The sequence below is a fragment of the Podarcis erhardii genome, assembly GCF_964252035.2.
Source record: "Podarcis erhardii genome assembly, chromosome: 7".
Classification (NCBI taxonomy): Eukaryota; Metazoa; Chordata; class Lepidosauria; order Squamata; family Lacertidae; genus Podarcis; species Podarcis erhardii.
The window spans coordinates 40,534,253-40,597,639 of NC_138511.1; the positions used below are offsets into that span (position 1 = coordinate 40,534,253).

Consider the following 63,387-nt stretch of genomic DNA (forward strand, 5'->3'; position numbering starts at 1 on the left):
AGCAAGCATTTGAAGGTGGAAACAGAAGGCGCCCGCCAATCTATCTTGGAAGAGCATGCCACAGGACTGCTTTATTATTATTATTATTATTATTATTATTATTATTATTATTATTATTATTATTATTTGTTGTTGTTGTTGTTGTTGTTGTTGTTGTTGTTGTTGTTGTTGTTGTTGTTGTTGTTAAAAAAAACAGTGCAAAAGCTCTTCCTTGGCTGCAAACAGACGCTCTCTTGCCTCTACCCAGGCAAAGGAAAGAGGCGCCTTCCGCTTGCTGCTGCAGCCTGAGCGGAATTTCAATGCCCGAGGGAGACCTGACCTCTTTGCTGCACCAGCGAGATCAGCTTTGCTTTCGCTCCGCGCTTTGCTCGCGCCCGATTTGGCGGAGAGGCGCAAGCCCGAGCTAGCCCCACCCTATCTGCCAACCTCCTCGTCCCTCTCTCTCTCTCTCTCATTGGCGCGCTCCCCTTTCAATCTGGGCCACAGTTCCTGGATGATTTAAAAGACAGAGAGAGGGAGACATGGCTGCGAGAGGAAGAGGCGAGCAATGTAGCCTTTTCTGCGGCTACGAGAGCAGCAGCGCTCCTGAGCCCTGCGGTAAGAGCAACAGCAGGGCCCTCGGCGCCTCCTTGGGGAGATGCTCGGGGCGAAGCATGATGGGAAACTCCCGCTGCCTCGAGCCCCTGAGCCCAGCAGCAAACCCGCCTCACCATCGGCTGCCTCCCCCTACCCCGTGATGTTAATTGACTCTCAGCGTGGTTGGGCAGATTTGGGGTGACGACAGAGCTTTGGAAGCGTGGTGGAAAATGTGTGTGTGTATATATGTGTGTGTGTGAAGGCCGATTCCCATTGGCTGTTTTCTGGGCAGGATATGCGTGTTGCAATCCCTTCCTGGGCACTTTTAAGATTGATGTTTTGTTTTTCCCCACCCACATGCTTACTGGGTTATCCCCCCCCCCCCCGCACTTCTTTATGCATTGGAGTTGCTGAATTTGAATTCCCCTTTCTGCCTCTTTCCCCAACTTCCTTTCCCTATTTTTCTTTGGCTTTGCAGAACAGGCTCAGGTTTAGGACAAGCTAGGAGAACCCACTATTCCCTCCCCCTTTTCTGAAAGGGTCAGATTAATCAACTTTGTTAACTGGGCCCATTTACATTATGAGAGTAACCCCTATTGATATCAGAGGGACTTAGTCCCAAGTAAACAGGTCTGGGACTGCACTGTTAATTTCATAACCTAAAAGCAAACTAACACATTAGTTAAGTGAAAATGTCATCCTTAACTGCCTAGAATGCTGAAATATTTGTTAAGGACATTTTCTTTTACATGTTTTGGTTTCAAATCTTCTTTTTACGCCTCTAAGGGCAATCCAAAATAGGCTTCAGTCCTATATGCAGTTACCTAGAAGGAAACCACATAGAACTGGGCTTGCTTGTTAATAGTGCAGTCCTGTATATGTGTAGAGGGACGCGGGTGGCACTGTAGTCTAAACCACTGAGCCTAGCACTTGCCGATGGAAGGTCAGCGGTTCGAATCCCCGTGATGGGGTGAGCTCCCGTTGCTCGGTCCCTGTTCCTGCCAACCTAGCAGTTTGAAAGCACGCCAAAAAGTGCAAGGAGATAAATAGGTACCACTCTGGTGGGACGGTAAATGGCATTTTCGTGCACTGCTCTGGTTTCACTAGAAGCTGCTTAGTCATGCCTGTACACTGGCTCCCTCGGCCAATAAAGCGAGATGAGCACCGCAACCCCAGAGTTGTCCATGACTGGACCTAACGGTCAGGGGTCCGTTTACCTTTACTCAGAAGTAAGTATTAAGTTTGATTTACTCTATGTTAAGTGGCTACAGAACTGGATACAGGATTGCAACTATTTTAGATAGATAGATGATATAGATACACACACACACACACACACACATATACATACATAAATACATACATACATATATCTAAAGTCAGGAAACATGACCCATTATTCCCCTTTTCTTCTTTAACCTCACAACAACCCTGTGATAAAGGTTAGAATGAGAGAGAGAGACTGATTGAAGTCACTCAGTGAAATTTAGCTGAGGGGCTGTTAGATGCTGGGCTTTGAATAAACATGCCTCAGATTGGGCTGCACAGTTCTCTTGAGGAAATTAGTCTTCAGTGCAATTCTTTTTTTAAAAAGAGTATAAATTGGTTTAATTTTTAAGTGGAAAAAACTATTTTATATATATATAGTGCTTCGTATGTTCCAGTTTACTCATTGCCCTCTTCTCCCAAACTGATATTTTGGTTAAACTCTTATTACATGACTTATACAAAAACAAGACTCATTGTGTTCAATGCTGTTTATTCCTATAAACAGTATTGGATTGCAGTCTTATCTATAGCTAATTCTGTGTGTGTATGTGTGTCTAGATCTCTGGCCCCTGCTAAATTTATTCTCCTTAAAATTGTATTACTCTCATAAAAAATTCTTCCTGTGCTAGTGGAAAGGCTGTGCCAAGATTCCAAGGAATGATGTCTTACCTTAGGCTGAATGCACCCTCCTCTCTGGCAGTTGAAATATTCTGCAAGCGGGGAAATGAATTGCTTGCCAAATAATGGCTGCATTGGAAGGTGGTGGACTGTCCTTGGTTAAAGGATTTTAAGGAGAGGCTGGATTGCTACCTATTGCAGATGCTATAGCAGCAGATTTCTTGCATCAGCAAATGGATGGCCTAGTTGACCTTCATGGTTCTTTCTAACTTTATGATGGGGAAACCTTTTGGGAGCCTCCTGATTATGCCTAACCTGTCAATGAAACCTATGAGACTTTTGGTACAATCCTATGTGTAGGAGACTACCTGCTGCATAGCAAAGGACCACAGCATTGCACTATAAACTGATTAAGCTGTTGTCCTAAGCTTGCAAAACTTTTCATATCCTTCAAAACAATTTCATTTTCACTTCTTTATTGCACTGAAGAGGATGCCTTTTTAAGATGGCATTTGCAGCCTGCAGTTTTAAACAATGTTATCTGTTTAAAAAACAACATTGGAGGTAAATTTTTATCTGATTAAAAAGTCTTTCTTTATTCAATGGAGGTTTCAATCCTATACCCACATCCCATTGAACTCAGTGGGGCTTGCTCCCCACCCACTTTTCAGTTGGGTCCCACCCACTATTGGAATTCCGTGTGGCCCTCAGCCCCAAAAAGGGTTTCCCAATTCCTGATCTAAGCAATTGACTAAAGTTAAAACTTGAACTCATTGACTGTATTCTAGGCCCCTGTAATTAGAGTTCATATTGCTTTCTCTTTCAAAGGTGACTGGGTTGTTAATTTGTTGTATATTTTCCACACTCATAGGATTGCAAGAAGCTGCACAATGATGGAAGAAACAAGACAAGCAAGGATTTCTCGCCCACACAAGATAAGCGAATCCTCAAAGGTCTGTGACTTTTTGCATGTATTGCTTGTCACGTTGGCAGACTGGAACTTCTCCCACAGATATGGGAGACTTGCATTTCTCTGTTTACTACCCCAGAATTAACGCCCATTTTACATGTGGAATGTAGTGGTTTTCAAATAATATATGAAAAGAACCTCTCCTGTTTTCCACATGTGCTGATGGTTGCTTTTAGAAGTTGCTTTGTTCCAAAAATGTCTAACCCTGGTTCATAGTTCTGTTGTCCAATGAGGAGACCACTGACTCTTAGGAAGCTGCTATATATTGACTCAGACCATTCATCCATCTGGCTTACTGCAGTTATTACTGGCTGTCAGCAGCTCTCCAGGGTTTTAGACAGGGTCCTCTCCCAGCCCTACTTGGAGATGCCAGGGACATTCTGCCTGGAAAGCAGGTGCTCCCCTTATGAACTAAGACCCTTCCCAAGAGACATAGGAAGCTGCCATATTGGTCAAACCATTGGTCCGTGTACAGAGTTTTCTCCCAGTTCTACCTGGAGAAGCTGGGTATTGATCCAGGGACTTTCTGCATGCATAGCAACCACTCTGAGATGTGGCTCTCCAGAACTGCCCAGGAAAGGGGCAAACGGCCAACCTGTGACTGCAGGGCTTTGTGTGACCCCCTGCCTAATTCCAGGCATATACCAGGAAGGTGGTGGCCAGTTAAGATCATCACTACCCAGCATTTTCTCTCTCCTAAGATAACTCCATACTGTATTTGCTTTCTCTCCTCCCTCCCTCTTGATTCTCCCGTAAGAAAGAGATGGAAGGGTGGTGGTCTTCTTAAGAGATAAACAGAGAGAGTGTGAGGTGGCTCTGGAACCACTCCCTGTGCTGCCATGTTGCTCCCAAAAGATTACCTCCGAGGGAGCGTGGCCCTCTGCCAGATAAATGAATAGATTTATTACCCCTCAATTGAATAGCAATTTGACACCCATTCTCTTCCTTTCAGGTATACAAATGGGCTGACCACTCCAGCCTAGTTCTTCAGAGCTTGAACGAACAGAGGCAACGTGGTCTCTTCTGTGACGTCGTTCTGGTTGCGGACGAGCAGAGGGTCCCCGCCCATCGGAACATTTTAGCGGTCTGCAGTGACTATTTCAACTCAATGTTCACCATTGGGATGCGGGAAGCCTACCAGAAAGAGGTGGAGCTCTTTGGAGCATCCTATGTTGGCCTCAAAGCCATCGTGGACTTCCTGTATGGGAGCGAGCTCTCCCTCGATGGTGGCAACATTGATTACATTTTGGAAACTGCCCACCTGCTGCAGATCTGGAAGGTGGTTGACTTCTGTTGCGAGTACCTGGAGAACGAGGTCAACGAGGAGAACTACTTGTACCTGCAGGAGCTGGCCTCTCTCTACAACCTCAGGCGCCTGGACTTGTACATTGATTCCTTCATCTTGAGGAACTTTGGCACGCTGTCTTTCACGCCACACTTCCTGCAGAACATTTCCATCCAGAAGTTGTGCCAATACCTGGGCAGTGACGACGTCCAGCAGGAATGTGAGCACGACTTGCTGCAGGCCGCGTTGCAGTGGCTGACGCAGACCCCAGAGAGGGAGAGGGAGGCCTACTCCATCTTGGAAAACATCCATTTCCCCTTGATACCAAAGAGCGACCTGCTGCACCGCGTCAAGCCGGCCGTCTGCTCCCTCCTCTCGAAAGAAACCAACTGTGAGACCTTCGTCGAAGAGGCGGTCCACTACCACAACAATGTTGCGGCTCAGCCGGTCCTTCAGAACAAGCGGACCACTCTCCGCACGAGTGAAGAAAAGCTCCTCTTCGTTGGCGGGGAGGTGTCGGAAAATTGCTTGGAGCTGAGCGATGACACATGCTTCCTGGACACCAAAACGGGGCAGTGGGTGAGGGAAACACCGCTCCCTGCCCCACGGAGCCACCATTGCGTTGCAGTGCTCGGAGGGTTCATCTTCATTGCTGGAGGAAGCTTTTCACGTGACAATGGCGGGGATGCCGCCTCCAATCTTCTATATAGGTATGACCCTCGGTGTAACCACTGGATAAAGGTGAGGCTTCAGCTGCAATGGGCACATATATGTTCTTGTAAAATTTTATGCTTTTAGCAGAAGGTAAAAGACTTCTGTCCTTAAAACATGAAAACCAAGGAGTGCAGCCAACTGTGCAGCAATGCTTATGCTGTGAACTGCAGAATCTGGTTTCCATATTGCAATATATCATGCCCCTCCAGATTCAATGGAGGCGGGGGGAGCAGTTTCTTAGCATTCATGGTGGTGCGTAGAAGGCTGAGAAAATGAGGCACTGTTCTCTAAGAAAGGTCAGAAATTGGGGCGAGGGGTGGTGTTGGAGCTTTGATAGGTAGAGAGTACCTTGTATGGCTTGTGAGTCTGGGTAGAGGTAGACTTTACCTGTTGCAAGCACATGCACAGAGATGTTTGTGGAGTAAGAAAATAACAAAGCAGTTTATTATAGGAAGTAAGTAACTCGAAGAGCTTGGGAGGCCCTGAGTACTGAAAAGATTGTGTTCCCCCTCCTAGTTAATTCAAAATACTAAACCACGAAATAAAAAAATATATATTTCAAAATGAAGCAAAACTTACATTGTATATTAAATTAAAATAGATTCTTTCTAGAGTTTTTCAGTACAAAATTCTGAATAAATTCATCAAAGCTTTTTTAATTTTTTTAAATACAAGTGTCAAATTCTTCCTCCTCGATGGTTCCAACAGTCTCTCCCCTGTAGCAAGTCACTTCTATTTTACTAACTCCTTGATTTTCTGTTCTCATCAAGAGAGATGTTCGAGTGAGGATAGGGTTTGGGTGCCTCTCTGTAAATTGATTAATCAGGCTTCCTGAAGATATCTGAAGATATCTTTCTTCTGATATGGTTAGAATAGCCTAATCTAGACATGACCAACTCCTTTATCTTCCATTGTTGTGAGCCAGTCTGTTTTCTAGACTATTGACTGGCCATAAAAAATATATTTGGCTGTAAGTTAATTTAGAATATGCAGGAAATGATAAAAATAAATTTAAGGAACCTCAGAAAGAGGAGGAAGGCAGTCAAGTATTGAAATGTTAAAATGACTGTAAAACTATTGAAATGAATATAACTGAAAATCATAAATAAAAAAATGATACATACATACATACATACATGTGTGTGTGTGTGTGTGTGTGTGTCTATATATGACTATTCAGGTATGTTGTGGGCTTCCTTTTCTTTCACAGCTTTCTTCCATGAGGCAGCGTCGTGTAGACTTCTATCTGGCTGCCATCAAGGGCATGCTAGTGGCTGTCGGTGGAAGGAATGAAAATGGAGCACTTTCATCTGTTGAGATCTACAGCCCGGAGAAAGATACATGGACCTATGCAGCAGGCTTGCCAAGGTAACCTGGATCAGGATCTGGAGACAATCATTCATATGGGGGTGTATATGTGAACCTCAGGTCTGGGGGCCCTCCAAGCCTCTTTTATCAATCCTCCCCAAGCCATGACCCTGCTTTGCAGTTGTCAAGTATGTGTATAGTGTCTGTGTGTTTCACCTCTTGCCATGGCCGCTAGTGGCAGGTGAGCCCTGGAAGGCTTTGCAGAAGGGAATGGGGTCTCAGGCTGAAGATTATCCCCCACCCTTGTTTTATTTTGGCTTTCACTCAATCCAGCACCCTCTGTATGTTTTTGGAGTATAACTGCCATCCTCACTGGCCGCTGGTCATGTTGGCTGGGGCTGGTGGAAGTTGGGAGTCCAACAAGGTACCAGGTTCGGGAAGGCTGTTTTATGTTGCAAAAAGAACAATGTGAGTTTCCTGGGGAAAGTTTCAAAATTAAGTAGTTTGCTTGTTGCCTTTTACTCTTTGTGGTGGCAATTCAAAGGAAAAGCTGTAAGAATCCTCAGACTGCCCAGGGGCAAAGTGGAATTTGATCTCTTGGCTTGCAGAACTCAGCAGTAACCAGGAGTCATGACAGTGGAATCCAGCAGAGACCGGGACACTGAATCAGGTCCATGGCACGTGGCACACAGGGGAAGCAGAGTTTTTCGTCTGTATTTCCTCAAACAAAGGGGGCATTGCATAGGGGTTGTGGACAGTAGGCAGAGGCTCAGAAAGCCTCAGGTCACCTCCAGCCCCTCTAAAGGGCAAGTCGCTCACTAGGAGCTCTACTTGGTGCTGAGAGCCAGGAGCCTAGGAGAAGTGCATGGGAGGCTGAGGTTGAAAAGACTTCACTTCACCTCCAGCCTTCATAGGAGCAAGTGGGTCACTAGGAGCTCTCATTGGTGCTGAAAGCAAATGTCCTGCCTTTCTGCATTGTGTGGGCCCCTATTCAGGACCAGAACACCATTAGTGTTGTATCCTGTAGGCTATTATTATTACCTCTCCCACCACTATTACTATTATGATAACAGTACTTTATAGTTTAGTAGGATTTCTAAAGTATTCATCTTGTTTGAAAGGGCTTCCTTCTGGACCCTGAAGGGAACCCCACAACTGATTATATCTTTCCCCCTTCCCCTTTCTTTCTGTCCTAGGTTTACTTATGGCCATGCTGGCGCAGCCCACAATGATTTGGTTTATATATCAGGAGGCCATGATTACCAAATTGGTCCCTATCGCAAAAATCTGCTCTGCTACGATTATCGCACCGATGTGTGGGAAGAGAAGAGGCCGATGATCACCGCCCGTGGCTGGCACAGCATGTGCACCTTGGAGGATGACATTTACTCCATTGGCGGCAGTGACGATTACCTCGAAACGATGACCCGCTTTGACATTTTGGCTGTGGAGTCTTACAGCCCACAGTGCAATCAGTGGACCAGAGTGGCACCCTTGCTGCAAGCCAACAGTGAATCTGGAGTGGCCATGTGGGAAGGCAAGATCTACATCCTTGGTGGCTATAGCTGGGAGGACACTGTCTTCTCCAGAACCGTCCAGGTGTACAACAAAGAGAAGAACAAGTGGCAAAAAGGAACTGATCTTCCAAAAGCGATTGCTGGGGTTTCTGCTTGTGTGTGCGCGTTAAAACCAAGATCAGAAGATAAAAAGAAAAGGCCAAAAATGAAACGGCATCAGAATCAAGGGAGATAACAAACTTTTGGGCAGTTCAGCCATGGAGAAAGAATGTGTACCAAACCTCTAATCATATTTTATATAGCATTGTAAACGGCTTTGGAAACTTCCATAAAACTACAACAAAGGGTTCCTCCCACCCCCTTGTCAGTTGAACTGGGTGATTTCTGATGATGAAATATCTTTATGGCTCTAGGAAAGGCAGTTGAATGTTAATGCCATATTGTTCTTGGGACTGTCATGTCATTATTGAACAAAATCCATTAGAAGAAATGGAAAAATGTATGTAGAAAATGGTGGTTGGGAACATCTGTTTAGAAATCAAAGGAAGGAGACAGGAGTTGAGAGAAAAGCAGGTTGTCCTAAAAGAAACTGGAACGGTAATTCAAAGAGTTGTCCTTCAATTCTCACTCATCCAGTGTAGCTACAAGTTGGGAGGTATGCCTTTAATTGTGGGCAATATGTGTGTTCATTATTCAGACAGAAGTGTGAGGAAAGCATTGAAGTGAGAGCGAAGTGAGGGTTACTTGTGTTTAAAAATTCAGGTGTGCCGAGTATTAAAAGCTGCATTTGTTAAAGTCTCCCAAGCTTAAATTGGACATTGTTCTAGAGTAAGTAACTGGTATATTCCAGCAACTGGGTCGATTACCTGAAACAAGGAAACATTGCTTTTGTCTCCTGCTGCATTGAGGCCCTTGTCACTTGTCTTTGGCTTGAATGGTCCATCTGTGTCCTTCAGCCAGTATGTTTATTTTATACAAATGTACTACTGTATCATTTTATAAGAACTTAAATGCTGCCATTTGGATGGAGTCTCAATGACATGGTGGGGAAGATTCCCCCTCCCACTCCAGACAATGAAAGTTTGTTTTCTAAGAGTTTTTGAAACCTTTTGTATCATTTTTTAAATGAGACACGTTTTTGCTAATACCTAGCCTGTAACTTGTCACCTGGTGTGTTAATTACTCTTAAAGCTTCCGATGCATAATTATAGTCCTGTCATTTCTGTTTGGGAGTGTGTCACACTGGAGCTTTCCCAGGCGGTGTGGATAACTTTGCTGTGAAATCTTGCCTTGGAAAAAGCAAGGACACACTTTTGCATTGTTAGGTGGCTACCATTCTTCTAAAACAAGACCAGCGTAACCGAAAAGTGAATGCGCTATCAAATACCTTTCTAAGTAACAGTACTTTCACAAGTCCTAATTACATAAGAGCATATGCAGAGCCTGCTGGATCAGGCCAACATCCCTTCTAGTCCAGCATCCTGTTCTCATAGTGGCCAACCAGATGCCTGTAGAAAACGTGCAAGCAGGACCTGAGTGCAAGAGCATTGTCCCCTCCTGCAGCTTCCAGCAACTGGTATTTCAGAAACATTATTGCCTACAACCGTTGAGGCAGAGCAGAGCCATCACGGCTAGCAGCCTTCAGTAGCCTTGCCTTCCATAAATTTGTTCATTCCACTTCTAAAGTTATATAGGTTGGTGGCCATCACTGCCTCTTGTGGCAGTGAGTTCCATAGTTTAACTATGTACTTCCTTTTATCTGTCCTGAATCTCTCAACATTGGATCCCTATGAGTTCTAGTGTTAGGACAGAGGGAGGAAACCTTTTCTCCATCCACTTTTTTGAGCCCATCCAGAGTCAATATGTCTAGACCCTAAAGCAGGCATGTCCAACAGGTAGATCATGATCTACTGGTAGATTGTGGGGTGTTCCTGGTAGATCCTGGTTGATCTGGCCCCTCAGCGATCTCCTTACAAAAAAGCAAAAAAACAACAACTTTGGCTTACTAAAAAAAGCTCCACAACTTTGGGTAGATCACTGCCAGTCTTTTTACAACAATGGGTAGATCACTGCCAGTTTTTTTAATACTGTGAGTAGATTGCAGTCTATTGGGAGTTGGATGTCCCTGCCCTAAAGTATTGCCAGATTTTGCCTCGTTTTGCAATAGACTCTGCCATATGTAAATGTGTCACACAATTTGCTAATAGGGCTAGTCACATCTCAGCCCTGGAGATCTCCCCATCCCTGATGGTTTATGCACATAACTCAGTTACAACTGCCTAATTATTATTTTTTTAAAAAATCCAATTTGGGAACCAAGATTGGCATTCCAGCTGCTGATGGAAATGAGAGGCATGGAAACAACTGTGATTGGAGTGATGGAGCCTTGGGGAACCAATCAGAGGGAGCTTCTGTGGGAGTTGTAGCAAGAAACAAATCTGAAGCCAAGCTTGCTTTTCCTTCATTGTCAGATGTCATTTTCCCGCTCCTTTAAGGAGAACTTTGCAACCACAGAACTGCTTAACTCTACAGCCAAACTCAACCAGCCCCCAGAGTTGTGGGATATCTTTTTGTCATCACCAGTAATGTATGATGGTCATGGGGCATGATTTAGAGACCTGTCCATGACATGCACAGGATATGGTTTTAATCACTGCCAAATTTGGGTGATGTGCTAACAGAGCTGATTCCCGTACCTATATAGATCAACATGAGTACTTCACCCCGGGTTGGGAATCAAGATGGGTAGGGTTTTTCCATGGCTGCTGAACAATAAATTGAATGGCTGAAGTATTTACTTGTTAAGGAAAGGATGAAGAACCAAGACCGTTTAGATCAGGGGTAAGTTATCTCTGACCTGCAGACATAATTAGAGCTGAGAGGCATCTGCAATGGGCTCGGAAGGCCATTTCAGTCAAACCACACCAACCTGGCTCAGCTGAAAGAGGTTTGCAGGCACCTGATTGAGGATGTCTGCAAAGCCCTGTGCAAAGTCCTCCATGAGCCCCAATGATCCATCAGGTCTGATGGAGTGCTTTAAAAGGCACTTGCAGGCTATGCATTTGCCTGCACAGTTTGCTTTCAACCATGGGGGCAAAAAAGTAACACCAGGTGATTTATAGGTGTGCAGCCCTACCCACCTGTGAAATTTGGCCTGCAGGGTGGGTGTAGCGGCTAACTACCAGGCCTGTTGGGCAGATCCAGTTGCCCCTCCCCCCTTGCTCCATATGCTGTGGGATCCATCAGTGTGGCCAGTGGTCAGGAAGGGAGTTGTAGTCTGAACATCTGGAGGTTGCTAGGTTTCCATTCCCGAGTTAAGAGAGTTATCTGCCATGGCTTTATGACTCCCACATTCCTGTTTCTCAGACCTGGAAGGGCTACTTGGAAGGAGCGACTGAAAATAAATACAAAGCATAACTTAGTGCTTCTGATTCTCTAAAGATGTGTTCACCCCATGAAAAAGCTTCATTTAAAAAATAAAAAATAAGGAATTCTGTCATTAAAAGACATACCAAGTTATCTGTAGGAGAGAGAGAAATATCTGATAACTAATTCATGTACTAGAATGCATTTAATATAGCTAGAGTTGAATACATTTATAAACCATTGTCTAGTATAAACACTAAACATGGGCTGACTCCGATTTCTTCTCCGCTTTCCATTTGGACATGTTTTAATTCTACAAACCATTTCCAAAGAAGAAGTGGTTATGCCATGTAGTCATAAATTTTGAATTCATTGCCCTTTGAAGACGACATGCATGTCAGCACTGCATCAGAAGAGGCCTGCCAGATCAGACCAAAGGTTTATGTTCTGTGGGCTTAACAGAAAAACGGGAATGTTTACAAGGTGCACCTACTGGTGAAAAAGAAGCTGGAGCTGGCCTAACTTTTACCAAAAATTACAAGTATATTTAGTGTTTTCCCTAGGAACTGAAATTAGGTGGGCAGGTGTTTGAATTTTCAGGAGGTAGCGGTGAGAGGAAGATCTCTTTGATCCACACTCTCTGCGGCTCAAACCCAACATTCTCTTAGCAAATGATTTTAAACAAAGCCAAGTTTCAGTTGCATAAGTCTTGGTTTGCTGCTCAGGATTTTACAAAGTGTTTTTTGAAGTCACCAACTGGCACAATATATTGGATTCCTAGCAATATTTTGGGAAGGTTTGCAAGAGAGCATGCCTTGTTTCATTTAGACCATTGTCCTTCTGCTGCTGGCAACACCATGCAGCAAATTGGCGAAACCGGGCTGTCCACATACACCTGTCAATATTCTTATTTGATACACACAAACCATTTTCTGAAGTTCAACCTGGAGTATGCCCTGCAAGTCGGGCTGTGACGTTGGACACCCGTTTACAGATCGCTGTTAACAGGTGTCGCTTGTCAATATACACAAGAAGAAGCATCCAGTTCATTTGTCATCTTTGCCCTGGGTTTTCCTGTAGACCATCTCTCGGAAGCTTGCCAGAATCTTGTTCTCCCTCTTCCGCCTCTCCTCCTGGTTGAAAGACGCCAGGGCCCTCTTTTCATCTGCACTGTAGATCTGGTTCTCCTTCCGCAGGCGCACAGCTTCCATTCTCCGGTGCCTGCTGCCGCTCATCACGTAGCCAGACTTCTCAAATGACGCAATCTCTTCGCTGGTTAGGCCAATCTCACCTCTCCTAGGGATGCGTTTCCCAGCTTTTACATACTCAGCCATGGCAGCGCCTTCGCCGGGGAGTAAAGCGTGCCCATAGTCCAAGGGTCGATCTTCTTGAGAGGCATGGGTAATGGGAGCTTCTGGTCCTATGAAACCCTCCCCATCTGCATTTCTTACTCTCTCAGTCCAGAGATCCTCCTCTTGCTGTTGGTCACCATCCGAGTCTTCGCTGCTGCTCACCTCCCTGCTTTTCTTACTCTTTCTTTTCTTGGACTTCTTTTTCCTATGCTTCTTTTTCCTCTTCTTGGCTTTCTTTGCCCCCTCCTCACGAGAAGCAGCCTTTCTCTTCTTCCTCTTCTTTTTCTTCCTCTGCTCCTCTTCTGAGCTGAAACCAGAGGAGCTGCTCTTTTTAGATGCGCCCCCCTCGTCTTCTGCAGGGGTGTGCTCATCAGAGTCCCGGTCGGGAACTTTGGGCGAGACCCCCCAAACTTCAGGTGCACCAAGCTCACCTATTCTCTCTCTCTCGTTTAGTCGCCTCTGCCTCAGCGACTCTTCCTGCTCCTTGCCGTAGTGCCCGGGGCCCGGCCGGGGCCCGAAGGGGTGAGGGGGCCCGGGGCGCTGACGAAACCCGCCGCTGCTGCCGCGATCGTGGGACCGGGACCGGGACCGGGCGCGGGAACTCTTGCAGCGGCTGGACCTGGACGGGGACGGGCTGGTCGAGCTGCCGCTCCGCTCCCGCCGCGAGGGCGGCGTCTCCGCTGGGCTCCGCGAGCGGGACACGGGCGCCATGGCCTCGGCGGAAGTGCCTCCGCTGCGTCGAGGGGCGGAAGCGGCGCCTCCGGATTGCCGTTTGCACACCTTTATTAATGAAGAAGGAGCCTTTCCTAGGGAGGGCCCCCCATTTTCGCCTTCTCTTCCCCCTAGCCCTCAATAAAAAGGGAGGAATCCACAGATGTGAGCCACCGAGGGGACGAACAATCCATTGCAACGCAGCTTGGCCCCTCCCACAAATTATAGTGGTTTTAATACATTTCTCACTAAAGTTGTTTTTGGGGAGTTCCCTTTAATAAAGCCAGCCAGGCTGTCTCTGTTGCTAATCGCACCATTCTGGGTAGGCCTAGCCCCTGTTTTCTTTCCAATTCCTTTGTAGCTGGAGCACATGACATGACATGGTTAAGAAAATCACCTGTCAATTTAGGCACCCTGTACCACACCCGCTTTCTAACAGGCATTTAATGTTTTTCACCTGGAACAAGATATATAACTTAAAATAAATGGGTTTCCCTCCCCTAACTTATCTTCCCACCCATGCACATAGCTGTCAATTTTTCCCTTTTCTTGCAAGGAATCCTATTCGGAATAAAGGAATTTCCCTTAAAAGGGGGGGGGGGGAGAGAGTTGACAGCTATGCCCATGCAAGGATTTGACTGGTAATAACTCTGCCCCCCCAGGACCCCTCGGAATGGGACGTCGTGTTAGTTTGGTGCAGTAAAGACAAAAAACTGTAATAATAATGTAAACATGCAGACATCTGGACTGCCTTGATATTTGCCTGTGATCAATGAAGTTTCAGTTTTCCTAACTGAACAGGTAGCCTGGGAGTTTTCATTTGGCAGGCTGCCGCAGTTGTTCAAGAGTGCTTTCAACCAGTAATGTTTCTTGTGTAGTTTGCACCATTATTGAGAACTTGAAATACTGCTTTATAAACTGCAGGTTAGACTACTGTTAAATACTCCCTGTGGTGCTTCCCTTGAAGACTTTTGGGAGGTTTTACCTAGTAGTGCAGGGGTTCCCCAATTGTGGTGTGTGAGCATCAATTCATGTGGTCTGCGGTGCCGCTGGGTACCTGGGTTTGAGGCCAAAGATGGGAGATGGCACATCCATTGCAGTAAAAGATTCGTGTTGCTTTTTAATTGTATATCCATTGCTTTTATTACTTACGTTGTATTCTATTGTATTACAGTTTGAATTTTATGGAATTCAAATTGCCATACAATAAAGGGCAATATATAAGAAATAAAAGAAGCAGTTAAAATACAATTAAAAATCATACAGTACATTACAATTACTCAAACAGGAGAAAAATAATTATGTGGTCTGCCGAGACCTTCAGCAATTTTCAAATGGTCTGTGGGGGAAATGGCTTGGGAGGCACTGATCTTATACCAAATGCAGCCATATCTTCCCTACTATAAGGAAGACAAAGGAACTTGGGGGCCTCTTTCTTAAGCTACATAGTTGCTCTGAGAATGGGGAGCTTGAACTGAAAGAGTTCAGGGAGTTATGGAGCCTAATACCAAGCTGCTGTCCTCTCATCTGAGCCAACAGAATGGGTCTCCACTACATCCAGTGGATGAATCAATGTATAATTTGCTTTTAATTGTTTGCAAGCCTCCCTGGACCTTGGGAAAGGCAGATAAAAAAGTATATGCCTTTAAAATATTTGTCATTCCCCTTTATAAAAACATTACACAGAAATGAATGACACAACATATACAAACGATGTAAAGTACAACTAATAAGCATAAAGTAAATACTAATAAGCATAAAGTAAATGTGTTTGTTGCATTTATACTTCACTTTTTGTCAGGCACCCAAGGCGGTTTACAGTTTTAAAATACTGATTTATTTGATAAGATTTGATCCGAGTCTTCCTCTGAGAAGCCTAGTGTGTGATTCTCCCTCTCATTTTAACAACCCTCTGAAAGGGTAGGTGGCTCAAGATCAACCAGTATGTTTCATGGCAAGTGGGAGTTTGAACCCAGGTTTCCTTCACCCACACTGGTTGTAGCAGTAGCCTGCCTGCAGCACAGAATTAGTAGAACAATGGTTCCTTTTACAGCATTTTTTTTTGAGGAATTGCAATATTTGTGACCACTGCGCCCCATGACAAACCAGTTTCCTCCAAACACATTGGCCATTTATAGAACTAGGATCCATAAATCTGCCGCTTGCTGCACCTGTTGGATTAGTTTTGTTCGGTTGTGTGTATATATATTATTATAACTAAAGATATAATTGCAAGATAAGAACAAGAAAAAGCACCATCCACAACTGTCAGTGTTGCTTTCCTGCTCATTCATTCACATTCCGCCCACTATGTTGAAACAATCCTAACACAGCGCCTGCGCAGCACAAGCGTTTCAGCATTTCTTTGCTCATGCGTACCAAACGGAACCGCCCAATCCCGCCCATTGACAGTGCTGCGCACGCGCGGAATATTCATTCATCTCTTGATACAGCAAGCCCAATGCGCGCTCTCGAGCTTGGCGGTCGAACTACGCATGCGCAAAATGCACTTTTATTCTTTCCCTTCCCCGCCTTGAGGGCCGCATGCGCAGAACCCTCCTCACCCCCGCCCCGCCTTTTCCCTCACATTCAGCAGCATTGATTTGCCTTTATCCCAGCGCAATAGTAGGGAAGAGCTGCGCATGCGTAATGTATCACCAGCCTCCCGTTTGCCTCCGCCTTGCTTTTTTTTCTTTCTTCCAACCCCCGCTTCGTTCTTTCGCGGTCGCTTGGCGAAGCAGCTGCGCGCGCGCAAAAACGTGTCCTCCCTCCCTCCCTTCTGTCAATCTCGGGCAAGCCCCGAGTACGCACGCGCGCGAGGGGAAGGAACGCGAGATCCTCAACAAGAGACCTTTTTTGTCAGGGCGCGCGTGTACGCGCGCGACTGGGACAGGCACCGGAGCGCGCGGTGTGAGCCAGGATGACTAGGTGCGCTCGCGCCTTTGCGCAGGCGCAGCTGCCCGCCCCGCCTCGCGCTGCCCGCCCTCTCCTGTGTGGTGTGTGTGCGCGAAGAGAGAAGATGGCGGCGGCGGGGCCAGCAGCGTGAGGCGTTGAGGGAGACGCTGAGCTCGCTGCTGCCGCCGCCTCCCCCGCCGAGCGGGGACGGGGGCGCCATGGCCGTCCACGGCGCGCAGGTAAACGCCTCAAGCCGAGCCCGGAGGCCGCCACCTTTTATTCCCTTTCCCTGACTGAAGGGTTTCCCCTCCGCGCTGTGGCCCGGCCAGGCCTCGCCTCCTCCTCCTCCTCGGGGCAGGAGCACGCTGCGTGTGTGCCTGGCTTGGCAAGGGCTGGGCCTACCCGGCCGATTTCTGCAGGCTCATCGCGTCGTGTGTGTGTGTGTCATGGCGAGCGAGCGGGTTGTGGCGGGAGGGCTTTCTCCCCGCTAAGCCACGGGGCGCCTCTCTCTCTCTCTCTCTCTCTGTGCATGATGAAAAGGAGGGGCTGGTGGTGGTGGTGGGGCGCGCGCGTGCTCGCGGAGGAGCACAGCCAGGCGAGGGGTTTAAAGGCAGCCATCCCATTGCACGCTTTACTTGGAATTGAGCAGGAAAGAAGAAATTGCGGGGGTGTGTGTGTGTGGGGGGGGGAGAGATCTCTCTATTGACCTTAATGGAAGAGCACGCCTAAAATATTGTGCATGCGGGATTTTATACCCCCTCCCGAGTTTCAAGCACACATGGGTAGGGGGGTTTCAGCGATACATTAGTAAGGATGAAATTGCTTGAGCTGCTTTATTCGGAGAATAAAACCCATTGGTAGGACTTTCCATTTTGTTTTGTTTTAACTCGCAGTTTAAAGCGGGAGGAGGGGTGGTGCTGTTGCAGCTTTGCAGCTTGATTCTCTGAGCAGGTTAGGGAAACTGGCCAATATTCAGTCATGAGACTTTGCTCCTGGGTAAGAGTGCGCTGGTAGGAAACCCAACAGCGTGCTTTGAGGGAGCAAGTCTCCCTAGGTTCAGCCATATTGATTTACCTATAGGTAAAGTGATAGAGGTTTATTCAAGAGTAAGCCTCTTAGAGTGCATAGGATTGTTGCAGCTTTTCAGCCAGGCACCCTTTACTTTTGTTGTTGTTCAGGAGTAAGTTTCCCTGGTTTCAGGTATAGAAGAGTTTTACTGCTAATGTTGTTGGACTATAACTCCTACCTCCCTGATAACTGGCCATGCTAGCTGGGGCTGATTCCAGCTTGATCCCTGAGCAGGCTTATTATTATTAGGAAGTGAATTATACTACATTCATAATAGGACTTTGGTCCTAGATTAGTGTGCATGGGTTGTAACCTCAGTCTTTATACCTTTTTAAAGTGGGTGGGTAGATTAACTTTGGAGGTAAGAAATGAAATTTTGCCAGTGATGGAGGCAACAAGTGCAGAAGGTAGGGAAACACCGAAAGTAGGCATTGCTTTTTGTAGAGGAGGGGAGGGAATTGGAAAAAAAGTGCCAACGGACTTGCATCCATTCATTCACTCTTTAGTTCTCACATGCTTAACTTGGAAGTTTTAACAAAATAAAAAAATTCCTTCCAGTAGCACCTTAAAGACCAACTAAGTTAGTTCTTGGTATGAGCTTTCGTGTGCATGCACACTTCTTCAGATAAGTTTTAGTCCTTGCTCACAGACTGCCAGACATGCAAGAGAGTTAAAAGTATTGGACAGGTGCTAATTGCCAGTAGTTTTATATTTGTTTGTTGCACTCTAGTAGTAGGTGAATACATGGGGTATACGTGGACACACAAGTAACTGGGAAGATTTCTTTTGCTCATAGAACTTGCATCTAAAGGTCATGTAATTGAAAAAAAAACTTGTGTTGAGGCAGGATTTTCCACCTTCAGGCCTTCCTGAAAACATTACAAGACTGCAAAACAATCTGCAATCAGCTTCACTAAAGTAAAGTGGAGGATCTGGACACACTATGCTGGACACTGAAGGACAAGGACATTTAGTAAAATGAATTTGTATGACTTGCACAAAGCAGCTATGTCACGGACTATGGATGAAGGTGACTCACACCCTAGAGTACCCAGTAGTCTGACCTATATATAAAAAAATACCATCTTAATATGATGGATCATGTTGACCCCTGGGATTTCAAAGAAACAAGGTTATCTCTTCAAGAGAGAGGAAATGTTACTTAAATGCTAGTATAACTTGTTTTGTATCAAATTTCTAGATTTGGGATTCATCTGATGTCTTGGTTTGTAGATGGAGTAATACAAACCCCTTCCCATTCCCAACATCTGGAACTGTTACTACTTTGCTGTTTGGATCTAATGCTTGACTTTGGCTCTTTAATAAATTTGTAGAGGATCTTTGGTCAGTGCCTTGAGAAATAGAGTAAATGACAAGCAAAACATGAGTGTAGGCATTTTGTGGTTGTATGTTACTGTTCTACTTGGTTTTCCCCTAGCTTTTTGTTCTCATCAAAGACTTCTGAAATAAAGTGCTGTTCCCCATTGTACTGTTCGGCTACTGACACCCAGAATGATTCAGTTCAGCCAGATCTCCAACTTGCTGCCTTCCATATATTTTGAATTACAGCTTCCATCATCCCCAACCAGCATGGCCATATTGGCTGAGGCAGATGGGAGTTGGACTCCAAAACATTTGGAGGGCTTCAGTTCGGGAAGGCTGTTTTTGGTAGTGTGTCCCTGTCTGACGTGGGATATATATACAGGTTTAGTATAAGTTTTATATCCACTAGCTATTACTGTGTTTCTTTAGTGTTACCTGTATGGTTGATCTTATTAACTGGCATCTCTAAACACAGATGACACCTATAGTCTGTATACATTCTTTCTGGCTAGTCTTTTGGGCATGGCTTAACTTCTACAGTGAAGGGCCATAGTTCAGTGGTAGAGCATCTGCTTTGTGTGCAGAAGGGCCTAAGATCAAACCCTGGCCTTTCCAGGGAAAATATTCTGTCTGAAATGTTGGAAAGCTGCTGTCAGCAACTGTTGACAATATGTGCTAGATGGACCATGGGTGAACCAAAGCTTAGTTATACTCAGAGCAAACCCATTGAATTTAATGGGTCTAAGTTAATCATGTCTATTAATTTCAAATATTTTACTCTTGGTTGGGTAGAACTAATATTGGAAACAACCTCAGTGGTTTCCGTTGGTATAAAGTAGCTTACTATGTTCCTGTAGGAAGTTGCTTTATAGAGCAATCCAAACTGCATATCTGCCATGCTATACAGTGGTACCTCGGGTTAAGAACTTAATTCGTTCTGGAGGTCTGTTCTTAAACTGAAACTGTTCTTAATCTGAGGTACCACTTTAGCTAATGGGGGCTTCCCGCTGCCACCAAGCCACCGCCACGCGATTTCTGTTCTCATCCTGAAGCAAAGTTTTTAACCCGAGGTACTATTTCTGGGTTATCGGAGTCTGTAACCTGAAGCGTATGTAACCCGAGGTACCACTGTAGAGGGATTTGGATGAGCTTCAGCTAGTGAGTAACACTAAAGTGCTCCCGCCCAAGAGATGGACAGACAGAAGTTAGAGCAAACACCAAAATAGCCTGATCTGGCCTCCTTGCTGCACCAGTCTGAGAGCTGGTGTAACAGAGTCATTTTTCTTCCAGGCTGGCTGGCATGAAAGGCAGGGCTGTGGCTGCAGTGTTCCATTAAGTACCACTGCTTTGGGGCAGAAATTCAGATTGATTCATCTAGCTCAATATTGCCTGCACAGACTGGCAGTGGCCCTATTGATTGGGGATCCTTCTCAGGCTATCCAATGATGCCAGATTCAACCTGGGACCTTCTGCATTCAAAACAGCTGCTCTACCACTGAAGTGTGTAGATACACACTGTCCATATAGAGTCCATGTAACATTTAAGTGAAAGTAAAGAGTTTGGGCCATGGTTGGTGTGGCTATACCAGTATTTACCCTGTCAACGGTTTGTTTGTTTGTTTGTTTGTTTGTTTGTTTGTTTGTTTGTGTTTTTAAAAGGCAGTACCCTTCAACCCTCCCCTTAGTATTGGTGTAGATCTGGCTGTGTGTGTCCCATAGACTGTTGCTTGATCTTTTAATCATGGTTAAGAGCCCCAGAGCTCTTGCAGGCATGTGTGGCCTCTCTTGCATATAAATTTGCCCTTTTCTTTTCGTTTTGGTGCTAGCTATGGTTGGTGTTATGACAGCATAATTTGGAGATTGTGCAACATTTTGCCTGTACTGATTGATAGTGGGAAAAGTTTATAGAGATGATATTAAACCTTTCAAAATACATAAAGAATGAGAGAAACATGCCTTAAAGTAGTCTCATTTAAAGTTTTGTTTTTTGTTTTTGCTAAACAGGATGTTCTGAACACCTGGAAGGAAGTGTGCATTTGCATTTCTAGCATTTTTAATAGTTAGATTAAAATGTGGTCATTGGATTCAAAATTCAGAACTTTCCACAAGGCTTTAATTTCTTCTGCAATGGAAGGTGTTATAGTTGAAGCCGTTATGTACATTATTTTAGTAATAAGCAATTAGACTTATTTAATGCCAGAGAAACCTTATGGACATGATTCTTTGTAGTTTGTATCTGCAGTGCAGTGGCTAGAGTGATTGTCCTGAAAGGTAGGATAGAAATCTTTTAATAAATAGAGTGTTAGATTTGATTAGAAGAAGCCAAGGTTCACATAAATGAACAACTGCAAAGATCAGTAGATGGCCTTAGACAAGATACAATCTCTCAGCCTAATCTGCTTCTCAGGGTTGTTGGGCATTGTGTGCAGTAATGTTTCTGTTTGTCATAGATTTGTTCCTGGTTATAAGAAGTCAATTAGGAGAAGCTGGTGACATGTTTGCATGTGGGTATAATGGTGTCCCAACTGACTCATGAACACGCTGCTCTTTGCCACTTCAAGGACTGACCAATTAGTAATAGTGATCACTTATATTGGTTTTTGGAAGTTTAAAATATTATCTCAGTACTTGGTAAAATAAAGCAGCTTCTAGTTTGTGTACATGGATGAATAGCTGCAGCAGTCTAATACAGGAATCCCCCCACCCATGCGCGATCAACTCATGTGTGACATTGTATACATGTGGTACTGGGAAATAAAAATTTCAAATAAATAATTCAGTTGAAACCTGAAATGGTGGGAGAGAGCTGGAAAGTTTTTGTGGCTCATGAGGAGACTCTCCCCAGAGCCTGAAGAGGATGCCAGTAAGCCAAAAGTCCAGAAAGAAAGTTTTAATAAGCTATTAAAAGAAAAGGAGTCCAAGGGTTCCAAAATGGTGTTCATGAGCTCTCACTGCTTCCATGTTATCCTGGTCAACAGCTGTTGGGCAGGAAGCAGTATTGCAGCAGGCTCTCCACTTACGCACATTTCACTTATGCGTGTGGTGCCCAGAAGACAACCCTTTCATAAGTACCGGTAGTGAGTCGCCTATATTTGGAATTAAGGACAATGATAGCAGTGGCACAATAGACTGTAGTGTAGTAACAAGCAAGTGGTAAAAGTCAGGTCTGCAGTCTCTGACAATGGTTCTGTAAACTAGACCAGTATTACTACTATTCCCTGTATATCAGATGGGGGTGGAATTGAATTTGAGAGCTAGTGGTTTGCAAAAGACTTCCTAGCAAATTTATATTAGAGATGATATTTATGTAAGTTATAGGCTGCGGGTGTAGCCAACACAGTGCTTTCTTGATGTTGGAGAGTGTCTGATCAGCACTGGCCAATATAGCTAGTATACAGGGATGGATGGCCATTGTATAGCAACATCTAGATGGCACCACATTGATTATGCTTGCTATACATTTCATAAGTTGTCCAGGTGCAGGTCCTGCAACCATGTTGAAATTACAAACTGATAGTTGCTGTAAATTGATTTCCACCTATAACCTGTCAGCTGTTCACTCGCAACATATCTTTAAATACTGCATTAGGTAAGATTGATCCCACTGAAGTAAGTGGCAAATGTTCTTTTAATTGTTTGATCTTCAGGCTTGGCTAACTTCAATTTGTTAGTTTAGAGTCTTTGATTTCAATGCGGATTCTTCGGCTTAAAATTTCCTTAACAGGCTCATTCTCAAACTACTAAGTGTACACCTTAACTTTTCTTGCTTGAATAACTTTGATAAAATAGATCACATTTTTAAAAAAGTAGTCTGCAGGATTCACTCATTTATCTTAGTATAGCTTCTCTCTAATATTCAGGATTTTTCATTCTTCATACTTATTAGGCAAATATGCCTGAACCTGAAGTCTGTTAATTCCCTTGTTATGCATATTCAAGGTTCTTGTTCCATTGTGATTATTCTAGTCATTGTATAGCACAGATATGTGGGTTTTTAAGGTGTTACAGTAGTACAATTAATTTTAAAAAGCAAAATATTAACATGAACATTTCTGGAACTAAATGAAAACACTCACTATTTGTTAGAGTATGCTGTTCTATATATAGTAATTTTTCTATATTTTAAGGCTAGGGGGCACCAAGTAGACACTGCTAGGAAGGCTACTGATTTTCTTGGAGTTTAGACCAGTATTCCTGAAAATGGGGGCCCTCACCCTTTTAGAGTGTTTAGAAACTTTGGCGGGGGAGGGGAGACAATTCCAGCCACTCTAGCATATTTGCAGTAGCATACAAATGACAGGAGAGCAGTGGCTGTCAGAAATCTACATAGAAATTTGTTTCGGAGTTCAGTATGCAAAAGCAAAGCAGTTAAATCCTAACATTTGGATTTAGGATAACATATACCTACCTAGCAAATAAGTTAGCAAAAGTGGAAAGGCAAGATACATGTTTAATAAATAACCTACCTGCTCAAAACATTTTGGTAAGTCAAATAAACAACCATCATTTTATAAAATGTAGTCTTACAGTAGACAAAAATTTATGTCCTTGCTGTTACCCAGTGTAGATGTGTGTTCAAGCTTGTGCATTCTGATTGTAAATGTGTACTTCGAAATATGTACCTCTAGTTTCAGTGAAACTTAACTCCCACATAGTTGTATTAGGATTGCAGCCAAAGTTGAAAGGCCAGAGTATGCCCTCAAGTATACCTTTACCTGTAGTATCTGTCCAGGAGCCTTGGCTTCTGCATACTAGCACATCAAGTCTTTTTATGGAAAATGGCTAGGCAACAACAAAAACCACCCCAGCTTGACTTTATCTTCTTGCTTCTGGCAGTACTTTGGTTGCAGTAGCTTTCAGGGGCTAAATCACTTGATGCTGAAATACTATTGCTAACTTCATTGGAGTAGTGGGCTTGCAGCAGAATGAAATAACAGGCTGGACTTGATCACTTTAGAGTATATGGGGAGATGCAGTTTTGAAATACTCCCCTATGAGTATCCTGCAGATGGAAAACTGGAACTTTAGCGGGAAGAGTCAAACCTCTTTGCTTGCTGGAGTGGTTTCCTGTTTTCTGGGAATTAAATGTTAAGGAAGATTTCAGTAATGTGATTCTGTATCTGCAGCCTTTAGGGGTGCAGCCCATTCTACCACCATATTCTGTTGCATATACAGACCAGCCCTCAGATTCTGCTGCCTTGATTCTAGAACAGAGTTTGAATATCTCTGCCTCATCAAGGCAAACATGCCATTGCTCTAGGTTTATTATAGTAACATAGCTGTCCAAGGTTTCAAAGATCTTTCTTTACACCAAGAAAACTTCTGTACTGTGATATTGCGTGTTTCATTATATGCAAAATACATTGGATAAGCAATCTTTTGTTGCTGTTGTTTAAAACATGCTTTCTACTTGGAATTACGTTTAGATGGGCAGTATTGTACAAATTGTGGTAGCCATGAAAGCTGTTGTGAAATTACTGGAATGACATAAGAGAAGAGAAATAATTTCTGCCTGTTTTGTTCTGTGCAAATCAATTGGGTAGAATAATTTTAGTGCTCTTCAGCATTATAGGTGTAAAATTTCTGGGAATTTTGAATCCTCACTGGAGGATACAATTTTTTTTACCCTGAGGGATTTGGGGAGAAAGGGATTTTTTTTATAACAGAAGAAAAATCATTTTGAAAGCTTTCAAGCTAAACTTTGTTTAGCATTTATCGGGTATATTAAAAATATAGTTTATTCAGACAAGCTGCTGAACTGTAAGGAGTCTATCTTCTCTCACGGTTTTGCAAGTTTATGAAGAGCAGGAAAACCCCCAATAAAGATGAGCCATCAACATAATAATTAAACAAACTATTATTTATTCTTAAAATTATTATGTCTCCTCCAGTCCTACATAGTGTCAAGCACTAATTTGTTTATAAAAAGAGTCAAGAAAAAGGGTAGGGGAAACAAAACTCACTAAATGAAATGTATTCAGTTGCTTTTTCTTCATATTTATCATGGACTTCTAAGAATTAAAAGTTTACCCAGATGGAAACACATGTCTACCCTTTCCCATGTCAGTTTATTTCTTAATTTGGTATATAGTATTTCCAAACATATACCAGTTTCTTTCACGTGCTTCAGAATATGGAGGAATCTGAAGTAGGTAAGTAGCAAGAGCTGGAGGCTTTGTTGTGCAAAGGCTTTGCCACCATGTTGCAAGAGGGATATGTTTGGCAGGATCCCAGACTACATTTCTTGGCCAAATACCTGAAGAAGTTTTGTACTTTGCAATATTTGAAAGTACCTTTCCAGCATCAGGTCCTAAGTGTGCTGCTTTTTTTGTAATCCATTCAAATGTGGAAGTAGTGATACCATCACAGGATTTCAAAAATGTATTATTATTATTATTATTATTATTATTATTATTATTATTATTTCAATTTCTATACTGCTTAATATATTTGTAAAATATCTCTTAAGCAGTGTACTGGAAACTGAAACAACAACAGAGAACTTTAACAAAATATTGCAAAATTACACAGTTACATATAAAAATGATACATTGATTCACCCCGGGTCAAACAAACTCAGCTCACCCACAAAAGTTTCACAATGAGAAAAGATCTTGGAAACAGCGGACCCTAATCTTTTTTTCTGGACTTGCTTTTTATGGGCAGGCTTAAGGTGGATGGCACCTCTTCAAGCTGCACACAGCTGTGTCCCATTCAGCTGCACTCTCCACACCCAGTTCCTGATACAGCAGGTTTATTGAGTTTCCCAGGGGGTCCAAAGGATGGGTAGAGGGGCCCCATTCACTCAAAACTCTTCCTTCACCCTCTGTCCTCTCCTCTTCTAGCATTTTTACTGTCCCATAGCAGGACGTGCTTTTTATGGGCAGACACCAAGGGTGGTACTTCCTCAGGCTTCCCACAGCTGTGTCTCATTCACCTTCTGTCGTCTCCTCCTCCTCCGCCTCCTCCTCCTTCATCTTCTTAGATACTAACTGGCTGCTGTTACATATGCATGCATCACACCCAAGATGGTCTCCAAAGTCACTTGCATTTCTCCTTTGAATTTTGGGTCCAGTGTATTTGCAGCAGCATGAATTGGATGGCCACACAATTATGTTGTTCTGTACTTTCAGTCCTTTGAGGCTTAGCGACAAGGAAAAAATAGGTCTACTTTGGCTCCCCCCCTCCCAAAAAGCTCAACAACTTACGCTTCCCCCTGTTAAAAATGCTGAACAACTTCAGGTTCCCCTCCCCAAAATGGTTAGATCACTGCCAGCCCCCCCCCCGGAGTAGATTGCAGTCTCTTGGGAGTTGGATGTCCCTGCTTTAGAATAAAGATGGGGGGGGGGACCCTCCCGGGCCTTCATGTCTCTGTACCTGCTAACTTAAGTTGATTCTAATTCTTCTCTGAATCTTTGTGTCAGCCATATTTTAGAATTCCCATTTAACATTTTTGCATGTACAGAATGTGCTTTCTTTCTGCAAATTGCCATATTGCAAGAACTCTTCCACATGAACCTAATAATATAGGCAACCTACACAGTTCAGTTTCAGTTTACTGCCATAAACATTCTACATGCTGTTGTCTGCTTTGTACAGGTCTGTCTGTAGTAGAACTTGCTGGCCTTGAGCCACTGGATTATAGTCATTTGTCAGTTTAATGCTGCTTCAGCAAAGTAGATATTGAGTTTGAAAGAACTGCATTGCTAGAGCTGCAGTTTTTTTTTCTGTTCAGTTGAAATGCTTTATATATAACCATTTAACATACCACTCAGGATTAAGGAACTTTGTGTGGAACAATGGTGCTTCATGGCAGGAGAGCTTCTAGCAATTCTAAAACATGGTTATAATTGAGACTAGAAATTCCTGCTTTTCCTGTGCATTATTCACGTTCTTCAAAAGAAAGAGCTTATGAAAAGTGTGTACTGTGTAGTGGTAGTTTAGTGTACAGTGTCTAGTAGTAAATGTGCACATTGCTTTGGCTCTGTGGAAGCTTCCAGGGAAGGCTTATTTGTGACTGCAGTTCTCTCTTTGGGAAAGGTGGGACTAATATATAGAAACATTTTTCTGAAGTGACTTCTCTGTGTGTCATAGGCTTACTGTCTGTTTTGTACATTGCACATATTAAATTGTGGGGCATTTTTGCCAAGGTGAAGTCAGAAAGGCCCTTGCAAATGCACATCAGGAATTGTTAGTTCACTGGTGAGACGATAAGAAGCTTATTAGGTCACTCCGTATCTGATTAAGTTGAAGGTGGCCTGTGTTTGATCAGGATAGAGCAAGAGTTGAGTGTTGTATTGGAAAAGTTAACATGGCCAGTAGTATTGAGAGTTCTTCAGATGCCATAACTAGATAGTTTGTCATACAGTACCACATGTAGGAGTGTGTTTTTGAAAATAAGTGCAGGAATGTCTTGGACACAACCCACTGGGATTTATCTTCACACTGTAGCATTTTGTTACATCACACTGCTGTTTTAAATTTGCTAATTTGGCTTGACACTTTTTTTAGCTCATAATTATTTGGTAGAAAGCCTTTATTATGCCCCAGAAACCACTAATCTCTCAACCCTTTCCCTCAATAATTGTCAAATAGGTAAAATGTGTTTTTGACTTGTTGTTCTGGTAGTGGCTGCCACAAACCCTCATCAACCTTGAGAGTTCCCTAGCAGGATTTGCAGGTTTTGGAATGGAGATGCTATCTGGGTATGGAGTAAAGTTTCATTGGACAAGTAGACTACTCCCTGCCTTTTTTTCCACCCTCAAATCATCCTGATTTGATTGTCACACTGAGACAGTAGACACAGCTTTTGAGACTATTGCATTATACATGTATTCTGTTTGTGATTGGAAGAGCTACTTTCACACCTTAGATCAGATGGTGATGTGGTGGTCGGGGTGGTAATCCCAGAGTGTCTCTCTCTGTTTGTATGTGACTGATTTAAGTTTCAAATCAAACTTTTCATAATAACTTTTAGGATTTGAAATGTAAATAGTTTAAAAATGTCTTCAGGTGTCCATGCTATCATAGTTTCTCTAGAATTAGACCAAAATTCATAGGTGCATGTCGGAGTGGAAAGGGCTAGTCTGGCTACTGCCTAGCTTCTCATGTTAGTCTTGGCATTCTGGGTTCTGAACAAGAAGACTGGGCTTCTGGAGAGAGAAATTGGCTGGGTATGCATATGTACTTGAATACAGAGGTGGTAAATTAGACTGCAGGTGGAAAAATAATGTTGCTAAATATTTCCTCATGTAAAAAAACGAAAAAAGAAAAGAAAAGAAAAGAAACTTCATACTAAATGGAAAACTAGCATGTTGGGAGAAAAGGCTCCAGTCCAGTGCTGTGCTAATTTTGCTACTTGTAGAAAAATAAGGGGTCACTACTAATTGGTACCCTCTTGCATTCTGAAGGGTTTCAGTCAATTTTTCTACTTCAGTAGTCTACCACTTAATTCTCTTGAATGGTCTCATTCAGAATAGGGCATTATTGAAGGTGGCGAAATGAGAAGGGTAGGGTTTAGTTGGGACTGTCAGTGCCAGGGGAAAGTTGTGATGATATACAAGGTAAGCTTGGCTAGAATATGAAATTGCTGCATTAACTTTAGATTAGCTGTGGTTGGTTGGTATGTCCTTTGTCTCACAGCATATTTTCATGGCACCAACTATCATCTCTGAATGAGGTGAAGCACTTGACTGTTGGGGCATCCAGCAAAAAATAAACTCACTGGAATGAGTGTGTTTTAGTTTGTGGTGTGGTCACAGTGCTTTGGTCCTGAATAAACAAGTGATTTGCCAGCAGCAGCACCAAGGAGGCAACAACCAAAGCAATATCCAGGGCTAGTCCAAGTTCAGGGTCCAGACTAGCAGAGTTCACAACAAGGTTTAGATGAGAGGCAAGGTCAGAGCACTTCAAGGTCTGGTTTGACACAGGGCACAGAACTGCTACATAGAATGTATCTAGTCCCTTCTCTCCAGAGGTTTCCTTGAGAGGAAAATCTTATGCTTAAGGAGCTTTTACTCCTGAGGAGTCCTTGCCTGCAATCAGATACTTCCAGATGGACTAGGCTTCCACCTGGCATTTAAGGCACTGTCTTTCCCTTGGGCTTCAGATTGTTCAGTCTCAGCTTCATCTCAGCGTCCTGGCTTTTTGCTACCAGGTGCAGACTGACCTGGGGCCTGGTGTAAGAACAAGGCCTCCTGGGTCTCCTCTGATGAGGGTACATAACACAAGTGTCTGTTGAGTTGGCATTGCATCTCTATTTTGAATCTCTTTTTGAGAAGTTCATGTATACACTTGTGACAGACCTGAGATGATAATACTTCATTTGACACACTTTCTTGGTGGTTGTAGTATATCAGGCACTTCACATATTGATTTAAGCCTCTGAGAGAAAAATGTGGTGGGAACAAGTTTTATTTGTGTAACAGCATTTTAAGCTGCATGACTGCATTTCATTCTTTGCATGACTTCATCTAAAATGTTTCTAACAAGTTATCATTCAGTATGTTTTTGTGCAAGCAGCTATTTTTACTTTGGTGTGAAATTGTGTCTGTTGAATTGTTTCATTGAAATGAGTGTTACTCCTTGATTAGTGATGAGAAATCCACTGAAATATGAGCAAGGATTCCAGTATACTTCAGTTGTGGCTTCCTTTGAGGTGTTATATAGTTGATATCAAGCAGCTGCTTAGATGGTCCTTAACAGATTAACAAAACTTTAACCATGTTCCAAAAGCAGTTTTCACTTCAGGGCTATAGCCGAAGCAGAATTTGTATTAGAGGCTGCAGCATCATTGCCATTAAAATTGTCACATTTCGTTTTTGACCTTTTAAAATCATAAGAGCAGTATCCCTTGACGTATTTCCAGTAGCAGAAAGATTTTTGTTTGCACAATAAAACGTCCCCTTCCCCTCCATGCCCCGCCGTCTGCTCCAGAGAGTTGCGGGAATCCCCAACATAGATTTTTTTGGGGGGAAGCATGATAATAAGTTACGTTGTTCAGCTAAAAGTCCTTTGTAGTAACTAAACTACTTCGCAGGATACTGCCCAGAGCTCCTACTACAGTATACATTGGTGTTTCCAGGACCCTTCATATATGTTCACACCATTAGTGGCATATCTCCATCTGCTTGTTAGAAGCTCCATTTGTAAAATTGCTTGAATGGAATCCCCAGACTGCAGTTTTTCTCCACTGATTGAAAAAGTGAAGATGCTTGAATGCCAGGATGGCACCTAACATCTCTTCCATCTGGAGGTGCATGCCTAGGGTTCATTGGATTTGGACTGTTTTTCACATGATAATACCCCATCCTGTATAATTCTGTCAGTTATATTTTATCTACAAAATCAGAATGAATTTCAGGAACCAAAATGCTTTTTCTGTGCAGGAGCAGTCACCATTGAGAAAAAGAGGTGGGAAATAGGCCAGTATCTATATGGTCTGTCCATGGATCAAGTGACTTTTCTTTTTTTAGTTCTCAAAGGTCTTAACCTAGCTCAAGGTTGTCATCTGAACTATGCACATGTTTAACTGAGAATCAATCACAGTCAGTCCATCATTTGAAAAATAAGACTTTAGAGCCACCTTGCCCCAAAATGGCAACTAGACATTCCGTTTTGGCAACTGCAACCTTCATTTAAGGAGCCATTTGGTGCCTAGCTTATATATCTTGTGTTTCTAACACTAATTACATATGTAACCTTTACAATAGCTGTACACAAGACATGGGTGTTTAAGCAAAAGCATAAGCATAATTGGTTTAATCTTTCAAAATTTAAATGCTGGGGCCTTCAGTTAACCAGCTACTTGCAGTTTTAGAAGTTGTGGTTGGCTAATTGTCAGCTTCTTGTATAAATTAGAGGTCACACAAATTTCCAATGAAGAGATTTCTCAGGATTCTTTTTGACAAAGGCCATTGAAATTTCCAGCGAACATATGCACAACAGCCAAGTTGTGTTGCCATGATCAACTTCAGTTAATCTAATTAAATACAATATGTTTTACTTTTTAGTACATCTTTGGGGAATTCAGCCCCGATGAATTTAATCAGTTCTTTGTGACTCCTCGTTGCTCTGTTGAGGTAAGAACTATTTTAAATTTATTTACCTGTACAGTCATACCTCTTGTTATGTTTGCTTCATGATACGTTTTTTCATGTTGTGTCCTGCAGTACCAGAAAGGGTTCCTTCTGGGTTTCGCCACTCACGCATGCACAGACACCCAAAATGACGCCATCCACATGCGCAGAAGCGGCAAATCGCGACCCACACAGACGCGGGTTGCGTTCCTTTCTGGTTGCGAACGGGGCTCCGGAACGGATCCCGTTCTCAACCAGAGGTACCACTGTATGTGTGAAATGTTGAAATCTATTGTATGTTGAAAGCATAGAAGAAAGTTAGTTTAGTATAGATCAGTGAGTACCCTATAATACAGTGGTGCCTCGCAAGACGAAAAGAATCCGTTCCGCGAGTCTCTTCGTCTTGCGGTTTTTTCGTCTTGCGAAGCAAGCCCATTAGTGGATTAGCGGATTAGCGCTATTAGCGGCTTAGCGGACCAGCTGTTAAGCGGCTTAGCGGATCAGCTGATAAGCGGCTTAGCGGATCAGCTGATAAGCGGCTTAGCGGATCAGCTGATAAGCGGCTTAGCGGCTTAGAAAAAGGGGGGAAGGGGAAAAAACCCGCAGGAACTCGCAAGACATTTTCGTCTTGCGAAGCAAGCCCATAGGAAATTTGTTTTGCGAAGCACCTCCAAAACGGAAAACCCTTTCGTCTAGCGGGTTTTCCGTCTTGCGAGGCATTCGTCTTGCGGGGCACCACTGTACTGCCACACGGTTTTGCTTCACTTCAAATTTTGAATGTTGTTACAGTTGTCAATAGCATATCAGTCCACCCCCACCCCACCCCATAAATCCAATGTGTTTATTTTATCAGTCAGCCTGGTAAAAGACTGCTGTGTATATAAAATTGTAAAGAAGCAACTGTTAATTAAAGGGCACACTAAATGACTAAACAACAACATGCCAACTTAAATGTCAATAATCATTAAGGGCACAGGAGAATATGTGTACAAGAGAGGAAGGGTGGTTGGTGGTGGGTTCAGATTGTTCCATTGAGTGCCGACATAAGTTATCTTTGGTGAAATCTTCTTTCCCCACCACCAATGCAACCATTTGTTTTATTTTCTGTACAGCTTCCACCCTACAATGAAACCATTTCATGTGGCCTTAAGTCCACAGGAGAGCTCCATGATGGTAAGAAGCCATTCCTTCTTCACAACTGTTTCCCCAATCCTTTTGAAGTCCAATGTATTGCAGGTTCGTTTCTTCTGTTCAGCTTTGGGGGTTTGGGTTAGTTTGCTACTTAAATGTACTAACCCAGTTAAACTTATAGCAATCCATATTTTATGGTTTCTTTAGCTAACAGTAAACCCTCACTCCCAACTGATGGCTTTGAAAAAGTTATTTTAAAAGAATCCAGTGTTTTTGAGGCCGTGTTGGATCAGTGCTGTTAGTTGTTGATTATTAGGGACTTGTAAATGTTAAAACTTCAGCACTTCTCAATATTGAAATCTGTTTTTCTTTAAGAAAGAGAATGACTTAGACAGGGCTGGAAAAGTAAGCATGACTGATCACTGATCTGTTGAGACATGAATGTATATTGCCTGTACAGAAAGTTTCATTAGATGAAGTTTCTTCCTGGGCACAATTCAGACTTCGTACTGGTTTTAATCTTTACAGGCTAGTCTTATGTATGTTTACTTGGAAGCAAGTGCTACTGGGTTCAATAGGGGTTACTCCCAGAAGAGTGTAAATGAGAGGGCAGCCTTAAATCCCTAAATGTTTTAGTCCCATATTGACCAGCCCAATTATTAAGATAATCATTACTGGCCTAGGTTTCATCACCTGCCAAGGGGGTTTGTTTGGGGATGGTACTTCAACTTGCTACCCATTGTTTCCCAAATTTGACATCTTTTAGGGGCCAAATTAAAGTATTATATTTTCCTAGGGTTTCAGCAGTTTTTAACATTGGCCTTCAGCTTCTTTTAAAGCAACTGCTGCTGCTTTCATTACTGATTGTTTTCACTGTATTATGTATGTTAGCCACCTTTAGAGTAGTTATTGAAAATATTTTCACCCTTCATTTCAGAAATTTTTTTGCCATTTTTTGGATGCTGGTATCAGATGTTTATGTTGCTTAGTTGCAGTGACCTTTGAAATTCCTTGTCTTAGAGATGGGACTATGATAGTTTTACAGAATGTGGTTTTTTTTTTGTTTTTTGTTTGGTCAAAGTCACAAAATTCTACTCTTAGTGCCAGCCATGTGAAATATAGAGCCTTGAACATCCTATTGTTGAAAATCTTTTGACATTCCAATCTATGTTGACATAGTATTGGGGGAAAAATTAAGCTATTTTCATATTTTCAGTCTGCACAATTTATATTTGAATAGGAATGTTTTTAACATTTATGATGAAAAGGAATAACTTGAGGTGAAGACAAGTGATTGCAAACCTATCTTGTATCTGCCCCCACTTCCCAAGAAAAAAAGCACCACTTTAATAGAAGTTTATTTTTCTCTCCTAGGGGAAGAGTATCAGAGAATTGAATTTGGTGTTAATGAGGTTATTGAGGCAGATTCATCTGTGCTGAATAACAATGACTACAGTATTTCAAGTACTCTGAATCCTCAGGCACCGGAATTCATTCTTGGTTGTGCACCTTCCCAGAAGACGCCCAGTGATATACTCAACGAAGCCAACTATAACTCCATAGACTGCCAGTTCACTGATTCTTCTCTTGCTTTGGATAGCAGTTCTAATGCTGAAAATGATAGTTTACCTGGGAGCCTTGGACAAAGGGAACGCAAAAAGAAGAAAAAAAGACCCCCTGGATATTACAGTTACTTGGAAGATGTTAGTGATGGCATTGTTCCTGCCGAGGCTTTGGTAAATGGGCATGCAAGTTCATCAGGACTTAATAGCATAAGCACAGAGGATGTAGACCTTACAGGCGATGTGCCATCGGTCACTCCAAGGACTTGTAACAGCCCTGAAAATTCTGTGGACTTCACTAGCGAAGCCGTGTCTGATGATTCGGTTTCTAGTGCTCTAGATGCTACAAGGACTGCAGGGCAGCCTGAAGTATGCAGTGTTACTAATTTGGAACAGTCTTGTGTCCCCTCTGAAACTGGGAGGGACAGCCCATTAAGGACAGCTGTTGTACAGCCATATGCTGGTACTGATACTACTGAAAACCTTGGTGTTACAAATGGACAAACACTTGAATCCTCTAGTGAGGGCACAGCTGCCAATGGGGTAGACTTGCATCCTGTGGAAAGCACTGACTCAGACCAAACTAAGCCTGAGGATGCTTTGCCTACTACTGAGGCAACCACCCCTGTTTCAGGAGCCGTTTCTGTTAATCAGCCTGCAAAATCATGGGCAAGCCTCTTTCACAATTCCAAACCTTCTGTTTCCATGCCTATGGCTTATGTTGAGACTAAGTATACCCCTCCTCCCACATCTCCTGTGGTCCCTGAGAAACAGGTTGAAGTCAAAGAGGGGCCTGTTCCAGTTTCTGAGGATCCTGTAGCCATAAGGATTGCAGGTATCATTAATGTGCTTCAAGCTTGAGCTACAAAGAGTGTAGGAAGGTTTGAAGGAGTTGAAAGTTTCAGTGAACCTAAATGTCCTAATGCTTTAGTAGCACAATAGTAAAAAAAACGATTAACTCTGTGTTAGAGTGACACCTCTTGTTTAGTGTAATGGCTTCTAGCTTTTTGTTAATGTAGTATCTGGTTAAACACACAACTGTGGATTGATGCTTACTTCCTTTTCAGTGTACAAGTAAAAGTGAACTCTTGCTTTGATGTGCACACACACACAAAAGAATGAGTTTGTTTAGGCTGGAGCAATTTTGTTCTCTCTTCTAGAGCTAGCTTTTCGCTGCTGCTGTGAGAGCCTATGTGTGTGACTCAGTTTGGAAAGTTTTGCCAGCTCAGCACTGAGAGCTTGCTATGTTAGGAGGTCTTTGTTCTTTTTAATAACTCCTTCCACCCAGGACCTCTTTTGGGAGGGCTGAACACTGCTCGTTTATTGCTAGGGAATATTTGAATACAACTACTCTCCTTCACTCATACATTTATCTGTCTCACCACAAATAAAAACACACATTTTACTGGCCCATGGCAGCCTTTGAGCCACCAGACTAACACTGACTTTGAATGTATAAGCAGTCTTAACAGTGGCCACTAGGACTTAGCCTGTGATCTGTGCTGTGAGCACCACATTGCTTTGTAATATCTGATACATAGCCAGAATATGCAAGCACACGTAGCTTAACATTCTGCTCATTGTACACAATGTGAAAGTATTCTTTAAAACTGACAAATACCCTGTAACATGATAACAGGGCACAGAATGCTGCTGAAAGTTGCTGATTCTTCAGAAACGTTTAACTGCATCATCTGCATGCATTCAAGGCACAAACGACCACTGACATGTGTGCCGTTTTCAACCCCAGAAGGGGGCGGAGTGGGGCTGTGGGGCTACGCGCAGTGCCGTGGAATGGCACACAAATGGGGAGTTGCCTGAAATCAGAGTTGCATCCCCATAGGCAACTAGATTGCATGAAGAGTTAACTTGTGCTGCAGACAGAACTTTTTTATATATAATACAGAAAAATAATACTCTTGACTATAGAAAGGCTTGTATAACTTCTTGGTCTTGATATAATTTCTTTATATTCCTTTATTTCTAAATATATATATTTTTTCTTTACTAGCAAGCCATTTTCTGCATGTCTAATCCCCCAGAGTGGTAGTTCTTGTCACATTTGATTTCAAGTCTAGGTTTATTAATCTCTTTGACCTAAATTTCAATAGAAACATTCAAAAGTGTAAATGCATGCAACATTGTTGGATGGTGTGCTTATAATGATTTACTTCATACAAGTTGGCAATATCTTCATTTTTAAAAGATCACCAGTGTTTATTTGGTTTGACTTTTTAAAAAAAAAAAATCACTAGTGTTTATTTGACTTTTCATTAAATAGTAGTAACCTCATCAGTAGCATTATTCTACCTGGGTTATTAGAACCTTTGGTGGTGGTGGGAACAAGACCTATCTATATATAATGGCAATAAAAGTGTAATATGTGGTATTAAAAAAATTATAAGCTTGTTGGGGTGGCTCCATTCTATTTAGTCATTGGTGTTTGTATCTGCAAAGAAAAAGTATCTTGCAAGAAATATCTTGTTTCTGTAGCAGAGCATTTTATTAAGAGTTCCTGTTGCTAGTGTTGATTACATAAACAGGGTTGGTTGCATGTCAATCAGGATCTAGCTCTTAGAACTTTATGCTGCCATGTAAGCCCAGCCCTGCTTAAGTTCCTAATGCAGATGAGGTCAAGCACTTCAGAACAGGCTTAGAGTAATACTGTCTACTGCTTCATTTTACACCCTGGTCTTCTCTTGTAATGCACTTAATGCTTGTTGCTGTAACAGCAAATGAGATGTTTTTGCACGTCCCTTGATTGTATATGAGATTAGAATTCAAAAATGGATGTTGCAAGAAGCTTTATACAGAGTATAACTAAGCAAGCATTGGAACTATAAGAGTAACTCTTAAGCGGGGAAATCAGAACTGTTGTACAGGTGACACAAGTCATTAGTGGACAACTGATGGTACATGCATATTGGAGTGGTTCCAGGTGAAGTTTTATACCTGTACTTTGCCTCACCTTGCCTGCAAATCTATGGGAGGATAAATACTGGTAAGCATGATAAGACATAACCAAACGTCTTGCAAGAAGACAATGTGTGTAAATTCATTTCATTGGCCACAAGGGGATGCTAAAATACTGTTTGATTTTCCTCCACTACATGTGTAATAGGCAGTATATTTGTTCAGTTGGAAATGGATTTGCTGACATTTTTGGATGTGTTCTTCATTTAACAGAATTACTGGAAAATGTAAAACTAATACATAAACCAGTATCTTTGCAACCACGAGGGCTGATCAATAAAGGAAACTGGTGTTATATCAACGCTGTATCCTTGCATTGGAAAAATATTACCTGAGTTAATTAACTGCTTGTGTTTCTCATACTGAAAACAAAATAGATCCTGTTATCAGACTTTAAAGGTTCAAAATGGGAATGGGGTATATTTCAAGTGAGCAGTATCATTATGGCTGCTGAATGGCTTCCTTGTGCCATACAGTATTTTAAGTTCATTTTTTGTTCTGCTCGTCTCTTTTCGCACAAAGACGTGGCTGTGTTAAATGCTGTCTTTATTAACTGACTCCTTAATGCAGTTCTATAGACACTGCAAGCTTTGGTTGCTTGCCCTCCTATGTATCACCTAATGAAGTCCATTCCAATGTATTCGAAATCACAACGGCCGTGTACTTCAACACCAATGATAGATAGTTTGTAAGTAAATTGCAAGACAATCACAATGTTTGAATTGAATTGAATTAGAATTGTAAGTTGGTAGACATTCTTATTTTCTTTTTAAAAATAATACTAATTAAAGGTTGGAAACATTCAATGATACTAGGTATTTGGTAGCTTAATTGTCCCTTCACAGAGCAGTACAAGGATAATATTTGGAGCAAACCTAAATTAATATCTAATTGCCATATTGTTTGATTTTCAAATTATGCTGCCATAGTTACAACTCCCTCTCTTCCCCATTCTGGGATTTGGGAATGTTTCAATTTATCAAAGTTAAAATACACGCCCATTTCTAAACCAAAGCCCTGAGCTTTGGTGAATCTCTCATTCAATGGCTGGGTTTGGACTACCTTTCCTGATTTCATAAATCAGATCCTGGTTCGCTATCCTAGTTAAGCCAGACTTCTCCAATTAGGTATAACAGGGAGCTTTGGTTTAAACTAAAGCCAGCACATGAAGGGAAGCAAGGGCCAAGGATGGAGCATGTGGCCCCCATGTGCATTCCCAGCTTCATAAACTGGGAAAGATTGTCCGAACCTAGCCAGTGAATTGCATTCAGAAACAGTTCAACATTGCCATTGTGAATTGGGGCTCCATCTCCCTTCAGCTAACTTGAGTCAACTTTCCCCATCGTGGCTCTCCCTCCAGACGTTTTGGATTATAACTACCACCAGATGGGAGTTGTGGTGGAAAACATCTGGATGGTGCCAGGTTGAGAAACACCACTCCAAGTAGTGTGTATGCTTAGTTCACCTACCACATGGAACAAAAACTTGTCCATCTCAGCGCTAGAGATAAAAATATTGAAATAGTTGCTTTTAGTGCATCAGCTGAGGAAGAGGACCGGTAAAATAAATCTATGTTGACACTCAAATGAGATTGTAGTAATCTGAAGAGAGGTAAATTACCCATTTTTATCTTGTAACAAACAATAATTTTACCTCATGTGAGCCTTTCCAGTATTAGACTTGATCAGATGTTTGTGGCTAGTTGTATCTAGTAATATTTGCTGTCTCTGTAGCTAACACCGATTTCCTTTTGTTCTACTTCAGTGTCCGCCTAATGAATGAGTTTACAAATATGCCAGTCCCGCCTAAGGCAAAACAAGGTGGGTAGAAAATAATCACCTGCTAACTGTCTGGTGACATATTGGTAGAGTGGAGGAGTTCAATGCTGTCTTTGTATGATACAGCTGAGGTTCTTACATTTCTGCAGTACAAATTGGCGTTCACCAAGAGGCTTGTGTGATGTCAGGTAAAAAGAACCTTTCTGTTTAAAAGGCATACAACATTTTTGCAGCATCTTTTTTTCAGCTCTTAGGACCTTACATAAAATATGATCTTGTTTCAGAAAGAGAGTGTTCCTTCTGTACTCTTAAGATTGGTTTGTTTTTAAGGTGGCAACAAACCTCTTGCATCAGTTTTGGAGGTGTTGCGAAACTTGCTGTATTCAGGCACAATCCTTAGGTTTGATGTATCAGCACAAATAAATTGTATTTCATGGTTGCATGAAGTCAATTGCTGTCATTCTCTCCATGCTGATCCAGTGCCTCAGTTTCTTTTGTATAGCTCTCTTAATTTTTGCATCACTGACCTGTAGGTTTTTTACCTAAATTCAGTTCTCTGTAATTTGATGGTGTAAGTAGCTACCTATGAGAACTTTAGTAGTTGCCTTGCCTGCTTTTCAGTGTTGTGTGATTGTGGTTAAGCCACAGACAAACCTCCACAGCATAGTGTTGCTAAAAGAACAGGGGCAGTGATTACTTCATTATTTGTTGAAAATGTAGCATTGAATCTGTCCCACCCTGTACTTGAAATTCTGGCTTTTTGTAACGGTTAAGTTGTCAATCTTTGTCAAATTTCTCTGTCTTTCCCCTTTTTGTTTTGGCAGCTTTAGGTGATAAAATTGCAAGAGACATCAGGCCTGGAGCTGCCTTTGAACCTACATACATTTATAGATTGCTGACAGTTATCAAGTCAAGTCTGTCGGAAAAGGTGAGATTAGATCTTTTGAGCTGTTTCTTACCCTGTATTATGTAAGCAGCTGTAGAAAAATAGTGTTTGCAGTTCCCTTTTATTACGGCCCTAATATGGTTAATTTCATTCTTCAGCAGTGGTGACTTACCCTTGGTTGCATCTGGAACACCCAAATAGTGCCAGACATGCTAAGGGAGCCAGAGTTAAAAGAATAGTAGGCTTGTTTAAAAAAATGAGTTATATGTGTTGGGTGTCAATATAAAATGTGAGATAATGATAACTTGTGGTAAGAATACTGAAGGCGTGGTACCAGCTTCCTCTTCAAACCTTGAGGCCTAAAGAATTAGTGTTCACATGCAGTTCTAGTATTTATATGCTGTGTTTACATTAAAATGCAGACATATAGTATGGATGTTTCCATAACTCTGGAATCAAGAGTACAAAGGAGGCCCAAGGATATAACACAAAATTTGTAGTTAGGTTTTATCCAAAGCTAGGATTAGCAAACCCAATGTTTCCTTCATTCAGCTTCTAAATGTGCCAGAATAAATGCTTCATTGATGAGTGGTACTTTTTATCAAAATCAGTTGCATTCAGACATCTTGTCATTTGAAGTGAGAGCTATTGAAAGGAAGTTCCTTGGACTGATGAAAGGCCATGTTAGAGTACTTTTTCTATGCATAAGTTCTTGCACCAAATTCTCAAACTTTAAACTCTCCCGAGTTTTAAAAAGCAGTTTGGAGTACAGTGGGGAGTAGTACTGCTTTGGAAACTTAATTTAACTTCAGTGCACTGAGTAATGTACTTGTGCCTTTGGATCACTCCCAAGAACCTAAATAGGAAACTGTTAGAGAATGAGTGGCTATACTAAAACACCTTTTTCTTCAGGGCAGACAAGAAGATGCTGAAGAGTATCTGGGATTTATTCTAAATGGCCTACATGAGGAAATGCTGATTCTGAAGAAGTTGCTATCTCCTCACAGTGAAAGTAAGTTTTTTTTTAATGCTAATATGTATATTTATATATAGCATATTTGTATATGGACTGTGTGCAGACATAATGCTTATTTATGGTTTGTTTTCTTCAACTATGCCATGAAGTATGTAAACATAGTCAATGATTTGACCTTAAGCCATTTTGTGAATCAATAGTTTGAAGTAGGTTTGCAAACTGTGGTTTACATTAACTGTAATTAACCATTACATCTGCATTGCAAACCAAAGCTAAAACAGTTTTCTCATTTCTCCAGCCACTGTGTCCAAAGTTGCCAAGTGGTTCTCACTGATGTCTCCCTACTTTCCTTTCCTCTCCCCCAATCTTTGAGTTAGATGGTAGTTTCTCTCTGAGACTTCTGGGTTAAAGAAACAAACTATGGTGTGCCCTAAACAATCTTAAGTCTTACGCCTGCACTGTGCTATAGTCTTACGTTTTGAAAGAATGGAGGTAGAACTACTCATGTAACTGCAATAGTTGCCTGAGCAGGTAGAGGAATGATACTTGCTTTTAATGATAAAGTTTGCATAAAGCAGTGTTTCCTTCTAGACAGAAATTATCTACTCTTGAGTATCACTTACCATATAATAATATATATATATCCAGGAACAGAAAATATACATTTCCTCCTCCCTCCAGAACTTGCCGTTTCCAATGGTCCGGAGACCCAGCCTGTAAATGAAGAGGAAGAACAGGAGGAGCAGGGCGAAGGAAGTGAGGATGAATGGGAGCAGGTTGGACCACGCAACAAATCCTCTGTCACTCGGCAAGCAGATTTTGTCCAGACACCAATTACAGATATATTTGGTGGTCACATAAGGTACAATAAATTGTAATTAGTGTTAATAGAATGTCAGGATCACGTTTATGGGTGAGGGGAAATGCACAAAATCAATGTATGCCACCATAAGTACAGTCGAACCTCTACTTACCACCACCTCTTCTTACGGTCATTCCAAGTCGCGACCGCGGCAAACTTGGAAGTAACTGGCGGGTTTGCTGCTGTTTGCGCATGTGCAGAAGTGGCCATCACCGTTCGCACATGCGCAGAAGCAGGCCATCGCCGCCTGCGCACAATGGCGCCTCTCCCAGCGCCCCTTTTCGACCACCAGACGGACCTCCAGAACGGATTATGGTCGCAATACAAGTTCCACTGTAGAAGCTTATTGTTCATAAATATAAAATGTGTTGTGCATTAAGGTACACCCCAAAAGTTGATATAGAGAGATTCCTATAAGCTGGTGCTGCCCCAAAGAACGTACCTTCATTTCCATTCCTTGGTGACAGAAACTCGGAAGAGCCAGCCCTACATATTTCTGAGACAACTTCTTTGTATATTTAATCTGGTAACAATTATTAATGGCGAGCACATCATCCTCTATTGACATCCAAAGGAAGCAAGATGAAACTGAGGGATTCCTGTTTTCTTCTTTTTGCTGAATGGGAGAACCACAAATCTCTAATCCCACATGTGTAGTCTGCTTTCTGCCACGCCTGTCCTACTCACTATACAAAGTAGGTCACCGCAGAAACAAGATCCCACGTTAGGATGTTGGAAAGCTTTCTCTTGTGAGGCCAGCAGCGGAGATAGGAATGGTTTAATAGTAGTCTACCAAACATAAGCTCTAGAAATGTTGTATTTTCCATCCCACACAAAAATGTAGATTAGTACTTCCTCCCCCATCCTGTTTTTGGCTCTTCATTGCCTTCATGAGTACCTTGTTTCTTGCAAAGAAATAATAAGAATGCATTAAAATCCAAATCTGCATATATTTGAACTTTTCATGCCAAAATGTACTTGTAATTATCATGCTTCATTCATGTATGTGCCTTTGTGTGGACTTTGCCCTTAAGAGCAGTAGTTGAAAAGTGCTGTGCTGTGGTGGATTTTTAGTATAGAAAAAAGAACTAAAAATTGTGGCAGGGGAGACGAGAGAGGTTTATAAATTACGTTTGGTCTCAAGAAAGTAAATAGGTAGAGATGGTGTCTTCCCCCCTTCTATTAGAACTCAAGCTCAACGGATGAAATTAATTGGAGTAGGTTTAGAGTGGTTAGAATGAAGTACTTCACCCAGGTTCCAGAATTCATTGGCACAAGATGTGGCGATGGTCACTAGTTTAATGGCTTTAGAGGAGGATTACACAAGTACATGGAGAAAATACCTGTCAATGACTCCTATTGTCAGAATCGCTTTGTAGAATTTTGGTGTTCACTAAACACCCGTTTCTGGTAGGACATGGAGCAGAGCCCCCCACCCCAGTGAATTCAATGACCAGGCAGAATTACTTTGAATTGGGCTTGGAAATTAAAAACTCAGCACATAATAGCATGGATGTAATATGCTCCAATAAATGTGGCTTCAACCCTCTGCAATAGCTGTAGTTTCTGAACATGTTTCAGAGGCAACTCCACAAATTCAGGTGTATTTTTTTATTTTCAGAAACAACCTGCATGGTAGCAATTTCAGAAAGTCAATATAATTTTCATCATTGCATAATTGCTGGTATTGCTAGTACATGCTTATGTTTTGTTTTTAAAAGAACCGAAAGAAAACATTTAGAAGTTGTGGATGCACTAATAGAGATAAGACAGCCAGAGGGAGAGATTGATAGAGATTTTCCATTCTTCTGTTAGTCCATAATGTATAAGCTAGAAAAACTTGGTTGCTGTGGTGGATGTTGATGTGTTGGTCAGTCTTGATAGTTTCAGGGTGGATATAGTGAAAATATATTATATATTGATGGAAAAGAGTTATAAGGCTGTATGTAGTTAATGTTCTTTTTGTTTAAGAAATTAATGAAACTGCTTCATCTTTCTAAGATTGTGATGGTGATTGTGATGGTGATTCTTCATTGCTCTTATTTGATAAGCTAGCTTAGTTAATAAAGTTATTTCCCAAATTATTTTAGCCAGTATATTAAGGTGAATGGTTTGTTTGTTTTCTGTAATCAAGCCATGTAGATCTTTGCACAGGTCAGAAGAATTCTGAGTAGCTGTTGGTCATTATTCCAGACTTCTGATTTAAATTCCCAGGATAAAGGGAAACTATAATTGTTGAAGATCTATAGCTGGTATAAATTTGTAGCTGGATATACCCTCACTTAAACAAATAAAATTTTGAGGCCAGTCTTTATTCCTGGTGGGCAGCAGTTTAAAGAAAGAATGAGAGTGTGCCATGCTCCTGGACTCTTCACCAAACATTGCAGTTTTATTGGTGTTTTTGTGTGGTGGAAAAATACCGCTGCAAAATGCCAACCTGAAATATTATCTGGATTAAGTGTGGTCTCATTCTGACTTGAAGAAGCCTCTGAATAAAGAGCATGTTAGTTCTTGATGAGAAAGGTATCCCAAAAGTGGCTCTCATGTAATGGGTGGGGCAAGTTGTCTCTTACAAACATCAACCTTGCCATTATGAGGGCTTCACACCGTCCAAGAAAGACCTTATTCTTTCCTTAAAATAAAGATGCTACTGTATAAAGAGGTGACTGGGTGCCAGTATTAAAGAGAACCTGGGGTTATGTGTGAACCAAAGTAACAATTTTATTTAGCTTTTCACATTCAGTATTCATGAATAAGCTTAAGCAAGTTGAATACAATTGTTTTAAGAATCTGGATGTGTTGGTATCTTTCAGTGGACTGTAAATTTGAAAAATAATTGGACATGAGAAAGGAAGTCCTGTATGTGGCTATTTCCCATTCAATCCTAATAATGCTTTTAAAGAAGAGGAGGAGAAAGAAAAGTATTGTGCCTAAGCTAGGAGGATGGGTCAGTAACTGAAAGAAGTACTATTCTTTCCTCCCCATCCCTTGCAGGGGACGCATCTTTAAACTGTATTTCATTTCTGCATAAAACCTGACATATTCAATTTCTGGATATTGAATCTGGTCATTACTTTAACCATATGTCTTTATATCTGTCAAAATCTGGCAGGACTTTGTAACACAAGAGCCTCATTTTAAGCCTGCCTACTGAGTTTGGCCATGAGACATTTTTATATGGGTTTCAGGAAGATATATGTGAAGGTATGTGTTGGCAGTCTCGCCATCAGTCATTCCAGAATTAATTTTTGAACAGTTTTCACAAGTGCAACTTCTAACTCGTTTCTTTAGATCTGTGGTTTACCAACAAAGTTCGAAGGAGTCTGCCACTCTGCAGCCATTTTTTACTCTGCAGTTGGATATCCAGTCTGATAAGATACGCACAGTTCAAGATGCTCTGGAAAGCTTGGTGGCAAGAGAGTCTGTTCAGGGTTATACCACAAAAACCAAGCAGGAGGTAAGTTATTTAACGACTGGGTACACTTTTGAAGTCAAACATTACCATTAATCATTACGTGGGTGTTTAATATTGTCTGTGTTGACTGACAGCAATTCTCAAAGATTTCAGGAAGAAGTCCTTAATCCTGTTACCTGACATCCTTTCAACTGGTAATGCTAGGTACTGGACCTGGGACCCTGTGCAGTCAAGACACATTCTGTCCCATTGAGCACATTCATAAGACAAGTGCAAAATGTGTTCTGCATCCATAAAGCCTAGAGTCTCACATTTGTGGCTGATTCAACACAGCCGTATCTGGACAAACTAATGGGGCGGAAGAAGAGAACCAGGAACCAGACAACAACTCCAGTCTACTTTATCCTTCTTCCCTTTTATATGTTAGCTGGGTTGTTTGTGACTGGTCTTTATTATGTCTGTGTAGCATAAATATTGCTATGCTGCTTCATTTTAAAAGCTTATTCAGTGAACTGCTTTTTGCAACCAAAGTGATTTCCCCCCAGTCTGTTCCTAATGAGAGTCTTGTGGAATTTAGTGCTCTAGAATGACCTAGTGCTTAGCTCATTTATGTAATTAATTTGCATACTTTCTCAATTTATCTTGCATTCCAAAGAACCCCAAGCAATGTACAAAACAGAAATAAAAGAGACTATTAATAATTGAATATAAACTTGTGAATTTTTGGAACAATGCAATGTAATTTTAACAGTGACCATGCCAATATTACTTTTCTGGGAAGGCCTGTTGGAATTAAAATGTCTTCAGTAGATGCTGAAATCACAAATATTATTGTATTAAAATGGTTTCTTTTACATTTTTTTGTGATGTCAAGCCATGCAGATGAGTAAAAATGCAGTGCTTTTGTCCTGATTTTTTCAATAGTTAATAGAACGATGTGCCTAGTTGTATTTTTCCACTGCTGTGCTCTCGTCGTCAGATGATGCTTTGATAGAATCAGAGATGGGTTATTTAACTAGCCTTAATGTAGGAAGCACACACCATCTTTGTAAACAGAGTGGTTCTCTACAAGATAGAAAAGAGTGGGCTTTACCACAGTGCTTAGGCATTGGGAGGAGAGGGCAACAACCTGAAAAAAAGGGTGAGAAGCATGTTGCCCTGAAATTATGTGTAGGCAAACGCAGCCCGTCTGGATTTTATGTCTGACATGATGTGTGGGAGTGAAAGTGGCAGAACATCTCTTTGGTTGTCTGAGAGACCTCCTTGTATGGAAGGAAAACTTGCAGTGCAAACTTCTCAGGGCTTGCCACACGAATTTTGTTTGGCCAGCCACTCACTTCTTGGTTTTGGTACATATATGGTTTTAGTCTCCTCTTTACTTGACAACCCAAATGTTCAATTATGGCTTCTAGAAGAAATGGGTGTTCACTTGAGGTGCTAGTCTGGTCTGGTTTATATTTTAGTGTCTAGTCTGGGAAGAGTGCAAACATCTTGTATTGCATTTAAAAAAAATAGTTTTCTCTAACATATTTATGAACAAAATCTCCTTTTGCACTTTGCACCAGTCATTAACAAAAGCTGACTAAATATGTGATCATTAGCTCATAGGAGTAGTGTGCAGAACTGGAGTCGAAGAGCTGAACTGAAAATAAATTTTGAACCAAAATTTGTCCACCAAGTGCTTTCTGCAGTGAAAGCCTTCATGCCTATGAAAGTAGATATATATAGGCAGGTGACTTTAAATGTTGTACATCACCAGAAACATTATTCTGCCCCCCCCTGGGGTGGAAATCCCTCATCTGTTAGTCTGGCAGTGCCTAAAAATGGAAGGAAGAGGTGTTTGTGTGTGTATTAAGCTGATTTCAGTAATTTCCACTTCTGATTCTGAGGAAATAAGCTTAATTAGTGACTAGCAGAGATTTGAGGTCCAACTAAAATTCTGCTTTCACCATGCTAGGTGGAGATCAGTCGGAGAGTGACACTTGAAGAACTCCCACCAGTCCTTGTCCTACACCTCAAACGATTTGTCTATGAGAAAACAGGGGGGTGCCAGAAGCTCATAAAAAATATTGAATATCCTGTTGACCTGGAAATAAGTAAAGGTAAATCTTCTGAACAAAGCATCTGGGTTTTTTGTTTGTTTTACAGAAAGAGATTGTTGTTGTTTATGCTTTTGGGGTGGGGGGCGGGCATGTTTAGGCATTTCAGAATCTGTGTATATCTTCAGGACTGGTTAAGCAGCCCAGATTGAGCTGAGTTTAACGCCAAATATCATCTCCAGTGTCGTTTTCAGTATATTTCTTTATCTTAAAAAGCTTGCTGTACGTTAGTTCCACAGCCTTCATAAATCAGCACATGACTATTTCTTCCTCAGAATTTAATCACCAAAATCTTGCAGCACTTGGGTGGACTTCAGTGTAGTGCTAAGGTTCCATCAGCTTAAGAATTCTTGCTTGTGCAATTGAATGTTTTTCCCCCTCAATCTGTTCAGGATGTTTCCCCAGCCCCATGGGACAGATTTGGGGAGGATGTGGGGCACATGGAGCTGGAGGGGTGACATCCTGTTAGGCAAGCAGAAATCCTTGTGCTGACAGGACATGGTACCAGAATACTACTGTTTCTCTCAAACTGATGCTGTTTTAACAATTTTGCTATCTTTTTCTCTCATTCCAAGGTTTGGAATGCTGTGATTTAACTCCTTGAAATAACAACAATCTCTGAAGTTACTTAATCTCACATCCTAATGTATAAACATTTCTTTTTAAAAAATAAAATAAAAGACCTAAAAATAAAGATCTTTGCACCAATGTACTACAAAACTTATTGCTTTCCATTTACTCTTGTGTGTCATACCCAAATCTTGGCCAGATATCTGACAAAAGGAAGCCCTCATATTGGCAAAGATCAGTGAGAAGCTTATATCTCCTCAGGGAGGATGGCCATACATCCTGAGCCGTTGCAGTGGAATAGAAGAGCTATTGTTGACAGGCTCAGCTTTCAGTAGTTCTTTTGTTCCTTGCAGTGGGTGCATGCTCTTTGGTTCGTTAAATGTGGGTAAAAGAGAGGCGGAAGTAATCCGATAATACTAAAGACAGTAATTCACTTGAAATTCTGTTTGCTTTTTCAGAGCTGCTGTCTCCGGGGGTCAAAAGTAAGATATTTAAAGTCCAAAGAACCTACCGGCTCTTTGCAGGTATGTGCTCATTTCTCTCAAATGTAATTAATTTTGTCACAAGGGCTCTTGCTGTTTTAAAATATTGGCAGTCCTCTCAGATCAAGCATATGCACTTCTAAAATTAATTCTTTTTTTAAAAGTTCCCTGTTGTGTGCCTTAATCCAAGAATGCCAGTTCAACAAAGATGATATTCTGCAACCACTCCATATTATTCAAATTAAGAAAGTTATTCAGTGTTACTCCACATTACAGTGGTACCTCAGGTTAAGTACTTAATTCGTTCCGGAGGTCCGTTTGTAACCTTAAACTGTTCTTAACCTGAAGACCACTTTAGCTAATGGGGCCTCCCTCTGCTGGCGCGCTGCCGGAGCACGATTTCTGTTCTCATCCTGAAGCAAAGTTCTTAACCTGAGGTACTATTTCTGGGTTAGCAGAGTCTGTAACCTGAAGCGTATGTAACCCGAGGTACCACTGTACTCAGATCTGTCAGTTGATGGCAGCCAAATGTGCAGTCAACCTTGTGGAATTTAGTACTTGAGTCAGTACTGACTGTGATTGCGACTGTGGATTGAGACATAGTTGCTCGCAAAGTATTGAAATTGGGGAGGGAAGTAACCTGCTTTCAAAAAGCTTGCATTTAGTTGTTGGTTGTTTTGCTGCACAATTTTAGTGATTGCAGAAGTTCAGCAAACAAACCAATCTCTCCCAAGCAGTCTAAACTAAAAGAGTCAGAGTTTTATCTCTCCCCCATTTTTAATATTCTCCAAAATTACTGAATGAATTTCAGGTGACTCCCCTGTTTTCTCAAGCCCTCTGGCAAGTAAGTTTGGGAGAGAGATGGAGTTTTCTTACACTTGAGTTGAGGTTTGAAGAGCATAAAAAAAAAAAATCAGTGTCTCCCACTATTTCTGACGTTTTGTGCCAGCCCAATGGCCCCTTTTCTCATGCCCAAGGGTTCTGGTCTTTGTGTGGCAAGGTGTAATCATCTGGCTAATAAAGCAAACTGATATTTGTGGAGCTCCATCCCTCCGCATAAGTTGACAAACATTTGGACAAGCCAGCATCCATTGAAACTTGTTAATGTTGCTTCCTTCCCTGTTGTCTTATTAGTTGTTTGGTTTTGGTTTTTTGACAGTTGTCTACCATCACGGAAACAGTGCAACTGGTGGACATTACACTACAGACGTCTTCCAGATTGGTCTCAATGGCTGGTTGCGCATAGATGACCAGGCTGTCAAAGTGATTAATCAGTACCAGGTGGTGAAGCCGTCTGCTGAGCGCACAGCCTACCTCCTGTACTACCGCCGAGTTGACCTGCTTTGAAAACTTCCCGTTTTTCTGCTGTGTTTGCCAGATTACCTGCTTTCTAGAATGCCAACTCTCTCTAACCCTTATTTCTCTTCCTCCCCTCAATGAATTCTTTTCCTTCTCTCTTCCTTCCCCTTGCAACTATGGAATAGAGCGAAAGAAAAGACTACCTTTTTGAGGTTTGTGAACAGCCTAGTTGGTGTTGGCTTATTGACTTTGCTGAATGAAGTCATTAGGGTTTGAAAGACTCAGTCTCATGAATCACACACAAAGTATTTCTTCTTCTTTTTTTGCGCTAATGCTGAATCCTAAGAGATTATTAAAACGGGGGATTTGCAACTGATTCCCACTTTCTAATTGCATAGTAGAAGCAGCCCTGCACCAGCAACAGAACTTGTAGATTTCTGTGAAAATGTTTTATCTTTACTTAAATAAAAAAACTAAAAAAAAAAATCCTCTCTAATCCTCCCCCACTAGTTTTTTGATAAATGGTAAAAATGAGCCAGTGTCTATCAAGGAAAAAATGGTCCTCCTTTAAAAGAAAATACTCTACAAAAAAGTATAATATACAGAGTTGCCGGTTCCTGATAGGGAAAAATACACATTTTAATAATTGTGCGATGAGAAACTGCTTAAGTACACATTGCAGATCAAAATACTTTTGAGTTAAAATGTTAGTCTATATAGATGGGTGATTGTAACTTTATTGCTATTAAGAGATTTCAAAACTGCATTTATGCTTCTGTGTACATGGGATTTTAAAACAAAAAATGGGCAAAATAATGAAAGTTGATATTTTTTTCAGTCTGCTTTGTTTAATTTTGCTGTCCGCTCTCCTATAATGTTGAGTTCCTAAGTGTACACAGTCTAGTGATATCTAGGAGTATAAAGTTGTCGCCCATCAATAAAAAAAGTCACAAAGTTGATTTAAAGCTCTGAGAGTGTTCTTTGACCACGGGGCTCAGCTGAAAGCAACAGAGACATTCAAATGAACAGGAAAAGCTGCGAAGCCAAGTCTCTTAGTGGGGCGCCAAAGACAAAACTGAGAAATACCAGTTTTGTACTTCCTGACCGGCTTCACTTTCATCTCCAATCAAATGGCTTTAAAAGGACATTAGACAAATCCATTTGGTGTAGTTCTGTCAATGGCTATTAGACCCAGTAAACTAAATGGATGTTAAAAAGCTGTATGCCTGGGGGAGGGTTTGGGGAGGGTTGCCTTTGGGGCATCTGTGAAACATCAGAATAGGATGCTAGACTAGATCAACCTTTGGTCTGATCCAGCAGGGCTCAGACCACTTGTCTAAAGTCTCACAATCCAAGCTTGCAAATGACGTTTCAACTTGATTGCCTTTTGAATTGGAATGCTTGTAAGGCAACAACACAAAAAGCTTTTGTAAACTACCAAAGTTAACCATTTGTTCTTTCAGGCTGTCCATGTGCCACACAAATGGGTACAGTAGGTAGAAGTTCTGTAAGCCAGTAACATCGAAGGCCATTTATGAAGTTCTGCCATTTAAAAAAGGTATTTTATTTTCTCCTCTCCCAACACAGACCATCAACAGTTAACAACTTGAATCTATTCTGACTTCAGAGCAAATGGCATCTGCTTTCGTTGCAGTGGCTGTTGGTTCTTGGGGAGAGTCGTTTGTCCCACAATGCCAGCCTGTCATCTCTATTGTTCCATACACATGTCACTATCATCCAGCCCCCCTCCTTCCATATGACACATTACTCAACTTGTACTTAGGATAATTCTGGCCTACAATAATTAGCAAGCACAATATGATTTCTGGGGAGGACACCAGGCCACGTCAAGAGTCCTGTACTTCCAAGCTGTGTTAACTCACCTCTTCATTGATTTTATATTTCAAATCCTTTTGCCAGAAGGGAGTTAAGAAATCTGTGAGCTTCAGTAGCTCTTCCTGTTGTAAATTTTTAGAATATTTATTTTCCCTATCTCTACCACCCAGAGGAAAATGTAAACTTGAAGACCTGGGTGGAGGGCAATGTCTGTTATAAATTATCTTGAAGGTGTTGCAAAGGCAGGGGACTCCCCTTGTATTGCTTCATGGGACATACTCCTGTGGCCCTCGGTTACTAAATTTCTCATACTTTTGTGCCTTCATACCTCTCTGTTCAGTTACTCCATTTCCACTCAAAATAGTGTGCAATAAAATGCATAAGTTTATAAAAATATGCCTTCTGTGTTAGTTGTAATTACAAATTTTAATATTTTTTATTTTAAAAATAGCTATGTAAACCATGTAGAGGTTAGAATTGATTAAGCAGTATATACATTTTGTTAAATGAACAAACCACAGCTTTTATGATTCTGTACATTTCAGAAACAAAAATAGCAGACTAGCAGCTCGGAGATCTGTTACACCAGAACACCTCTGGCATCCTTTGCTGTTCCAAGATAATAATCTCTCTCAAAAATTTGGCACAGTCAGCCTATTTTGAAAAGGTAGCACGTCTTATCTGCCTTGTATGCAGAAGGTTGTTTAGTCCTGGCATCTCCAGCGATTCAGTTCAACATGTTGTAAACTTAAAAGTTCGCTTGGCAAAAAATGGGACTCCACAGCACCATGTGGTGTCCTAGTGCTATAACGCATATAAAGCGCTTCATCTTTACAAATGTAGCTGAGTCCAAGGTAGGGTTGGGAAAGACCAGGGTTTGTCAGCCTAGTCCCTACTGCCCACTAGAGGGCATTTCAGGATTCTAGGTGGGTATTAGGGGGTTCTGTGGCACAAGCTGAATCCTCCTGTCAAACGCTGCTGGGCAGTAAGGAAATTTTACCATCAAGAAAGATACATTAGTGGGTGGTAGGTATAAAAAGATTGACTATCCCTGGGAAAGACACTTGCCTGAAACACCGGAGAAGCTGTTGCTGGTCAATGTTGACAGTGCTGAGCTAGATAGACCAATAGTTTGACTCAGCATAAAGCAGTGACCTATGTACATCTCTTTGTCCTTGATCCATCCTATATTGCCTATGTTTACTCCCATCTTGTAAGCCCTAATTTTGTCTGTATTTTAACTGGATCAAAATGTAGAATGAACTGGCTTCCTGCATGGAAAAACTGTTGTGTCCAAGTCCTACTTGGTGTAAATACCATTTAAGTTAATGAACTTGGGTTAGTTGTGTCCATTAGTTTATAGAATCTCCTCTGAGTAGGACTAACATTGAATGCAACCCTCCATTTTTGGTTGGCTTTCTGTGTTACTCCGTTGTGGTCCTAATCCTGGATCATTATCTTAAGTTTTACCTCTCATCGGAATCAAATTCAGCACTTTTATCTCTCGTTTGAATTTTAGCTACTGCTATACTTAAAATAGTAGAAACAGGACATCAAAATATTTGAAACCACCCCATTTAGCCTTGCTCCAAAATGAAATGTATTGCACAACTACTCATCTTTAGGTCAAATTTTCTAGAGGAAAGGATTTCAAATGTGGACTGTGCCTACAGAGAATACCTTTATTTAAGGGTGGACAGCAGCTACTGCCATCAGGCTATTCAGTGCTCTTGGAGTCACTTACAAAAAATGCTATTGCAATTTTTAAAAGCCATAAAATCCATAATTAAATAGGGCTTTGCCTATAGTCATACATACACCTGGAAAGGACCTAAAAGTTCATTTAGTCTCAATCCCTTCCAGTGCAGAAAAAAACAGTATTGCAGCAGAACACTAGATTAAAATACTAGCACAAAAAAATAAGAGCCAGAGGAGTATAGTGGTTAGAGTGCTGGACCTAGGACCTGAGATCAGGGTTCAAATCCTCACTCAGCCATCAAGCTCACTGGGTAATCTTGGGCCAGTCACACTCAGCCTAATCTATCTCACAAGGTTGTGCATATAAAAATGAGAACTTGAAGAACCATGTATGCCTACTTGAACTCCTTGGAGGAAAGATGGGATAGAAGTGTCATAAATAAGAATAAAACACTAGTATTAAATATTTCACAAAGTCCTGGGCAAAAGAGGGTTTTCTTGGTATGAAAAAGAAAAAAAGTTTGGAAAAGGTTAAAGATATCATCTACCACTGCTGAAAAAGCCTTGTCTTCATCACTCACTTCCTCTCTAAGATTGGTGGGACCCAGAGAAAAGGCAGATATTGACACCTAGATAGCTTCAGTGGGAATAGGTTGTTTTTGAAGTAGCCTGGTCTCAAGCCACTGATGACTGTGAAAACCAACCTAAATTGTATCCCAAAAAGTTGGGTAGAGCATGTAGTTGTTAAGAACCCACAAGATAGGCTGTGCTAGTGTACTTGGCCCTATTGTACTTTCTCAACACTGAAGGGCTTGCTGTCAGAGGAGGCAGCACTTGGCTAGATGGGCCAATGGTCTCATTTGGCATCAATGCAACTTCACATAGAAGAGAAAGCCTTATGGCTTTATAGATTTGAAAATGATGCTCTGACAGTCACTAAGTGGAAGTTTAGAAGCTAGAGTGTTAGCACTCCACTGGGGCCAAGTCTGCAAGGACTGAAGTACATGTAACAGCTTCCTCAACTTCGGCCCTCCAGATGTTTTGAGACTACAATTCCCATCATCCCTGACCACTGGTCCTGCTAGCTAGGGATCATGGGAGTTGTAGGCCAAAAACATCTGGAGGGCCAAGGTTGAGGAAGCTTGATCTTGATGTTCCAAAAGCATGAACTTGTCTTCATGTGTTAGGAAGACTTGGGTTAAGCCTTCAGAGCCCACCACCAAGAGTATTTACAGCTTTGGTATACCTACAGTCACACCTAGGAAGACCTGCTTGATCAGTCTGAAGTATCCAAACAAAACCCCTGTGTTGCAAAGAGAACGTCAACAATGTCTAGGCAACACGATGAACATATACATACATAATAGACAATCTTTATAGAATTCCTTCAAATCATAAAAAGTTCAAAATGAAATTTTTAGTCTCAAAGTCTCTAAAAATCTTTAAATGAACCGAGGTACCAAACTTTGTACGGTGGAAGACAAGCTGTGAAGCTTTGTGTATTCAACAATCATGTCCAACACTGAACAGTAATTCCTGATATTGACTACTGTTTCGTAGAATTCTTCATCAGCGTGGTGGATGGATATAGAATGCTTCACTTATTTCAAATGAATATATATAAATGAAAATATCAAATTCTGTGGAACAGTGCTCATGTAATAAAGTAATCCCTTTTAGTTTTTCACAAACTAAATAATCCCAAATTATTCAATCCTTCCTCATAGAGGAGTTGCCCCAGTCTCTGGATTATTTTAGATGCTGTTTTTGTCACTTTCCAGATCTGCCATATCCTTTGTGAAATGTGATGACTAGAATTATTAACACAGTACTCCAAGGATGACATCACCATAGATTTGGGGAAAACCATTAAAATATTGGTATTTTTATTTCAGGACCTTTTCCCTAATGATCCCTAGCATGGAATTGAGTTTGCTGCTGCACACTGAGTCAACTGTTTCATTCTCCACCATAATCCCTATATCCTGTCAGGAACCTTATATATTTCCTCCCATCATCTGTATATATTTCTTGTCAGGTCAGACTCTAAGCTAAAGAAACCTTGACCATTTATTTGGACTTGTGTCTATTAGTTGTTGTGTTTTATGGTCATTTCCAAAGGACAGCTCCTTCTGAAATATTGCCCAACAATTATCTTGTTCTTTTTACTTCACCTTTATGAGAAAGTTGTACACCTTTGCTAAGAAATGACAAGTATGGGCCTCTTCTTCTGCAATACTTGCCCTTCTAATTGCATGTATGTTTTTAACGATCCTCTTGGATTTTAATTGCTATGTTTACTTTTACGAGGAATCTCTAGTGCAGGCTGTAAAGGAGACATTATCTGAAGAGGGCTCCTTTATGATGCATTAGATTGGAAGGAAATTGTGAAAGAGGGAAGGAATTGCGTGGTTTACAAATGAAACATCCTGTCTAAAGTGAAAACTTGAGAGCGTGGTTTTGTGTATTGACGTTTGTTAACTAATTGGATTTGGGTTCTATCACTTTTGAATGGGCCACATTAACTGAGAACTGAAACAAGATACCATGCTGGCACAAAGCAAAGATAACTTAAGAACTTTCTTAACAGAATACTTCTGCCATGTAATCCTATGAAAAACAAGTGTTGAAATCCTGTCAGGACTGAGTGGCTTAATTGGGTTTTTCATCAAGGATCATGCAATATGCCCCGGTTGCCAAGTAGCAACATTCAGGCACTTACAGGAACTAACCAGCTCCATTGAGTAACGCACAACATCGTTATCATCTAACCACAATTTTGATTTTAGTGTGGGCTTCTTGGTACCACATTCTTTGCTTTGGAACAAACTGTGTGTTGTCTTAAAAGAACTCTGTAACTGACTGCCTGTGCAAAAGATGGGGAAAGTATTGTATTACAGTTATTCTTCGGTGTCAGGGAAAGGCTGTAGCTCAGCAGTAGAGCATCTGCTTTGCATGCAGAAGGTCCTAGGTTCAATCCCTGGCATCTTTAGGAGTCCCCTGTATAACACAAGCCAGTCAGTGAAGGCTATACTGAGCTAGATGGACCCAATGGCCTGACTCAGTATATGACAGCTCCCAGTGTTCCTGTCTAGATTTCAGGCCAAGAATAACTGGTTTGACTCACTATTAAAGTCTGGGTTTTGTAATATGGAGACCCCAAATGAGAATGCTCCCCCCCCCCCGCTGTGGTGAGATTCCAGGTGGGCCTTAGTTCTGAGAAAGGGCATAGTACAGGGATCACCATAAAATGGCTTCTCTGTGTGTGTGACATAGCACAAAATGGTGGTGATAGGGGTGTAGCGTAACAACATGGCTGCTGCCTTTAAAAGACCAGAGAAAAAGGACCACAAAATGATGCTGGCATGCCACCCCAACAATGAATAAAGGTGCCTGCACCAACCATCGCCATGTTTGCTCACAGAGAAAAGCTCTTTGCACCTCTCTTCTGTCCAGAATGGGAGGGAGGTTGGTGTCCCATCTTATTATTATTTAGACCACTTTTATACTGCTTGATATATATTTAAAAATCTCTTAAGTGATGAATGGGAAACTAAAACACCAAATACCAAATGTTACAGAAATGCAGTGTTACCTGTTCAAATATTACAATATACAACTTCCTAATAAATATATAAACAGACAGTATTTCCTTCTGCTTCTGATCTCCCCTCTCAGCATCCTGGCTCTCTCGCTTGTGCTGAGGGTAGAGAGAATTTAGCTATGTTTTTCAGGAATGTAAAAACAGTGCTCACTGGAAAGCTTTAAACGGTAAGAGACAAGAAGTTTGGTGGGTCTCCTGTGTTGTTGGCACCTGTCTGTCTTGAGAGACAAAGGAGTGCTACTCTAGGAGTGAAGTCAACCTGTTGGAGAACCACAGGGCCTGCTGTGCCTGTGGAGACTGGAAGCTCGTAACTGCTGCCTCCCGCATTGTTTTTGCTGTGTTACGTGCAAGCCTGGACAGTGTATATTGGCTGCCCAGACAACAAGACTCCCCTCTCAGCCTTGCTGATGTGGTCCAAAGGAAAGCAGGTAGGGTTTACTCCTTAGCCCTTTCTTCTGAAGATGTCCCACAAGGCAGCGGGTATGGACTTTTCCTTGAGGTTTACTCCAGAAGCCTTTCTCACTTATGAGTATAGCCGGCAAGGCAGTGGAGGTTTAGGATCAGAGTTTTTCTTCTCCTAGATGGGCTACTTTCCCAGGTTGACGAGCCCCATCTGCCCCTCATTTCCCTCTATGGCACGTGCAGAAACCGTCTTCTTGACCATTGGCCCTACTATTGGTCTCATCTGCCCAGTCTGATGGAGCCTGCCTTTGCATGCAGGGAAAATCCCTCACTCACTGAGGATTTGAGGCCCATCGGCTACCCTCACCTACATTTAGCCAGTCAAAGCTGTTTCCTGAGATGTGGCTGCTGTCACATGCTGACAGCTTCAAGGAGACACAGGTGAGAGCTGAGTGTAGGGTGGGGACCGAAGGTGAACAAACTACTCCAAAAGGAGCACAACCTGTCCCCCACCAGAGGTTCTACCCGTCCCTTAATACCTCATACAATCAATATACTCCTACGTAGAGTTCTGGATAAAGGAAGAATCAGCCCCCACCCTTGTCATAGTCTGATGGTTGCATTTTGGACCGTGTGAAATGTCTTGACTTTTCAAGGGTAGCCCCATATTTAGGATGCATTGTAGTAGTTCAGATTTGATATCACTAGAGCATGAACTCCTGTAGTCATGTTTATCTTCTGCAGGAAAGACTACCCAGATCACATTCATCATTTTTGAAAGAATTTCAATGCTTACTTATTTCATTTAATAAACACTTTATAGAAGTATTTATAGACCACCCTCGCAGAAAATATCAGGGTGCTATACGACAATTGGTATATATAAAAGCCTTTAACACAGAACAAAGGCATCAGTAAAGTAACAGACTAATCAGAATGTTTTTATAGCTGCAAAGGCCTGCCAGCATAAAAATAAGTGATTTCCTGGAAATCAAAAGTGAGGCTCCTACCAGATCTCTGCTGGAAGAGCATTCCACAGCATGGGAGCTGCAACACTAAATATCTGGCTTCTAGCTGAGGCCAGTTGGGCCTCGGCAGTATGGTACACAATGAGCCGAATACTTAGCCCTGATTGAGCCGAATACTTAGCCCTGTCTATGAAGCCAGGTATGCGGGTGGCGCTGTGGTCTAAACCACTGAGCCTTTTGGGCTTGCCGATCAGAAGGTTGTTGGTTCGAATCCCCATGGCGGGGTGAGCTCCCGTTGCTCAGTCCCAGCTCCTGCCAACCTAGCAGTTCAAAAGCACACCAAAAAGTGCAAGTAGATAAATAGGTACTGCTCCAACAGGAAGGTAAACGGTGTTTCTGTGCGCTGCTCTGGTTTTGGTGTTCTGTTGTGCCAGAAGTGGTTTAGTTATGCTAGCCACATGACCTGGAAAAACTGTCTGCAGACAAACACCGGCTCCCTCAGCCTGTGAAGCGAGATGAGCACAGCAACCCCAGAGTCGCCTGCGACTGGACTTAACTGTCAGGAGTACTTGACCTTTACCTTTTTTAATGAAACCACTAGGCCCACAGTTACTCCACATTTTTAAAGCAGTATGATGCCACTTCAAACAGCCCTGGTTTCTCCCAAAGAATTATGGGAGCCATAATTTTGTAAAAGGTGCCAAAGTTTGTTAGGAGACCCCTGTTTCCCTCCCAGAGCTACAATTCCCAGGGTGGCTTAACAGTTAATCCATCTTCACAGGAAACTCTGGAAGTTGTAGTTCTGTGAGGAGAATAGGGGTCTCAGCACTCTTAACAAACTAGTGACCTGAATTCTTTGGGGGAAGCCATGACTGTTTAAAGTGGTATCATAATGCTTTAAATATATGGTATGGATGAGATCCTGGTGGTTTTCTAGGTGAGGCTGTGAGAAAGTGACCTAGGTCTGAAATCCTACCCAATGCACTTACTGCTCTGGATTTCTGTCAGCCTCTCAGCAGCCATGTTTTACATTAGAGCTTAAGAAATGCCTGCCTCACTAGTCCAGTGTCCTGTGGGAAGTTCAAAAAGCAGGAGCTAAGCGCAACACTTCTGTATCCACCTATGACTCCTAGCACCTAGTATTCAATAACCATTGATAGCTTTATCCTCCTTGAATTTGTCCAATCTTCTTTTAAAGCCATGCAAGTTGGAGGCCATCACTGTCTCCAGTGGCAGTGAGTTCCATAGTTAACTATATGCTGTGCAAAGAAGTCTTTTATTTTGTCCATCCTGAATCTTCCAACATTCAACTTCAATGACTGTCACTGGATGCAACAGCATGCATGACTCTGGATTATACATGCTGCTCTTGAAAATACTCCCCTCCCCCCCCCGTCCCTATTTCCTTCTTATTGAAGAGTGAGCTTTCCTGGGTTTTAAAAAGTTCTATTAGCTGGTTCTTTTGGGGGAGCCTCCCTTGATGTGTACACACTCTCCTAATCCAAAATCCCCCGCTCTTGTCCCTTTTGCTAAGGTCTCACATCAAAGCTTTGTGTGGCTTTAGAGCTCTGTCCAAAAAGTGGATTAGGGAGCAAAATTTATGGCGTATTAATTATGTGTCTGCCAGTAACTGATTTATTTTTCCTTTAAAAAAATAATAACGGAAAACACCTTAGTTCTCTTTTTGGCCAACCATCTTCTGACTCAGCTTTTTTGGTAAAGAAATCCATTGAATGGTTTTTGGAATCAACAGAACTCTGTAGTGGTTCAGTGGCTCACATTCAGGAGACCTGACCTTCAGTCTTGGAACTTGCTTAATTTCCACGTTGCACATTGAAAAAGGGGGTTCCTTTACTCACTGCACAGCAAAGTAATATAGCAACTCCCCCCGCCCCCCTCTACTGACCTGTCATCTTCAACCACTTGCAAAACGTGGAAGGGTGGGTGATCAGTGGGGCAGGGAATCATTAATCTCTCTTGTCCACAATTTTTCCACACTATCCACTGACATCACAGCTCAGCAATGGAACTTAGGAACATAGGCAGCTGTCTTATACCATGTCAGGCCCATCTAGGCCAGTATTGTCTGCACTGACTGGCAGTAGCTCACCAGGAATTCAGTCAGGAGTCTCTTTGCAACCCTACCTGGAGATGCCTTTGGGGATTGAAACTGGGACCTTCTGAGCCCTTCCCCTTCAGTGGTGACTATGGCTTTGGCAATCAGTTTAGCCCGTGTGCTGCTGTTCACCTTCCCTATTTATCCCATGAAAAGTATCTGAAGCAAGACCTTATGCACAGAGCAAAACGCTCACCAAATATATCTGTTTCCGGAGGGGTGGTCAGGTGAGTTTATTGTGAAAACAATGAAATAAGAACCTTAAAGCTTAGCATAAGCTTCTGTAGACTCCATAGAATGCATAATATAATCTTCAGTTGCAAGAACAGACCCACATAGCTGAACTGAAAACTGTGAGGTCTTAAGGAACAAGTGCAAACAGTGATAATTACATTATTAACCCTGTGACCATTGTCAAAAAGCAGTTGTATTGCCAGTACAGACATCCTGGCATTGGTGAGTCAATTAACTCCTGCTTTGTGATGAAAATCCATTGTCCCAGTTCAATCCAGAAGTGATAGACACATGTTGGTGAATTGTAATGCACTCATTTTATGTTCCAGTCTTCCTGTGAAGTCCCTTTGTTCCAGAATGACCACTTTAATGTCCATTAGATTGTCCTGGGAGGATGCAATGATCTCCCATAGGTTTTTGGATTTTGCCATTTCTGATGGCAGATTTGTGTCTATTGATTTTTTCCCCTGTAGCAAATGTCCTGTTTGTCCAACTTAGAATACAAAAGGGCACTGATTTTCTTGTTTATTAAAGTGTTTCTGTACCACCATATCATAAAATATCAACCCTAAAATATAAAACACTGTTAAAAATGATACAGAGAAGCATTAGAGTGACTGCTAAAAAATTAACAATTAAACTGCTACAAAGACTTGTCAGTGTAAAAATGTATACCAAAGACACCTAAAAGTCAAAAGCAAGGGTGCCTCTGTTCCATATCATGGAACCTGCGACAGGAAGTGCTGAGGCTTTTGTGACACCTCTGTGACATACATGACTTTGGAAGATCAGTTGTTGCCTTTGGTAGACAACTGGGAGTCTGACACCTCTGCTAATCTGCTGCAAATCACCCAGAGATAGTAGTTCCCAGTCTCCCTTCTGCCCATCTCTTCTCTACATCATAGAACATACAGTTGATTTAAAGAATTTGCTGCCAAGTGATAGCCTGTAGTTTAGAATGGTAACAAAGGGGTATCACAGACAAATTCATGGAGAAGAATTCATGGTCTGCAGATGGCCATTAGTCATGACGATCCCTAATGGAACTTCCACGGCCAGAGGGAATGTATTACTGAATACCAGTTGTTGGAGAACAACAGCACAAAGGAGTGGTGGCTTTCATAAGCTGATTGTGGAGGTAATGCTTAACCACTTTATGAAGCAGGTGGCCAGAACTGGATGGGCCTTCCAGATATTGCTGCTTCTATCAGCCCCAGCAAGGAGGGCCAAAGACTGAGATAGATGAACCATTCTCTCTGATCCAACAGGGGTCTTCTTCCATTCTTGACCAGTCTAGTACACTTTTTGAAGGCCCAAAATCCACCACTGGGAAAGAGCTTTATTATGAGTTGTTCCTACCTGTCTCCAAAATAGTGAGCCACCTTGTGAGTTCTTCATAAGAACACAGAGTCTGATGCATCAAACCAATGGCTCATTTAGTCCAGCATCCTGTTCTCTAGAACGCTTTATCATTTGTCCTGGAAATCATGAAAGCTTGCTCACTATTTCTTGACCTTTTGTTTGGTCCTAATAAAAGTACTTGGTCCCCCCCCCATAATTTTTTATTGTTTTCAGTAAACATACATTTACAACATGTTTAGCTCTGCCGAGCTTCAGACTTCCCTCCACCCCTTCGGTAAGTATCATATATTTTCTAACCTTATGTATTTTGTTTAATTAGCTATTTTTCCACCCATTGTGAGAGTTATTCCAACCCAGCCAGTGTCTTTAATGCTTTACAATTTTACATACATCAAATATTTACTCCAGTTTTCTTGAAACTTCTGTTCATCCTGGTCTTGTATTCTTCCTGTTAATCTGGCCAGCTCTGCATAAGTCATCATCTTAACCTGCCTAATAAAACCTAATAAAAGTACTTTGGACTAGCCAAGCTGCAATCAATCAATCAATCAATCAATCAATCAATAAAATATTTCAATGTGTAGTCTCACAATCTTTTTCTAGACATACTGTCTTGGAATATGAATGACGGTGAAACAATCAATCCTTTTTGATAAAGTAATAATAAATATCATTTTTTCCTCAAGTGGGACAGCTCTTGAGTATACCATCAGAGCTCCCCCTAATGTTCTTCGTGGTACAGGAAGCTGCCTCTTTGGAAACATGGTCAATGAACATGCCAACCTCTTGGGCTCAGGTTTTTTCTGATTACTTTTTGCATCATACGCTCCTTTCATGGCTTATGACACTTACATGTTTCTGGAAGGTTTGTGGCAACTTACGCAGTGGCTTGCCCTGTTTATCTCAAATGAGTCAATCTGGGAGGGAGAAAAGAATGTGGGTTGCGGTCTCACTGGCACTGCATTCTGCAGCATGCCCAGGTACTCTGAAAGAAATGGACAGGAGATTCAGAGGCTGATGCAAAACAACAACAACAACCTAATCAAGACTCAAATCACTTCCACATTGATTATTGATAGAGCAAACATCCTGATCTGTTTGCACAAAGTTTGCAGGAAGTTTAGGCTACACTTGCTGATTTGTTTGTAGGAAGCTGATAAGCTGTGTCATGCAATTATTATTCCACACCTTCCTGATCACACAAAAAATGGGTGGGAGTGGGAGTATGTTTGTTGCACAAGAGCATGGAATTAACCTCCCTCCCTTCCTTTGCGTTTCTAAACTGCTTGCTATTTTAAAGTCTCTGAGAAGAAGACAAACATACATTTAAAAAGCAATCAAGTATTGTAAAAGGAGAGATTTAAAACATTTAAAATAGTATTTTAAAAACAGGTGAAAACAGAATTACAGTAAAAACAGCATCCGATCTCATCCACAACAGGGAAATCCTGTGGAAAAATAAATATCTTTATAAGACACCTGAAACAACAGATGGATGGTGTTTCACAATGGGCAATAGGGAAGGCATTCCACAGTGCTTTGTGAACTTCTGTATTGCATTTTGGCTATTTAATGAATAGTTACTCTGATTTCTTTGTGAGAAAGTTAGACAACAGTGCATCAAAGTGATAAAAGGTAAAGGTAAAGGACCCCTGGCAGTTAAGTCCAGTCGCAGATGACTCTGGGGTTGTGGTCCTCATCTCACTTTACAGGCCAAGGGAGCCGGCGTTTGTCCGCAGACAGTTTTTCCAGGTCATGTGACCAGCATGACTAAGCCGCTTCTGTTGCAATGGAACACTGAAACCAGAGCAGCGCATGGAAACGCCGTTTACCTTCCCAGCGGAGCAGTACTTTTGACGTGCTTTTGAACTGCTAGGTGGGCAGGAGCAGGGACCGAGCAATGGGAGCTCACCCCGTCGCAGGGATTCGAACCACCGACCTTCTGATTGGCAAGCCCAAGAGGCTCAGTGGTTTAGACCACAGCGCCATCATGATGGCTATGTTCTGTTTCCATTGTCAGAGACAGTATCCTTCTGAATACCAGCTGCTGGGAATCACAGGTGGGCAGAGCGCTGTTGTGGCCAG

General features: G+C 41.9%; 3 protein-coding genes across 4 annotated transcripts; 2 read left to right on the forward strand and 1 right to left on the reverse strand.

Moving 5' to 3' along the window:
• The first annotated feature begins 460 nt into the window (after window positions 1-460).
• KLHL36 (kelch like family member 36) lies at window positions 461-9,462 on the forward strand. Its single transcript, XM_081872027.1, has 5 exons — window positions 461-597; window positions 3,335-3,416; window positions 4,386-5,459; window positions 6,643-6,800; window positions 7,937-9,462. The coding sequence occupies exons 2-5, from the start codon at window positions 3,354-3,356 to the stop codon at window positions 8,490-8,492; spliced, it is 1,851 nt and encodes a 616-aa protein (XP_081728153.1). The 5' UTR covers window positions 461-597; window positions 3,335-3,353; the 3' UTR covers window positions 8,493-9,462.
• A 2,482-nt stretch (window positions 9,463-11,944) lies between these two features.
• Window positions 11,945-13,907, reverse strand: LOC309347523 (NF-kappa-B-activating protein-like). The gene has a single exon (XM_081872174.1). It carries the CDS (start codon window positions 13,684-13,686, stop codon window positions 12,670-12,672), a length of 1,017 nt encoding a protein of 338 aa, XP_081728300.1. The 5' UTR covers window positions 13,687-13,907; the 3' UTR covers window positions 11,945-12,669.
• Window positions 13,908-16,660: 2,753 nt separating this feature from the next.
• On the forward strand, window positions 16,661-50,041 carry USP10 (ubiquitin specific peptidase 10). 2 transcript variants are annotated; one of them, XM_081870206.1, is made up of 14 exons: window positions 16,661-16,820; window positions 30,984-31,052; window positions 32,162-32,285; window positions 33,555-34,577; window positions 36,929-37,020; window positions 37,294-37,403; window positions 38,480-38,535; window positions 39,318-39,421; window positions 40,292-40,391; window positions 41,037-41,217; window positions 44,509-44,674; window positions 46,590-46,734; window positions 47,760-47,825; window positions 48,943-50,041. In XM_081870206.1, the coding sequence occupies exons 1-14, from the start codon at window positions 16,800-16,802 to the stop codon at window positions 49,128-49,130; spliced, it is 2,445 nt and encodes an 814-aa protein (XP_081726332.1). In that variant the 5' UTR covers window positions 16,661-16,799; the 3' UTR covers window positions 49,131-50,041. The 2 variants fall into 2 exon arrangements, with proteins under 2 accessions (XP_081726332.1, XP_081726333.1); XM_081870207.1 differs by having other exon boundaries at window positions 16,662-16,820; window positions 32,162-32,222.
• Window positions 50,042-63,387: the final 13,346 nt, after the last annotated feature.

Bases quoted from the DNA above. Each gene is read 5' to 3' on its own strand.
- KLHL36 (XM_081872027.1), top strand. From the start codon at position 3,354: ATGATGGAAGAAACAAGACAAGCAAGGATTTCTCGCCCACACAAGATA. The intron at 5,460-6,642 runs GTGAGGCTTCAG...TTTCTTTCACAG, and splicing joins GGTGTAACCACTGGATAAAG to CTTTCTTCCATGAGGCAGCG. The intron at 6,801-7,936 runs GTAACCTGGATC...TTTCTGTCCTAG, and splicing joins TATGCAGCAGGCTTGCCAAG to GTTTACTTATGGCCATGCTG.
- USP10 (XM_081870206.1), top strand. From the start codon at position 16,800: ATGGCCGTCCACGGCGCGCAG. The intron at 37,404-38,479 runs GTAAGTAAATTG...GTTCTACTTCAG, and splicing joins ACACCAATGATAGATAGTTT to TGTCCGCCTAATGAATGAGT. The intron at 41,218-44,508 runs GTACAATAAATT...TCGTTTCTTTAG, and splicing joins ATATTTGGTGGTCACATAAG to ATCTGTGGTTTACCAACAAA.
- LOC309347523 (XM_081872174.1), bottom strand. From the start codon at position 13,686: ATGGCGCCCGTGTCCCGCTCGCGGAGCCCAGCGGAGACGCCGCCCTCG.